This window comes from Electrona antarctica (assembly GCF_951216825.1).
Source record: "Electrona antarctica genome assembly, chromosome: 2".
In the NCBI taxonomy this organism is placed as follows: Eukaryota; Metazoa; Chordata; class Actinopteri; order Myctophiformes; family Myctophidae; genus Electrona; species Electrona antarctica.
Genome location: NC_136807.1, coordinates 5,503,361 through 5,575,449, shown reverse-complemented (window position 1 = coordinate 5,575,449; position 72,089 = coordinate 5,503,361). Strand labels below are relative to the sequence as shown.

General features: G+C 42.5%; 5 protein-coding genes and 1 long non-coding RNA gene across 8 annotated transcripts in view; 2 read left to right on the top strand and 4 right to left on the bottom strand.

The window, feature by feature from the left end:
* dennd2c (DENN/MADD domain containing 2C) overlaps positions 1 to 10,501 on the bottom strand; it is a 41,438-nt gene extending 30,937 nt beyond the window's left edge. For both annotated transcript variants that reach the window (XM_079489618.1, XM_079489619.1), the window contains exons 1-2: positions 9,918 to 10,501; positions 4,180 to 5,301 (exon numbers count right to left, since the gene is read on the bottom strand). In XM_079489618.1, the coding sequence (XP_079345744.1) occupies positions 4,180 to 5,042 (863 nt within the window). In that variant the 5' untranslated portion in view covers positions 5,043 to 5,301; positions 9,918 to 10,501. The remainder of the gene's footprint in view (positions 1 to 4,179; positions 5,302 to 9,917) is intronic.
* A 2,972-nt stretch (positions 10,502 to 13,473) lies between these two features.
* Positions 13,474 to 33,349, bottom strand: ampd1 (adenosine monophosphate deaminase 1 (isoform M)). 2 transcript variants are annotated; one of them, XM_079489738.1, is made up of 15 exons: positions 33,216 to 33,349; positions 27,573 to 27,736; positions 26,540 to 26,696; positions 24,745 to 24,916; positions 23,406 to 23,628; positions 22,752 to 22,881; positions 21,613 to 21,807; positions 21,223 to 21,354; positions 20,361 to 20,524; positions 19,133 to 19,259; positions 17,147 to 17,310; positions 16,537 to 16,657; positions 14,545 to 14,718; positions 13,976 to 14,086; positions 13,474 to 13,851 (listed from the first exon to the last, which is right to left on the bottom strand). In XM_079489738.1, the coding sequence occupies exons 1-15, from the start codon at positions 33,240 to 33,242 to the stop codon at positions 13,696 to 13,698; spliced, it is 2,217 nt and encodes a 738-aa protein (XP_079345864.1). In that variant the 5' UTR covers positions 33,243 to 33,349; the 3' UTR covers positions 13,474 to 13,695. The 2 variants fall into 2 exon arrangements, with proteins under 2 accessions (XP_079345864.1, XP_079345865.1); XM_079489739.1 differs by having other exon boundaries at positions 27,573 to 27,738; positions 33,221 to 33,298.
* A 10,392-nt stretch (positions 33,350 to 43,741) lies between these two features.
* LOC306913242 (dehydrodolichyl diphosphate synthase complex subunit nus1-like) lies at positions 43,742 to 44,943 on the top strand. Its single transcript, XM_079489832.1, has one exon. The coding sequence runs from the start codon at positions 43,864 to 43,866 to the stop codon at positions 44,710 to 44,712; it is 849 nt and encodes a 282-aa protein (XP_079345958.1). The 5' UTR covers positions 43,742 to 43,863; the 3' UTR covers positions 44,713 to 44,943.
* Positions 44,944 to 49,364: 4,421 nt separating this feature from the next.
* LOC306915848 (uncharacterized protein) lies at positions 49,365 to 51,987 on the bottom strand (the record flags this gene model as incomplete). The annotated part of the gene is made up of 4 exons (XM_079493487.1): positions 49,365 to 50,899; positions 51,129 to 51,156; positions 51,311 to 51,470; positions 51,963 to 51,987. The coding sequence occupies 4 exons, from the start codon at positions 51,985 to 51,987 to the stop codon at positions 49,640 to 49,642; spliced, it is 1,473 nt and encodes a 490-aa protein (XP_079349613.1). The 3' UTR covers positions 49,365 to 49,639.
* A 1,335-nt stretch (positions 51,988 to 53,322) lies between these two features.
* On the top strand, positions 53,323 to 55,225 carry LOC306913307. The gene is made up of 3 exons (XR_013788507.1): positions 53,323 to 53,397; positions 53,888 to 53,947; positions 55,072 to 55,225. It is a non-coding gene; the product is annotated as an uncharacterized lncRNA (long non-coding RNA).
* A 12,132-nt stretch (positions 55,226 to 67,357) lies between these two features.
* LOC306913186 (uncharacterized protein) overlaps positions 67,358 to 72,089 on the bottom strand; it is a 10,273-nt gene continuing 5,541 nt past the window's right edge. The window contains exons 6-9 of the mRNA XM_079489772.1: positions 71,236 to 71,517; positions 70,013 to 70,179; positions 68,341 to 68,463; positions 67,358 to 67,657 (exon numbers count right to left, since the gene is read on the bottom strand). Of these exons, the coding sequence (XP_079345898.1) occupies positions 67,514 to 67,657; positions 68,341 to 68,463; positions 70,013 to 70,179; positions 71,236 to 71,517 (716 nt within the window). The 3' untranslated portion in view covers positions 67,358 to 67,513. The remainder of the gene's footprint in view (positions 67,658 to 68,340; positions 68,464 to 70,012; positions 70,180 to 71,235; positions 71,518 to 72,089) is intronic.

Sequence of the window (72,089 nt, the reverse complement as noted above, 5' to 3'; positions counted from 1 at the left end):
TAAGTGTCGGTTAACCACATGAACCCTATAGCATCCCTATTCTGGGGGCGAAAATTCTGAAAAATTGATATTTAGAGGGAAAGATGAGGGGGCCTAGTATTATAGACTCCTGTGGTACTCAAGTCAACTACTGTATAAAGTATATAGCAGGGGTCTTCAAGGTTTTTCAGGACAAGGACCCCTCAGCTGAGAGAGAGATGAAGCAAAAAAAGGGAACCCCCCCCCCCCCCCACCACTACATACATAAAAAGTGTAATCTGCAACACAATTTTAACATACAATATTATTGTATATTAAAATTGTGTTGCAGATTAAACTTTTTCATACACAGATAGCTTCACTGACTATCAGTGTATTTTCAGAGATTTGATCTTTGGCACTGTAGTTGTTGTTTTGCTCCTTTTTCACCTCTACATGCTCACAACACCTCGAAGCACGAGGGAACCCCTTTTGGTGTTAGCATTATGTTATGCTTTAGCTATTGAAAAATAGCAGATCTACAAGCTCATAGCGCGCCACCGAGTGGCGCGCTATGAGCTTGTAGGTCTGCTATTTTTGAAAAATCGAAGAACGACTGACATAGAAACATAGCTTTTTCAGAAAACTGTCAGAATGTAGAGGACATTTTTAGAATCTGATCTCCGGTCAAAATGGGTTAATACACATTGACATTTGAGACTAAAAGTAAGCAATAAACCAAGAGTTTATAAATTAATTTTAGACCAGCACGGATACATGCGGTCCAGAATCTCCAGATGTGTGCTTGTTGTTGCTTCTCAAACGGTGTGCCGTGAGTCCAGGTGTGCCTTGGGATGTTGTGACGACCACACATTAGTACTACATCTATTATACAAGTGAAAACATGTGCGCAACACAATACCCAAAGTCACCAGCTACTACGTCACTGACACGCTGGGTGCCGACACGCTGGGAGCCGAAGCAGGAGCAACACACACTGCAACAACACACTAACACGTCACACACTTACCCTCCGCGTCGATCCACGGCTATCTCCTCATGTCGCGCCGCACGCCCACACTCAACACCACCCGCGTAAAAATTGTCATTGCACTGCCACTAAAGCCGGCTCCCGTCCACACTCGCAAACAATATCAATATCAATAATAAACACAAACACGCCACAAGCACCGACACCCCCGCCTAATTTGTTGCCACGTCTATGAAAACAAGCACAGAAAAAATGCCATTCAACACGCTACTTACACACACTACCACTCGCTTACAATACGCGGACCTGGCAACACTACATTCCCTCTCCCATTTGCTCAAAGCCCACCACGTGACCCACACACACACATACCCATCCAAAAGAATGTGTCACTCTCTCGGTTCTGCACCGCTGCTGGAGAAGTATAGCACTGTCGAAGGCAGCGCAACTAAACCCCCCCCCCCCCCCCCCCACACACACCCCAGAGAGGGAGGAGAGAGAAGACAGCGAGAGAGAGAGAGCGCGCACACGTCTTCACCCCAGCGAGGGAGGGAGGGACAGAGAAAGGGAGAGAGATAGAGAAAGACACAGCTTTCCAGTCCTTACATTTTTTCTCACATTTACCAGCAGAAAAGTGAGCAAAGTAGTGTGCCCTGAAACTTTCTTGGAAAGAAATGTGCATGTTGCCTGCACTGGCAGCCAGCAGCGATGTAAGATGAGCCTGTGCATTTCACGGTTTTCACCCTATATAACTTGAACGCATAGGCAATCAAGTCAAGACCATTAATTAATGACAGCTGTGTAGGGGTGACGATTGCGTGATGCTTCTATGTACAGGATTCTATAGGTCACCACTTTTGGTGTGACCCACGGCTTCTGTTTCTGTTTACAATGCGTTGTCAACACCTGCTGAGTTGACAAAGACTGACAGATTTTGGAGAAGACTGATAGTTTATCCTTTAGTAATTAGCCTGTGGAAGTATTCACACTAGGCTACTTTTGCATTTATTGGGATTGGCCATTTGGGGAAAGGAGGAGCTCCACAACACCACATTGGTAGGCTCAAGGGGCTGCATTTTCTTCCCTCTCGAGGGTGGGATGATGTGAGCCCCTGCAGCAGGCTAGGGTCCGGGAGCCCCGCTCAGGTTAGCGGGAAAGGACCGCGGGGTGCGGCTTGACAGGTTTTTTTATAAGTAAAGTATTAAAACAAAACAAAAATTAAAATATATATATATATATAATAATAAAATTAAATTTACGTCATATTTAGGGGAATTTCCACCTAATTTCTCCGTTCATCGTCAATGGCAAATATTGAGACGTGTGGGGACTAAAGCTGTATATAGGATAGGAGGGCCCTCAAACACATCATTTGCTAACTTTTCATCGTGCTTCTAAAATACATTCTGTGCGACTAGATTTTCCCATTTAGTCGCACACGTGCTACTTGGACAAATGCTAAGCGTCGAGCCGTGCGCGCGCACGCGCTGCAACACAAAACGGCTGCATACAACGCGTGTCACTGTGGACTTCTGTATCTGTGGACTTCTGTATCGCAACGCGGGGCAACGCAACTCTGGGATGAGCGGGCCGAAGGCCCGCGAAATTCTAGTATTATACATCTGAAGGAAACATGACTGTGTTGTGTGTATAACATTTTCTTTTTACCAGCTGCTTCGTAGAAGCGGCAGGTCAGTGTTTACCTGGGAAACTTGCGACCGGTAGACGGTGTTGCCAAGTCTGCATATTTCCAGCCTAACGTGGATGAATTCACAGTTGCTTGCCTGGTTTGGTTTTTGGAAGCTGCTTAGCTTATTTCTGTCACCACTGGCAACAACCCATAACATCCCATCGTCTGCAAGGCATGGCTAGTCGAGCAGTTCTGATTGGCTGCCTCGTCTCCAGCCATGTTGCCTCAGAATTCTTTAGGGTCACTAATTTGAGCATAACAGCGGAGCGCAGCTAAAAGGTGGCATAACGTCAGCAGCAGACCCACAGATAATAATAATGCAGCTGGTAATTAATTGATTTAATCAATTTGGGCTTGTTTCACAACGATATATCAATACTTTGTGTACACTGATTTACCAATACAGAGGCAAATTATCCCACCAAAAAAAACGAAATGATATATATTTAACCACTTTCAACCTGGTGTCCCTATTTTTGAGGGGCGCTATAGCCCCTCCTATATACAGGTTTAATGTTTGTGTTTAGTTCAATGTTTGTTTTAAAAACGCCATTGACAATGAAGGGAAAATGTACGTCATCTTGTCCCTAAGACAAACATTAAATGCCATTAACAATAAAGAGAATTTAATGTTTGTTTTGACACCGTTTGTTTTACATCATCATTACATCACCTAATCATTGAATCATTGAATTCCCTCCTCGATGTTGTAAGATGATAAGAGCGCCCCTCACTTCACACGGGTGTGATTTTTTTTATCTACAAGCTTGCAAAACACATTGCATTCCAAGAAAAGAAAACATGTTGATGGCAATGATACCAGCAGAGAGTGGACATGGCGTGGAGGACACAAAGCAGGGAACTGTACTGCTGGAAGATGAGTCACCAAATCAGAGTCATCTGTGTATGAGTGACTTAATACCCGTTTCCCTAAAGCCTTGATGGTATCAGTGGCTGATTGAGTGACAGTGTGTCTGTGTACATGCCGACAAAATGACCAAAAGTGAACCCGGTATCCTTGGCTGCTCCACAACTAGGCCATGTCCAGACAATGGAGTGCGACGCTACCACAGATCATGTGACACCGCTCCTAGAATCCGGCCAGCAGCCAGACTCTGAGAGCACTGTCCCTCACAGAGCTCTCGATGAGGACCAGATGGGGATGGGGATTATATCCCCCCCATACTGGGATGGGATCCCCCAGGATGAAGTGGCTACTGGCTAATGTTGCCCTGGAAAGGGAAGTCTGGAACTGTTGCCCCACACGACCTGACTCCGGATAAGCAGTTGACGTCAAGGTAGATGAATGGAGTAGGCTTACTAGGCTAGAGGAGATGTTTTGGTTTGTGTGTTTTACAAAAGGTGCGTTTTCTTTCAGCATTCACTTTGTGAAAAAAAACACATCATTCAGATCAAAATGACTGAGAGAGCTCCCCCTCCACTAGGAAATGTTATACACACACAACATCATGTTTCCTTCATAACCAATATTAAAATGGCTTACTTTTCCACCATACTTCACCAAAGCGTCATCGCTCACCTGTTCTTCTTGTGTCTTGAGAGGCCGTTGGTCTTAGCAGCAGGACATGGAGGGAGTGGTAAGCTAGGTGGCTGAGCTATTCCACCTCTCTTAGGCCTGAATCTGCGGTCCCACTGCGCCAAACATTCCGTCCTGTCGCCAGCTCCCCGATATTGGAAAGTTCGTTGTGGTTTGGGTGGAGCAGGCGGAAGGTCTCCAGAGGATTCTCTAGCTTTATCCCATAATAGTTTGTCCCCCTCTAGTCTCCGCCAGAAACCTCTAGAAGTGTAGAAGTTCCCCGAGGGCATGGTGTCCTCTTGGTCATCCGCTAATGGAGGTAGGAGCTCCGAAACCACCTCACCATCCAAGAGGCAGTCGACCTTCAGCTCGCCGTTGGTTGTAATGATTTGTGTCACAGAACAGTCAGAAGTGTCTCCGTCCACTTTAGGAGAGGACTGTAAATGTGCTACGACTAGTGGCTGTATTTGTGGAACTGTGTTTGCGATTACATCGGGACAGTTCTGCTGCTGTGGCGGCTCAGACCTTCTGCCAGGCGGTGCAGTTTGAACTTCCCGGAAATCCAAACCCAGGCTTTTTGTTTTAGAAAGGACCCCTTTGCCTTGGGGTACCCTTCCCAAGCCATCGCCGCAGAGTCCGTCGTCCCCCGAAACAGTTCGTGCTAAGACCGGAGCGTGTGCTTTGATGTCAGCATTCTGGCTGCAGCGGCCCTCCCACTGGGAGATCTTCTGCCTGATGCTCATGCCCTGGTCCTGAGCATGGGGCTTCGCCGTAGGAGGGGCCTGCCAGGCCAAAGTGGTCCGTACCTGCAGGCCACTGACCCCTCTCCCCCCTCGCCTCACCTGCTCAGGCCCCAGAGCCAGCATGTCGAGAGGGGGCTTGCGGCAAGCTCACCCCCACTTCTCCATTGCTGAATGCAAAGTGATTGTCCTTTAAAAAAAAATCAAGAAAAAGAAAAAAGCTGTACAGAAACACTGTTGACCCAGTGTGTCTGCCTGCTATCATTTATTCCAGAACAGAGAGGTATGGTAAATACCATAGGGTTTCGAGGTGGAAGCGTTTTTTTCACACGGCTTGTTGTTCTAACACACGCCGATCTTCCCCTCGTCTCCGTTCACAAAGAACCTGAAAAGCAGACAAGACACAAGAATTACTCATTGATCACTGTACACTAAAAACAAGTCAAGACAGCATGCGGGGGGTGGGGGCCGACGGCATTACTCTGTGATCTAGGAGGAAGCTACCGGTCTTACAAGTGCACTTAAGCCCTAGTATGGGATGTGCATGGAACCACAGTCGACATCAGGAAGGATGGACTCCTGTCAAGGTCATCAGCCAAAAATAAATCCAAGCGGCCGTAAGGCAGGCCAGCGACAAGAGACAAGAACTCACTGCTGCACTGAGCGGTGACATGCAACCGTGTCTAATCCGTCTGTCCGTCTGGACTCTGGATCTGACCACAACCTCCTCTAACCCATGAGAAACAGACCTCCCTGTAGCTACTTCTCCGAAGCCACGCATCTGGCCAATTATGCAACGATGCCAATGATAAAATAAAATAAAACATTTAATTAAATTTAGTCTTCTCTCAAAAGATGTCTTTCAGGCATTTTAACTATTTTGTTACAGTGGTTTAGAGGCAGCAACACACATGCATATTGAACACACACAAGAGGCAGGCACTGACACACAAAATGGGGCATAATGGAGGTTTCGGGTAAATGAAACCCGACAACCACACAAGAGGATCAAAGCTATCCAAAGACACTGACTGAAGCTAGTATGAAGTTATTATAGGTAAACCAAGCTGGTTATTTCTTAACGTTATCAGAGCAGCCCGTCGTGCACAGGTTTTCAAAGTAGGGGAGCAATTGGACAGGAGAGGAAAATGAAAAATAAATAAACAAATGATGTCATACTACAGTATATTATTATTATTATACTATTCAAATGTAACCATTATGAACCTGGCAATCCAATGTTGGTTATTTCTGTCACGTTGTCAAACTTTTACAATTTCCCAAATTTCCAAAAAATACCATAAATGGAAGATCTAAAAGAGCACAACGTGCGCACATTGCAAAACACGTTGCATTTTAGCCAGAGCGGTACGGGTATAACGGACTATTTGGGGCTTCCTTGGCATGGAACACATGCATTTTAATGAAATGTTGCAGCGTCATCTATGACTCACATTCCCTACCTCAGCACCAATGTGGTTACCGTGTGCGCTTGTTGTGGCAGCAACTCGCACGCTGGCACGCAACCCAACCACTTGGACACGTTGCACATAGAATCGAAAAGCTGTAAGCATTTACTGTACTAGAGAAGGGGAGATGGGGTAAAATTCCACGGCAGCAGCTCATGATCATAATAATTCTATGTGCCACATTCCAGCAGGGCGGTCGGTCGCACAGGGAGGAGGGAGGCTGCTGCCCAACGCGTTTCAGCAGAGACAGTCGGTCAGTCAAGCCTGCGAATGATGTCTTTGTTTGGTCTGACCTAAATCTAGTGTATGCCCGCTGGAATGTCACTCAATCACTGACAGGCCCCATCCCCACAATGAAAAATGCCACTACTACAACTCTCTCTCTGACCCACTTGCATTATTTGTCTGTCTGTCTGTGTGTGTTCGGTTAAGTATGTTACACAGGAAAGCCTGACTTGAGTTTCCTGAGATACAGGAAGAGGGATCGGCGGACAGTCCATAATTATGGTGCGGGGAGATTTGCACCCAGTTACTTATACAACCGCTGATTTTTTAGCTATGTTTAGGTCAGCTCATATGATCCCAACCCTTTTGACCAAATCAAACGTTTCCTCTGAAGTACAGTAAGTCTACAAATACTTCTGGCAACGTTATAAACTGAGGAGGCCAAGATTCACAACACAAACATGAAAACATCCATTCTTTCCCATGGCTTGCAGCTGCTAGTGGATTTTGACACACTTTCATATAGCATCCAAGCGCTCAACAGGGAGGCTCTAATAGTCCATTCCCAACATTTTTCCTGCTGTGATGTGACCCACCTGTGGAAGCACTTTTGACCCAGGACTCACCAAATATTTTGTGCATAAGGAATACATTCTCATTACCACCATGTCCAAAATAAATCAGATAATAAACATTTCTGTATTGCTATACGTACTCTATGCATATGCATATTGATTATGCATATTAATATATGCATAGAGTACACTATGTTGTATGACACATCCAATACAGTATGTTTTTAACAGACATGTCAAGATCACATTTATTTAAAATTAAATATTACATTCAGTTTACATACAAATTGGTAAGTAAACCTATTGAACAAGTATTAAGATTCAAGTACTGTGTTACTTAATCATAGCTTGGCTTAAAATGTTGTCAAGCTTAAACAATACCCACTGAAAAGGTGAACAATAAATTGTGCATTTTGTTTCTCTACATAAAATGAAATTGAATCATGTGGACCTCAGGATCTACACGGGAAGAACGGTTTGGCTCCATTGTGGATCTGGGACTTCATGTGGCCATCCTGTGACATCAATCATGTGTATGACATATCTTTCCTAAGACATTCAGAATTTGGCTAATATTTCAGCACAAACCGATCCTCATTGACTTCCGTTAGAAAATGATGAATGTTATGTGCATAATAATGTGTGGACGTACATTTATTTTTGGCCTACTGACATCATGCACAAGAACTGCTGCGCTGATCGATGCAGCTGTGAGCCACTCTACAGTCTGAAGACCACTGTTCTATATTTAAGAGGGGTCCTTCAACCTTTTCAGGCTGGAACCCCCCACCCCGACAAGCACTTGGAATGTACAGTAGGAGTTGAGGGCATTACATTTAGTTTGCTCTCGATAAATATCGTGAAAATAGCAGATCTACAAGCTCACAAGTCACAATGTCTCGCAATCGACTATTTTCACATTCGTGGCCTCTTTCTAATATTATTTGACAATTTGGCCAATGATGTATGACCAGTACTTTATAGTATAGTTTGTATTACTTTTGATGCCGTAATGGACTAATGGTCTTTTTCTTTTAGGTATTAAAAATGACTTAAAAGTCCTTAAATTGTCACTTCTGTCATCTTTGGGGTCTGCTCCAAAATCATGTGGGGACCCCCCTAGGGGTCCTGACCCACAGGTTGAGAACCAGTGTTCTGTTGTTCTACAACCTACAACACCAGATGATGACTCATAACCTGAAGGCTGGCCAGAATAGGTAGTATTTAAGTAAGTAAGTAAGTAGGTAGTAAAAGTTGTGAACTGGGGGACAGACACCCTCTGGGGTTTTTTTATAGTCAAACTGACTCATTCAGGTACGAAACACAGACACAAAAGCTATGAATCCCCCGGTGCCTTGTCATCACCTGGCAGCTAAATTAAACCCTAATTGCACCTTCAAAACAGCCACAAAACGCCCTCCTACAAGAAATGCTGCGTGACGAAACTTGCCCCTGAAGGTGGGGTGCTGTTAAAGTGGTGGTTTACCATAAACAGTGACGGTTAATGCCATAATGAAACTACCCTTTCAGGTTTAATTAACTGCCCGCATAAAAGGAAACGTGTGCCTATATACACAGTAACTTGCTGCATAATGTATCTTAATGTGAGCCACCTGAACAGTGTCTAGAAGAATTCTGCTCGGGGGCTGACAGGTTCACAGAAGGGTGTGATGTTATCATTCATTCGAGACAGTTGAAATGATCTGTGCATGCCATGAGCAGTTATGGTGCGAGTGTGAGTAAAAGGCTGAGGAGCCCAAATGCATATCAGGACTCAGCAAAAACCTACGATAACTTGTGTTGTTTTTAATAATGTGGCAGACAGCGCTGTCATCTGACAGATGGATGATGAATTTAGGCCTCAGCACTGATTGGTTTTCAACTCAAATCAGCTGATTGAGCAGTTATAAAAGCCTTATATAAGCTCAATAACAACAACAGACTTTCACAATCATTTGGTAGTAGCCTATACTACTGTAGACTAACATTTGGACAATTAGATAATGAAAATACTAAAAGTAGTAATAAGGAGCATAATCTATTCAAGCAACAATCTGGAACTATTTAATACGTTATTTTAATGGCCCTTTTTACCTCCTTTATGATGATGATTTCCTGTTTTTTGGCTATAGAAGTGTATATTTGTCTCTAAATGTAATGATGAATTGAACAAGGTGGACCCTCGTGTAAACAAGTCTAGTGCTTTTTTGGTTGTCCACTCACAGTTTTTTGTATGGAGTTGTGCTTGAAATGTACTGTAATTCTGCAAACTGTTAATAAATACTTCAATCAAAAACATATAGAACCACTACACTAGGCAGCACACGTGGTCTCCCTACAGTTCCATTAAGAAACAGACCCTGGACCTGGTGTCGGGCAGGACATTTAGTTGACAAGTAATACTACCATTATAAGCCCAATATTTCCCTTGGGACAGATATTGGGCGTAAACTTACGGACTGCACCTTTAACACAATGAATGTCGATATCCCCACTGTGAAAAGGATCTATTCTATAGGGATGAATTGGAAACATTTCGTGTGTGTGTGTGTGTGTGTGTGTGTGTGTGTGTGTGTGTGTGTGTGTGTGTGTGTGTGTGTCTGTGTCTGTGTGTCTGTGTGTGTGTGTGTGTGTGTGTGTGTGTGTGTGTGTGTGTGTCTCTCTTCTGTGTGTGTGTGTGTGTGTGTGTGTGTGTGTGTGTGTGTGTGTGTGTGTGTGTGTGTGCGTGTTACCTCTGTGCGGGTTGAGAGATGAATGCATGTACTTATTGTCCACTGATCGCATTAGCAGGAGATTCAAACTTCAGAAGAACAGAGCCTGTCTGTCGCCGTCATTGCAAAAAAAACCACAATCCCCACTACCGTACGGTTTGAACTTTGAAGAAATGAGGAACAAAGTTCATCTTCTTTCTTCTTCCTCCTTCTGCGGCTTCCCGATCATCATTATTATTATGATGAAAAGCAAACGCCGTTTCATTCCGTGTGTCTGTCGGCTTCTCTGTTATTCCATGTTCACTCCATCGCTCCTCCTGCTCTTTCTTCTGTTTCTCTCAGTCGGGTCGGTGGGAGGAAATATTGGCATTAGCTGCTGGAGGCTAAAAGCGCTAGCGCTGCTGTGCTGTGGCTAAATAAATTGCAAAGAGCTTTAAAATACACTTAATCCAGTGTACTGTCAAGTCATGGAGATGGAGTAAAAAGAGATATAGTCCTTTTGAAAGAAAACTCGCATTCTAGAAATGTAATATTCCTGTATAAACTTTTAAACTACACCTAAGCAGCCAGTCAGACAGACAGTCCTGTGTGTGCCTCAGTGCTGCTGCACTAGTGTGAGAGAGTTTGGTTGGGAAATCTTCCACATTGATCCAAGAGTGACGTCACCATCATCATCTTCATCATCCACAGCTGTCACAGCTGGCAGAGAGCCATGCATGACCAAGACCATCCATTAATTGAACTTACACTGCAGTTGTGCAACTGCAAATGTAACCAAATGGACCCTATAGTTTCACAATCTGTACATTTCCTAACTATGTCAGACAGTCATTTAGGGGGGGGGGGGGGGGCTGGAACCATGTGAACCACCAAAGAATGACGTCACCACTATCTTCTTTTTCTTCATCACCACCACCATCGTCATCATATCAGCTGTCACTACTGGCAGAGAGCCAGGCTGCCAGCAGTGACAGAGACGACACCTTTCTTCAGAAGTTTAACACACACACGCGCGCGCGCACACACACACACACACACACACACACACACACACACACACACACACACACACACACACACACAGAGAGAGAGAGAGAGAGAAATCAAGAACAGTGGATCTATGCCGTAATTCAGAAGATAAGGTTGAATGAATCTAGATTATATTAAGGATAAATGGGAAATATTCAGTAAAGTATATAAAAGAGCCCAAAGGGTATACATATTCAGTCAGACAATTCACCCCGAAAGTGAAGACAACTCACCCCGAAAGTGCCCGAAAGTGAAGACAACTCACCCCGAAAGTGAAGACAACTCACCCCGAAAGTGAAGACAACTCACCCCGAAAGTGAAGACAACTCACCCCGAAAGTGCCCGAAAGTGAAGACAGCTCACCCCCGAAAGTGAAGACTAGTGAGTTGTCCGGACTTTCGGGGTGAGATGTCCGGACAACTCACTTGGAGGTGCAAAAAGGGTGAGTTGTCTTGTTACCACAGAGACCCCCCCAGTATATGGCCAGTGGCCACTGTTAGGGCAGTGATTCTCTTTTATCAATCAAGTTTTCTTCATACAGTACTAGGCCTATAATCTTCCACATAAAGGCAAGTGTACAAAAGTCACAGGACGGATTGCGGCAGCCCGAAAATCATAAAACGAAACATGCACTATACAGAACATAACAAAACACAAAACAAGGTAGGCTACATAAGACAAAACAAAACATGAACACAAAAACCACTAAACACTTGAGCGTGCACACACACACACACACACACACACACACACACACACACACACACACACACACACACACACACACACACACACACACACACACTTTGGATGGTGTATGAAATATTTCTCAATGGAAATGTCATGTGTTGAAAGCAGTGACATTGTGTATGTGGTACCACGCCTAGCCTGGCTAATAAGCCAGACTAATATCACACAACACTGTCGCGTAATCCGCCGGCAGGCAATTTTGTTTTGCCAACGGCTGATTCGGTGAATAAGCCAGGCTAGTACCACGCCTGTGCTGGTCGGATGATACAGCAGACCTCTGAATCACACGGAATTCTACACTGTAACGTCCTCAGTGTAAATAGCCTATAACTCTGACAGTGTACAAATGGAACCAAATGGACCTGCTGGTTCCATTGTACTGTAATGTACACAGAGTTACAAATGCATAAAAAGATAAGTGCACCTCGACTATACATTTATATACATAATAACATGCAAGTCTCAGGCGCTCCGAGTGCAGAGGGCCAATACAAGTTTGTGTTCTGTATACTTAAATATCCCTTGGTTTTTGATACTTTAGTCTGTTTCTGTCCCGGGTTCAGGACTGCTACTGCTACTACTACTAGTTCTGTCCTGGGTTCAGGACTGCTACTGCTACTGCTACTAGTTCCCAGCAGGATGTATAAAGACCTACTGTGTGTGTGTCGGATCAGTCCATACCATCCTGGCAGATTGATGCAGCATGGTGCTTTGTTAGAAAATGCACATTAAACTGCTCGTCCTAAAATGGAAACCTCCCCATAAACTTGAGGTCTCACAATGGATCCTCTCATTAATGGACATGATCTCTCTGGAACTCTCTATAGCTCGATCCAATGGGGCACAAGAAAACACACTTGACATCTTATCCACAGCATTAGAAACACTTAAATCATGCCAACATCTCTGATGACTGTTATTTTCTTTTCTTTTAATTTTCTTTTTCCAATGGTAAAGTACCTGTCTTGCTTTATTCATTATTATTATATTATTATTATGATTGTTTTTTATGTATTGTAATTTTGTATCTGTTTTGCTGTTCAACCTGTGGGGTGGGGGGGGGGGGGGGGGGTGGGGGAAACCCCCTTTTCTTTTAACAAAAAATAAAATAAAAACTTGATCACAAAAAAAGAAAATGCACATTAAAATGGATTTTTATTAGTTTCATTCATATACACGGTGTTGCTCCATAAGACACATCGCCACACTGACTTAACACATGTATGTATGTATAGACACATGGGAATAGGCTATACAAAACACTTCTTAAGATATCATATGTGGACAATATACAGCAGGGGTGGGCAACTTTGATGATGGAGAGGGCCACTAAATGTACACCCACTCACTCCCGGTGGCCACATTGCGTATCTGCACTCTCACCAGTAGTACACTGTAAACCCCATAACTCATAATCTATAATAGTCACAGATGTAAAAAGAAAGGGATATTAACAATTATTATTCAGTGTAACCTTTTCATTTCATTTCAAATACTTTTATACCGACTACTAAATACTACTACTAATATTAACTATATTGGACATAAATAATAAAATAGTAAACTTGCATGCTTGGAATTGGAACAGCTGGAATCAATAATAGATTATATTTTAATATTGACCAGCGGGCATTAAGTGAAGGTGGGGCTGCATGCATGGGGCCCCCCAGGCCTACGTTTCCCATGTATGAGACTGAAAGCTTCAGCTTTCAATGGAGAGTACATCAGTATAGAAGGCATTTTGCTTATGATTCCATTCCTTGAAGTCATATAAACGTACTGTATGCGTACAGGCACAAATCAAGGCGTTTTGCTTATGATTCCATTCCTTGAAGTCATATAAACGTACTGTATGCGTACAGGCACAAATCAAGGCGTTTTGCTTATGATTCCATTCCTTGAAAGCACATAACCTTATATGGTACATGAGGCACACATGACAGTTATCCATTTCTGGGTTGGTGAAGAATGAAGGGCTATACTTTGACTTTGCAGGGAGTTTTATTATGGGCACTGTTGTTTACTCTGCCTTCAGGCCCTCCTTGATAAGGTTGAGCTCGTAGCACAGGGTCTCATAGCGGTAGGCCATGCGGATCTGTGCCACGTTGGTCTTGCGGATGTCGTTGCCCTCCGGACCCTCCTTGAAGTAGTGGGTACCCAGGAAGTGAGCTTTCTCCTGTAGTAGAGAAACCACAGGTAGGCCTATAAGTGCTATATCTACACAGCGAAAACCCTGGTTGTGAAAGTTGCAATGTGTAAGTTTGATGTGTTTTTTTACCACACAGTCAAGCCTTACTTACCTCGGCTGACAGGCCACTTTGCAGGACACTGTTCCTGGAAATCTCACACATGTCACATGTGCTAAGCTTGAACACCTGGGCTGCAATGGCATATTCCTCCATCAGGGGCTCCTGTGAGCAGCACACAGATTCAGTCACACTTGCTGATAAACGTGTGCGTTAATAATAGTTAGCTAAAACTAAAAGTAAAAAATGAAAGCATGTAAAATCGTAGTATATATTTTTGCCACCATCATATCTGATGTCACGCGTACTTTAATCCTACCTTTTATACCTATAAATTAACACTTTCCTCAGGCTCATAATAGATAAAAATGAAAACTAGTCCATTCCTAAAACTAACACTACATATGCACACAAGAACTAACCTTAAATCAAACACCAAACTGAAACAAATACATTTCTGGTGCATTACACGGCATGCAACCAAATATAACCAAAACAGGTAAATTTCAACATCTCCTAAACTAAGATTCTGATTGCATATGCAAGCATCTTCTTGTATGTAATGGCAAATGCCTTTGCTAAGCAAGAGCACACTACTGTATGTGCAGAAGACTGTCCCTGACCTTGGTGTAGTGGAACTGCATGGGGTCGTCAGTGGACAGGGAGACCACAAGGCCCTTCTGGTGGAACTCCAACAGGGGGTTCTTGGCGTACTCCAGGAACAGGCTGTTGTTGCTGAGAGGGGACATGGCGATGGGTAGCTGGGTCAGGAAGTACAGGTACTGCAGCACTGGGCTCTGCATGGTGGGGGAGAACCAGCATGGTTAGACCAGCCTGCCATGTTTAGTATATAGTGTATAGATGTCACAGTAACATTTGACATTAGTTGAATGCTTCCACTTTTAACACACACACACACACAATTAACCCATTTTGACCTGAGATCAGATTCTAAAAATGTCTTCTACATCCTGACAGTTTTCTGAAAAATCTATGTTTTTGTGTCAGTCGTTCTTTGATTTTTCAAAAATAGCAGATCTACAAGCTTGTAGCGCGCCACTCGGTGGCGCGCTACGAGCTTGTAGATCTGCTATTTTTCAATAGCTAAAGCATAACATAATGCTAACACCAAAAGGGGTTCCCACCCAAAATGGGTCTAAGGTTAACACACACACACACACACACACACACACACACACACACAATTAAGCTGCTATATTATGAATAAAATAAAATATTTTTTACTTCAAGTGCATGGTTGTCTTTGCCGGCCCTAACTCCATCACCAGCATTGGCCCCTGTCTGCTAAATTTACACAAGTCTGTAGTGTTTGTAAGCTTAGGAACATAGCCAAATTGAAGTCTGTTTTAACACATAAGGGCAGGCTGGAAACAGATATCTCGGCTGGACTACTGTAAATCCCTGTATTTTGGGTTGACTCAGTCCACCCTCCATTTTATGGTTCAAAATCTGCTAGACGTTTAACTGGAACCAAGAAAAGAAAGCACATCACCCCTGTTTTGGCCCTATAGTTCATCTCCAATCTATGAATTACACTTTCTGAAACCAGGTTACCTAGTCACCCACTCATCAGCTTCTTTCAGACTCAAAAGCTCAGTCTGAAGTGGACCCGTGGTTTATGTTTTATCGTTAATGTATTTAACCTACTTTTAATGTCATCTTACAAAACTTCTATCGGTTGCTTGTTTGTTTCAATTTCTCTTTACTTTTGAATTTTGCTACTGTGTTTTTACTGAGATTTTATATAATTCTACAGTAAGAGTATGTATGTGTTTTACATTCTAGTCTTCCTTTTGTGGACTATGATCTATTGTGTGTTCTTGTTTTGTCATCCATGATTGGAAAGCACTTTCAGTCAACTAACTACTGTTGTTTTTGTGCTACTTTGGTGTATATATATAAAGATGACTGGACATGACTTGACTAATACAATATAGTGTAACTCAGTGGTTCCCAAAGTGGGGTCCGGGGACCCCCAGGGGTACTTGAGGGAGTACTAGGGGGGACCCAGCTAAATGATAATTTGGAACCAAATGGACCCTTATGGGTCTGTAACTCAGAGAGTGTACAAATGGACCCTAACGGGTCCATTTGGTTCCATTTGTACGCTCTCAGAGTTAAATTAGTATTGATCTTACAATACAAATTGGGGGTCCCAGAGATAGAAATGCTATTAAATGGGGGTCTGTAGACTAATGTATGTCAAACTGGGGGTCCTTGAAATTAAACTGGTTGAAAATCACTGCTAGAGCCATACAAATCTTATCTTATTGGGCTCCCTGGCATATCTCTTCAAATGGGGGTCCGCGGGCTCATTAGTGTCAATTTGGGGGTCCTTGACATGAAAAGGTTTGGGAACCACTGGTGTAACTGTAACTAGTACAGCGATTAGAAGAAGAGCTGCTGTAGGAGGTTAGTCTCCCAGCTCTCCTATTGCCTTTAGATCCTGTGGTCATGGTGGGACACCTACTGGTTTATAACAGGTATTGCATGAACGTCAGAGAGATTAGATTATCACTAAAAGAGATTTTTCCACTGGACAATAATCTGACACATAATGAAATGCTCAATTTGAGGAGGCAGTGGACATTGACCTTCTTGAGATTGAGGCCATGGGAGATGTTGTCGGCCAACATGAAGCAGGCCAGCAGATGTGTGACGGCACCAGCCTCTCCACAGTGAGGCCGGAACAGGAAGGTGTTCATCCCCCTCTTCCTGGAAAGCGGAAGAACATTTAAAACAGATTGACAGGCAACTGCCATAACAGTTAATATAATAACTGGGGTTGTGTCACAAAAACCGGAAGTGGTCTGAAGATTTATTGATTTATTTATTGAGAATTATTGCCCTGTTGTTCCCGTCATAAAATCACTTTCTATGAGATAGTGGTGATTATTATGATCCTGTACGCTTAACCACTTGAACGATACTGTACTTAGTTTGTCCTATGGCGAATAGCAAAAATAGGCTGTAGATCGGCTACGTTCACTACTTAATGTCCATTACTTACAATTCCATTACATAATCCTCAGTATTATGAATGACTTATAATCCTCAAATATGTGTTATTTTGACCTTTTTTTGCCTATACTGACATACTGTAGGCTACCCAAAAAGAGGACACCAGGTTGAAAATGGTTAAACTTAAAATAGATCAAAACAGATGATCAATTATGTTCCATAATTGAACAGAAGGATACTCACCTACGGAGCTGGTTGAGCATAGCAATGTTGGCATACATGTAGTAGATGTAGTAAGAGTAGGATGGGTTCTTTGCAATATCCCACTCCTCTGGCTTGGGGCTTTTGGTGGAGAACATATGGCCACTGTGCTTGGACTCATCATCTACGCTGTCAAAACCTGTCACCTAAGGAGCATAGGAGGAGAGAGAGAGAGATTGTCCACTAACATAATGACGTCGCCTCTTACCACATGAACCAGCATCCCTATTCTGGGAAGAACAAATTTGGAAAAAGCAGCGTTTTCACTCCACATCTTAGAAAAAATCACACCCGTGTGAACTGAGTGGTGTAAGGTTTTATATAGCATGATCAGCTGTGGTCTGACGTAATGTCTGACGTTAAAGATCTTTGGCTAGGTAGACTCGTCTTCTGATGTGATGATTTGTGACCATGAAGTTGATTCAGCTGGAGTTTTTGTCCGATGTGAGGTATTATATAAGGCAAGGTATTATATAGCCTGATCAGCTCTGATCTGACGTAATGAAATCACACCTGGATGTGATTTCACAACTGGCTTTTTTTGTGCAGAGAAAATGACCATGGTTGCTACGGTCATCCAGTTCACCCGGGTGTGATTTAATTACGTCAGAAATTATTTTGAACATAGCAACCATGCTCATTTTTTTCTGCACACAAAAGCCAGTTGTAGGAGTGGTTTACACCACTCAAAAAGTACTGTCGAAGCAGACAACCCGCAGCACTCCAGGTTAGAACAAAATCCTTCTAGGTGCAAGGCTCGAAGATGCAATTAAATGAAGAAAATGCCAGCATTCATTATATGTCCTTTATACATGATTTTATTTACCTCTGACGAGAGTGGACAACGTACGTGTTTCGGCCTGGTTGGCCTTCCTCACAACGCTGAGGAAGGCCAACCAGGTATAATGAGTGCTGGCATTTTCTTCACTCTACATCTTCACTAAAGCCAATCTACACGCTCACAACATGTCACAAGGACACACGTTGTGAGCTTTTAGATATGGATAGTATATAATATGGTAAAGTATAGAATGAAAACAGGAGGGGGCTTAGGACAGAGCCCTGGGGGTCTCCCACTCTCCAGTCAAAGTCAGTAGGTGATGTTCTCAAACAGTGTTTGGCTTCTGTACCTGATTTCTGAACTACCATATTTTGTTAATATTTTTGTTTTAGAAAATAAAAAAAGCATAAGATGCTAATATGGATTAATAATAAATTAACAATACCTATTGAAGAAAATAACTTAACTACAAATAAGAGATGGAGTCTGAGTTGAAATGAGTAGTTGGTGATGGTAGGGTGAAAGTGGTTAATCCTGGTCATTAGTAGTTGGTGATGGTAGGGTGAAAGTGGTTAATCCTGGTCATTAGTAGTTGGTGATGGTAGGGTGAAAGTGGTTAATCCTGGTCATTAGTAGTTGGTGATGGTAGGGTGAAAGTGGTTAATCCTGGTCATTAGTAGTTGGTGATGGTAGGGTGAAAGTGGTTAATCCTGGTCATTAGTAGTTGGTGATGGTAGGGTGAAAGTGGTTAATCCTGGTCATTAGTAGTTGGTGATGGTAGGGTGAAAGTGGTTAATCCTGGTCATTAGTAGTTGGTGATGGTAGGGTGAAAGTGGTTAATCCTGGTCATTAGTAGTTGGTGATGGTAGGGTGAAAGTGGTTAATCCTGGGCATTAGTAGTTGGTGATGGTAGGGTGAAAGTGGTTAATCCTGGTCATTAGTAGTTGGTGATGGTAGGGTGAAAGTGGTTAATCCTGGTCATTAGTAGTTGGTGATGGTAGGGTGAAAGTGGTTAATGCTGGTCATTAGTAGTTGGTGATGGTAGGGTGAAAGTGGTTAATCCTGGTCATTAGTAGTTGGTGATGGTAGGGTGAAAGTGGTTAATCCTGGTCATTAGTAGTTGGTGATGGTAGGGTGAAAGTAGTTAATCCTGGTCTCATGTTTCCATGTGCATCTGTTGGTCTTACATGATTGAGGAAGATGCTGAGCTCAGGGTTCGATTGTGGGTCAAGGGTGGCCTGGAAAATGGGCAGGAAGATGTTCTCCAGACACTTCCCGAAGTGGGGCACAAAGTCCCTGCCTCTGAAGACATCACTGACGTAAAGAAAGGACATTAAATCACAAGTTAATATATCATTTTAAAGTAGGCCCAAGTGCACAAAGCGTCTCATGGCAGGAAGCTATCTATAGCAGGGGTTCTCAACGTTTTGGCTGGGGACCCCCGAAAAAGCTTTGGCAATGTCTCGGGACCCCCGCCCCGCCCCCTCCCGACCCCCAATATAAATTGACTGCTACAATAACCTTAATAATAGAGACAATACACCATAAATAAATACTGAGACCAGATATAATCATTAGGGAGGTGTTTGCATGTGTACTATATGTAAACTCTTCATTTCCATTTTCCAGCCATTAGGTTGCAAAAAAAGAAAGATTAATTTGGGGACCCCCCAAAATAATTTTGTGACCCCCCCGAGGGGTCGCGACCCACGGGTTGAGAACCCCTGATCTATAGCATCATAAATGTGCCCCTGAGGTCGTCCTCCACACTTAGGTGTGTAATTTATATTGTTTTGTTAAAAATAAAAAGTTAGCTCCATCACACAGAATAGATTTTCAGTTTGGAACATCAATCATATCCAATCAGGAGAGAGAGAGAGAGAGAACCTCACAAAGATCATTTAGTAGCTTAACATTTATTTTGTTTCAGTTCCAATTTTGTCAGCCCATATTTGTCTGGCCATATTTTGTTTTCGGTCCATCACTTCTGATTTCACTTGTTTATCCTGTATTTTGAATAAGTTCTCTTTCCTGGTTGGATAAAATTGGCATCCCATCCTGAAAATGTATTTTCTGTTTGCTAAAGAGCTGGAGAGACGACGTGGTGACTTCTGTTACTGATCAAACACTGTAGTTGCTATTAGAATGTAGAGCTATTTAAAACTTTTTAACAACGAAATCTCACTACCACCCCCTTTAAGCATATAGGCTACTATATTGTGTGAGGGAGTCGCTTGCCAAAATGAACAGATTGCATACTCATCTATTGCATCAGTTATAAGTGACACTGTCATACTAGAGTATACAAAAGGCTTCAGTCCCGACAATATGTCTAAATTAAGGCCAAAGACAGGATAAACTGCACTGTGACTGCGGAGTGAAATCCAGGAAGCAGAAAACCGAACCGACACTTACTAGATCCTGGGCACCTGAATCATCCACTTTAACTGCGGGGAAAATACTCTGTGCTTGCAGAACCAGCCGGACAGCTTGGCCCACTCGTCATTTTTGCAGCCATAGATTGACAGACGTGGTTCCGCGTATTGGTACTTGGCGTCCTCAAGGTCACCGGCAACTTCCTGTTTGGTATAAATGAACACTGTCATACCACTCCACACAGCTGTATCCACATGTGATGAATCTGTTTTTGCTGATCAGTTCAACACACACTGCTAAAAGATCAGTATATGGGGCATGACCATATATATATCAACCAGACAGTGGCCTTGTGGTTAGAGTGTCCGCCCTGAAACTGGGAGGTCGGGGGTTCGATCCCCGGCCGGGTCATACCAAAGACTGTAAAAATGGGACCCAATGCCTCCCTGCTTGGCACTCAGCATCAAAGGGTTGGATTGGGGGATCAAATCTACTAATGAAATGATTCCCGAGCGCGGCACGGCTGCAGCTCACCGCTCCTTGGCTGCGGCTCACTGCTCCAAGAGATGGGTCAAATGCGGAGAACAAATTTCACTGCGGTAACGTGTGTGACAAATCGTATGACTTTGACTTTGAAGAGCACTCAATATCAGTCATTGCCCTCTGTCAAACAATACAATAATCTATACTGGAAGTGCAAAACACTAACCATCATTCAGATTGTAATCTATGTGTATTAGTTAGGTAACTTAGGTTTGACAGCTGTCTTTTTCTCCACTGTTCTAGCCCATAAAATGTCGATGTCTCAGTAGATGGAGTTCTCCGGTCGCCTGGCTACATCTACTGAGACATCTGAATTTAATGTAAACATTATGTGACATAAGCAGCATAAGAGACTAACCTTAATGATGGTGGCAAAATACTCTCCGTTGATATGGTTCTCTGTCTTCATGTACAGATCCCGCAGCTCGCTGGCTCCCACAGGGTTGTACTTGGCGTTGAACGTGTCGAAACGCTGGAAGGTTTGTTTGCCCTTCATAGGAAGAGGATGAGAAAAGAACACATTGGCCGTGAGTTTCAAGTTTTACGTCAAAACCTTTTCAACATTAGTGTGCTTCCACCTGACAATTAAAGGCAATGATGTCACCCTTCAGATTATTCACACATTGTACTTATTATTACCGTAGATGTGTGAGTGATTTTAATTCAAACTGCAGCTTTAATTGGACTCAATACTTTGGTCTCTGATTCCTAATTCTGACGCAGCAGCCCCGCCCCAAACAGAACTCACGGCATGTACGTCCAGGGAGTCAACGGTGAGGTCGTAGGGGTGCAGTTTGAGGTGCTCAAACAGCTCCTTCATGGTGACCTCCTTGCCGTGCAGTTTGTGCACAACGCGGTCCCCGTCTTCACGGTAAGACTTCTTGATGAAGCGCAGCAGGTGCTTTTGGTTCATGCAGGCAGCTGCGTGGATGTGCGTGTCAACCTGCAGCGAGAGAGAGTGGGTAAGAAGTGTTTCTATTTGATTTAACACAAATTGTGCCATCCGTGCCAGAAAATGTCTGGCCTCCTGTTAGGAACCTGTGGATGTCCTGCATTCATTAAACCAGTGGTTCCCAAACCTTTTCGTGTCAAGGACCCCCAAAAATACATGTATTAGGCCACGGACCCCCATTTGAAAACATATGCCAGTGACCCCGATAAGGGAGGATTTTTACGGCTCTAGCAGTTTTTCCGAAACATATTAATTTCATGGACCCCCAGTTTCACACGCATTATGCTACGGACCCCCGATTTAATGGCATTTCTATCTCTGGTAACCCAATTTATATTGTGAAACCACTGTTAATTTAACTCTGAGAGTGTACAAATGGAACCAAATGGACCATTTGTACACTCTCAGAGTTACAGACCCATAAGGGTCCATTTGGTTCCTAACTATCTCTAATTGAGCTAGGTACCCCCTGGAACACCCTCAAGTACCCCTAGGGTTAGGGTTAGGGTGGGTTAGGGCAGGGGTTCTCAACCCGTGGGTCGCGACCCCTCGGGGGGTCGCCAAATTATTATTATTATTATTTATTTATTTTCACGATTTTTCAAAAATAGCAGACCTACAAGCTCGTAGCGCGCCACTCGGTGGCGCGCTATGAGCTTGTAGATCTGCTATTTTTCAATAGCTAAATTATAACAATGCTTAAAACACCAAAAGGGGTTCCCGCCCAAAATGGTTTAAGGTTATTGTAGCAGTCAATTTATATTGGGGGTCGGGAGGGGGCGGGGCGGGGGTCCCGAGACATTGCCAAAGCATTTCCGGGGGTCCCCGGCCAAAAACGTTGAGAACCCCTGGGTTAGGGTACACTTTGGGAACCCCTGCATTAAACCATTCCCATAAACCCTGCGAGTTCATTGTGTTGCCGAGGTCAGGCCTACCTTCCTGCAGTTGTAGAAGTCCCTGTGTGGGTTCAGTTTCAGCTCCTTCAACTCGTCCATCTCGTTGAGCATCTCATGCACGTTGAACTTGGAACTGAGGAACTTCAGGCGGCGGTGAGTGTAAGTCTTCCTGCCAGCCAGGGAGAAATAAATCCACACATGAACTCACATCTATGTAATTAAAAATCTCAACTGTTACTTTATAACTCTGATAGAGTATACTGTATTTGTTTTTGCATGTAGAAGACCCAGGTTGGATTAAAACGTGGTTATACATGCAATTCTGTATGATCTCCATGCAGCAGCACCAGTGGCGTGCACAGATAGACACTAGGTTTTATATTTTTTGGGTACAGTGTACAGTATGTGGACCATGGTGACAGTGATCAATTGTTGATTAAAAAAAGCTTCTAATATATTTATTTATGCCCCAAAATCTATAAATCTCACACTATTAAGGCAACCGGCCGGTTCCATGCGCTGCACAAGGTGCCCTTTTTTCACTTGAGCACCTGCCCCTCTAAATGTCTGTGCACGCCATTGAGCAGCACTCAAATAGTCCGACGTGGACAACGTGGAAAAACACCTGCGCACATAATGAAATATTCAATCGACGACGGTTCGGAAGACTTGACACATCTCAAGGAGACTCACGTTGGGCCCAGTGCGATGAGGGAAATGAGGAAGTTCATGTCGTCGATGAAGGTGTCGTAGACAGGGCTGGGCAGATCGGGTTGGGGCTGGTGCTGGTCCGCGGCCGCAGCGTTGTCGTAAACATAGATGACGCCGTCCTTCATGCGGGCGACCCAGTCCACTTTCCCAGGGAGTTTCGTGGCGTCGAAGGGGTCTTCCCCGTTCTTGGGAGGTGGGGTGAAGACTGAGGGGGGGGGGGGGTAGTTTCATGAAGTTAGCAGCACATAATGTATACCTCATCATGTACAGCAGTGGTTCCCAAACTTTTTTGTGTCAAGGACCCCCAAATCAACATGTATTAGGCCACGGACCCCCCATTTGAAAACATTATGCCAATAAGGGAGGATTTTTACAGCTCTAGCAGTGATTCCGAAACATTCATTTCATGGACACCCAGTTTAACACGCATTATGCTACGGACCCCCCATTTAATGGCATTTCTATCTCTGGGACCCCAATTTATATTGTAAAACCACTGTTAATGTAACTCTGAGAGTGTACAAATGGAACCAAATGGACCCTAGCGGGTCCATTTGGTTCCATTTGTACACTCTCTGAGTTACAGACCCATAAGGGTCCATTTGGTTGCAAATTATCATTTAGCTGGGTCCCCCCTGGAACTCCCTCAAGTACCCCTGGGGGTCCCCGGACCCCACTTTGGGAACCCCTGATGTACAGTACAATATACATAAACCATGTAGAACGCAGGCCCACATCCTCAGGAATGAAACGTATGAGTGGTCATTTCCTGGCCCACCAGTAGGAGGCAGTGGTGTTGGTACATTTTGGTGCCAATACTTTTGTACTTTTCCTAAAGTACATTTTGAATTCCGGATTTTTACTTGAAACTTGAGTATATTATATTGCAGAATTGTTAAAAGGTGTATTCAGTGATTTTACTTAATTAAAATATCACTTATTTTTTTGTTTTGTTGTGATAATCCTCCCTACTATAGAGTGTGCTGACCATATAAGGAGTTCCTCCCTGTCCCCAGTTAACCATTGGGGGTCAAAAAACCTTAGGTTTAATTTTTGGCTAGGTGGCCCAGCCTTCATCCAATCAGGATAGAGAGGGGCCTTCCGCCAATCATGATCGAGCGGGGGCGGGCCTTGGTGTGTGTGCTGTTGGCCTGTTGCGTGTCCCCCTACTGTAGTGCGTGCATGTGCACATCTTGTTACCGGGGTGGACCGGGGGGTTTTAAAATCACCCAAATCACTGAATGCTCCTTTAAGTAAAATATCTGGGTACTTTTCCGACCACTGCCCACCACCAGTAGGTGGCCATACAGTACATGCACACCTGGTTGGGTCTTGATAACGTCCTCCTCCCTGAAGGGCTCTCCCTCAATCTCCCGGAGGTACTGGGAGGCGGTGTAGGGAAAGCGCTGGTAGGCCAGCTTCATGTACTTCTCTCTGATGACCAGAGCACGGTACAGACCCTTGCAGGACAGCTCAAAATCATCCATGGTTACCTAAAGCGTAAAGAGTAAAGTAGAGACGTAGATAAGTAAGAGTTAAGTCATTCGCAATTCTACATAATGAGTTTCATTGATTGATTGAAATATGTATTAACAGTTTGCAGAATTACAGTACATTTCAAGCACAAACTCATTACAAAGACTGTTAACTGTGAGTGGACGACCCAATTAAGCATTACACTTGTTTACAAGAGGGTCCACCATGTTCAATTCATCAAAACATTTAGAGACGTACAAATAGACACTTCTATATAGTCAAAGAACAGAACAGGAATTCATCATAGAGGTAAAAAGGGAAAAGAAACATATACAGTGAGGGGAAAAGGGGGGGGGGGGTCGGTAGCATTGTAACTTAGTATATTTTGATGCAATACGTCTGTATTTTACTCAAGTAAACCCTTCAATGAAGGACAGTATCTAATATATAGGTAATTATTCCATCAATGGTTGCTTCAGGCATTTGCACTTATAATACTACACAATAAAATCCCCAGGGTTAATCCAGTTGTCCAGTGGGTTTCATTTGTACACTCCGAATTGTACAATTAGTTTCCTGGCATAGCTGGAACAAAAGGTCAGCACTTTAAAATAATTTCTCTCTGATAAGATTGTAATGAGATATTTTACTGAGTTGAACTTAACCCATTTTGGGCGGGGACCCCTTTTGGTGTTAGCATTATGTTATGCTTTAGCTATTGAAAAATAGCAGATCTACAAGCTCATAGCGCGCCACCGAGTGGCGCGCTACGAGCTTGTAGGTCTGCTATTTTTGAAAAATCGAAGAAGACTAACAGAAACATAGCTTTTTCAGAAAACTGTCAGGATGTAGAAGACATTTTTAGAATCTGATCTCAGGGTGGGTTAAAATGATAAACTGGCCACTGCCATTCACATAATAGACTGCAACAGCGTGCGCAGCATTGTGCAATACCCGCTGGGAAGTACCGCAAACACACCAATATAGTGGCATAACCGTATAGGTACCATAATAGTGAGCAATGCAAAACCAACTGTTTTACACTCTCCCCTTAAATGGTCACGCTACACTTTGGAAACCCAGGAACTCCCTGTACCCTGCAGGAATGGATGGACTCCTGGGAACACATCATAAGGTCCTACATGTATTCCTGTGAGGAAGGCCCTGGCTGTCGTAAGAGGTCATGACCTCTCAGACACACGGCCTTGACATTGAGACAAAAAAAATGTGGGTAAACATCACATGACACCAACTTGACCCACAGGGCAGGCCCGGATCTGCTCCATGCCAAATGCCAAATTCCAGCTTTTTCTAGGTTAGGGGTCGGGTGTGGACACCACACGTGTGTATGCTGTTGACATGTTGATAACAGCACTCTATGTTGTCTCACTTTTTCTTTTAGTTTTTTTTTGTAAAAGATAGCCTACACTGGGCCATGGCTCAGTGGTCCAGGCACCTTGGCTGGTAATCCAGCCTGGCAGTGTGCCGCGGGTTCGACTCCCGATCCCGACGGCCCTTACTGCATGTCTTCCCCCCATATCTCTCTCCCCATTTCCTGTCAGCCTACTGTCTGTCCCTCCATAAAAAATATAAAATAAAGGCGAAAGCCACAAAAAAACAACATTTAAAAGAGAGCCTACCCCAGAGGCGTAGTCTCCGATGATGGCCACTCGCTGGAAATCGGGTACTTCCAGGTAGCACGGCGTGTCCACCTCCACCGCATGGACAGTGGAACCAAGGGGACTCCACTTGGACCCGGCCACGGGCACAGCCATGGTGGCGCGGCAGCGCTTCTTACTGCAGGCAGTCAGTGGTACACAGCAGGATTTAGTGCTTGGTCTGACTTTAAAAAACACTTGAACGCTAGCAGCAGTCTTTTCAGAAGAGATGAATTGGTTGGTTGATTTAATACTTCATTAACCAATTTTGGGCGGGAGCCCCTTTGGTGTACCACTGACATAGAAACATAGCTTTTTCAGAAAACTGTCAGGATGTAGAAGACATTTTTAGAATCCGATCTCAGGTCAAAATGGGTTAACAGATTACCAGTACAGGACAGGTACAGCCAAGTCTATATGGACTTTGTAATATTAGTTTAGAGCACTTTTAAGGTGACGTCAAGTGGCAGCCAAGTCTATGTACTTTTAATGTTTGTTTAGAGAAATTTAAACAAACATTAGAATCAGAATCAGAATCAATCTTTATTGTCACATCATCACATTACAAGTAAGGTGGGTGAAAAACCTGGTTGTGCCTAAAGGCTCATCATTGCAGTGAAAGACAGAGAAAGAGAGGAGCATAAAGTGCATATATTATATGACCAATGTGAGTGCATAATAAATAAAAGGTCATACTGAAGGTATGTACGAATGTAGATACAAAGTCTGCATGAATCAGTTCGGTTACTGATTACCAGGCGCCCTCACTTGTTTTAAATAACCCATTTTGAGCGGGAACCCCTTTTGGTGTTAGCATTATGTTATGCTTTAGCTATTGAAAAATAGCAGATCTACAAGCTCATAGCGCGCCACCGAGTGGCGCGCTACGAGCTTGTAGGTCTGCTATTTTTGAAAAATCGAAGAACGACTGACATAGAAACATAGCTTTTTCAGAAATGTAGAAGACATTTTTAGAATCTGATGGGATAGAGTATCACTGAAACCCTTTACTCACCGTTTCTCCACGTCGTCATCGTCGTGCAGATGTTGAGCCATCGCCTGGTGGAACATAGGGCACTCATCGTCCACATCAAACAGGGACATCTCACTATGGGCGCCATCGCCTGCGCTGTCCGACGCAAAGACTTTCTCCGCGAAGGCGCGCATCTTGTCATCGGTCTCTGTCAGACGGACGGGGGGAATTGATTTAGTAAGCACTGAGTTGAATGTTGGCACTTTGTTTTAACAAGCTTAAACAACTGAAAGGTGAACCGATGAACAGATAGGCCTACAGACGACAAGAACCAACGCATGCAAGATTGATCCCAAAACAAACCATGGGACAATAAGCCATAAAAAGATAACTAATATAGTGTACATATATATATATATATAGTGTATATATTCTAAAACATGGTGGCTGTAATAGAGAAATCAGGGGGACATGGCCTTCTATCACAACGGTTACCCAATACAAGTCAGAGGCAAATATCCCTGTACGACGACAGTACTTACATACGGCACGCTACTCCAGTAGCTGCATGCGTTGTATTTGTATACATGACCAAGTGTATTACTTGATTCAAGTACAAATCCACAGGCCCATGCATCTACAACACCATAATGAAATACAGACGGCTTGACTCACATGGATACTAGCATGGCAGGTGCGTATGTTTATATAGGCTACAAACAATATCGAGCTCGAGGACACCAATCAAAGCGATAGGGCGACCGAATAGAAAAGGGCGGCCGTGTCCATTGAGTTCAATGGAGAAGTGGCGACCTGTTCTATTTGGTTCCTCAATCTATAGGCCTATAGCTCTTGTAGCATTCAAGCTCAAAACAGATGACCATGTAGGACAAGCCACAAAATATGTCTAATCTATGATATAGCAAAGCATGTGAGATGTCTTAAAAGTACATTCATTCTGATCTAAAGCTTGCAGTCAAAACAGTTGAAACAGCAGGCGGACATGGACTTCTACAACAATAAAAGCCAGAGGCAGATACTACATCACTGCATGGCGACAGTACATACTTCAGAACATGCATTGTATGTTCTTATCATCAACCAAGTACAGTATGTCTTGGTCATGTGACCCAAGACATACTGTAGTTTGGTTCAAGTTCCAAATCCACAGACCCATGCACATAAACAGCATGATGAAATACAGATGGTTTGGCCCACATGGACACCAACTAGCATGGCAGGTCAAAGGTGCTCACATGGACACTAACTAGCATGGCAGGTCAAAGGTGCTCACATGGACACCAACTAGCATGGCAGGTCAAAGGTGCGGAAGTTCATATTGGCAACAAAAATAGCTCTTGTAGTCATTCATGCTGCTCGACAGCATCGCCACTGATCGTGGGTGGCAAAGGGGTCTCTACTCTACAGAGATCAAGTCACATGCACGTGTACGTGAACACGCGTACAGAACAGCATGTACACTTTCTAGGAACAACGGTATAGGAATGTCATCGTCTCATTCATTGAGTTCGTTCATTTATCATATCCACATACAGTACTATTCTACAAAACAAATATGGATAAATGAATGAAGTCTTTCTATGCCGAGACAATTATATACTTACTCTCACCACCTGATTATGTATTTTCCCAGCAAGTGAAGGACAACCCAGAAAAAAGAGAGTTATGTTAGCAATGAACAGGTTAAAAGGTGTTATAATAAAGCAATGTAAATGATGTTACACATAAAGATGTAAAGCAACACATAACTGCTGTGAAATGTTAACTAATAACTGGACAGTATTACCATGGTATGACACATCACAAACATTTAATTAATACAGTATTAGGACTCTGGGAATCAACAATGATGACCCAGTATTCAACGATGATGTCCCTGGTTAAGAAGAAAACACACTGGAGGTTACGAATACAAACAGGCATGAAATAGACATTCTAGTATGTGTTGGTAGATGGTTTAACCACATGAACCCTAGCGTAGCTTTCATGGTTAAGTCATTATAGGTGAACACTAAGCAGAAATGGCATAGCTTGTAGATGGGCTGTTTTCTGCAAAGTTGGTGTAGAAGGAAAAAGGAGGGAACCAAGTACAAACCCATGGGTGGTATAGGGCAGGGGTTCATCTCAAGGACCCCCAAATTGACACTAATTAGGCCGCGGACCCCCATTAGGAAAGATATGCCAGGGACCCACCCATAAGAGATGCAGATTTTTACCGCTCTAGCAGTGATTCTCAACCATTTTAATTTCAAGGACCCTCAGTTTGACATACATTTGACATACATGACATTTCTATCTCTGGGACCCCCAATTTATATTGTAAAATCTATGTTAAGAGAGTGTACAAATGTACACATTTGTACACTCTCTGAGTTAAAGTCCCATATGGGTCCATTTGGTTCCATTTGTACAGAGTTACAGACCCATAAGGGTCCATTTTGTTCCTAACCATCATTTAGCTGGGGACCCCATGGAACTCCCGGACCCTACTTTGGGAACCACTGGTTTAGGGTTCAAGTGGTTAAAAGTTGACGATAAATTACAATGATGGATGTTAGTATTAGAGGATACATGAGTGTACATGATGGGACAATGATGTCGCCACTCAGAGGCAGGAGTGATGCAATCAGTGTGAGGTTTTTCAGCGGAAACATCAACGTCCAAAGACAACAGTATATACAGTAGGCTACTTGGATGTTCTGAGTAGTACTATTAGATCTCATGTTTTTCATGTCTGCATGCATACAGTAGGCCTATATGGATGTCCCATCTCAGCTTGCAGGCATTCGGAGAGAAATAACACAACTATTCATCACATAAGTCTGAAGGAAACATTTTTTTTGTAGCCTACTATCAGTAAGTCTGCTCCCAGTCCAAATTAGTCACTTTAATATTGATTAATGTTCACCTTGCAATTGAGACTTTACAGCGAGCTAGCAAATAGTGTAAGTTGCGTGACTCGCGTCAATTTTCATCATATCCCACTACAGTAAAGCAATAATGTCAAAATTTGAATGACCCTTTTAGTTTTATTTATTTTGGTATTCAGACAGCCAGCAATGGGTAGAATGCTCCCCCAAAAAATTTGTCTCTGTGACACATCTAGCAATCTGCATTCAAAGATTTTCCTAGAAACTTTGTCATTGGTCGATTTGCCTGTCTGCTTCCTGATTTGTTAGTCACTGCGACCGGGTTTTTTTCGACCAATGACAAAGCTTCTAGGAACATCTTTGAATGCAGATTGCGGCCCCTAGATGTGTCACAGAGACTAAATTATTTTTGGGAGTGTTCTACCCATTGCTGGCTGTCTGAATACCAAAAAAATAAAAAGGTCATTAATATTTTGACATATTATTGCTTATAGCAGCTTTAACATCTGTACATTGTGGACTTTCTATACCCTCATTTTTCCGAGGGCAAAACAAAATAAGGTTGGTTATCTCAACGAAAGAAAGGATGCAACTTAAGTCATATTTTACCACCAACAATGGTTCAACTAGTGAAACAATTAACCAAGTTAGATTAGCGTCTTTGCGTTATGGCAAAACATATCAGAGAAAGTTATGTGGTGGACTAATAGTTTTTGTCTTCAAATTTTATATTAACCACTTTAAACTTGGGTTCACTATTTTGGGCATGTATAGGCAACATGTTAGGGTTATTAAAAGGTTTTAAAGGAAGAGTGAAAATGGCCAATTGGCCATTCTCACTATTTTTGTAAAGTTTGAAACAAGGTTTAATCCATTTAGGACGGGAACCCCTTTTGGTGTAATTACCCTTCAGGCCTGGTTTTGGGGTTTGTGTTGCTGTACAGTATATATAGCAGCATAACATTTTTGAATAAATATTTGACGTTTTTCAGAAACCAGCTCGATTTGAGAACTGCCTCAATCTAATGCATTCTACCTGTTATTGCTTACCCCCCAATCACTGATAATAAAAACTTTAATTGGCAGTCTGTGAAGGCAGGGAGGAAACCTGTGTCCACAACATCGTGATTCCACAGCCACTGCAGGTACTCGTGTATATACACACAGCCCACAACAGGTGTCACATCAGGCCAATAAACTCCCTAGCGAGCAGCTTTGTGGACAGTAGACAACAATGTGTAAGTATGCCAGTTGGTCACGTGACGTCAGCTGGAAGTAGTGAGCCTATGTTTAGTAACCACTTCTGGTATCTAGTCTAGTAGCCAGCCCATAGAGTCCCATTGTGAACCCGGACATGTTGAGTACACCAAGGTTTTGTTAGAAATGTTTAGTATGGATCCCCAGCATGTAGAAACTGCCGGATGCTAACTTGCATATGTTGAGCAATTTTCATAATTGGCATAATATGTGACCATACCAATTACAATGTTGTTAATGGTATGGTCACATATTATGCCAATTATGAAAATTGCTCAACATATGCAAGTTAGCATCCGGCAGTTTCTACATGCTGGGGACCCAGACTAAACATTTCTAACATAAAACCTTGGTGTACTCAACATGTCCGGGTTCACTTTTTGGCTACTAGGCTAATCAGAAATGTATGCCGACATGATGTCATACAGTATCTTTGTAGGAAACTTCAACAATGTAACTATGATTTGGACCAACGCAACGCCATTAAAGGGCATCATAGTGTAGTATGAAGACAACCATGTTTTTATCAATCTGTAGATTTTAACCTTCACTGGGAAACAAGCTACAATATCGGCCTATGGTTTCATCCCCCTTTAACTAGTCTAGATTACTTAGTGCATTGCTTGGTGATTAACTTACAAATTATCACTGAATCACGTATCACTTTTGCATGCCAGGTCAGATCACTGCAGACACTCGACATAGGAGAATCTGCTGAGTGGCCACTGCCTTCAAATATCAGTTCACTGACATTATGCAACCACTTGGAGCCCTGTCACAGTGGAGAGCCAGGGTGCACACTTCAGCAGCATTATGTAATGTGTATGCATGGCATGTAATGTCAAATGCATTGAACTTTAAATGATAAAAATGCTACTACCAGGTGACCAGATCCAAGCTGAAGCTGTAGTTTACTGGTAAGGAATCCTAATATTGTGATGTAGCGTAGGCCTAAAACTAAAACAAAATTATGAGCTAAAACAAATGTTCATAATTACTTGAAATTACTTTAACATTTTAAAAACATTACAGAATGTGAGGCTCCTCGTCATGTATATTTTGTTCCCATTTTGTGCAAACTATAGATTACTCCCTCTGGGCCTGACAAGTTAGAACATAGTTAGACCCCTGAGTTTGGACGCTGAAGCCTTGAGAGCAGTTCTCCACCATGCCATCCTATAGAATGTCACACGGGGAAACAGATGGGGAAATTTATGGCCTCAACAGTTGCTGAGGGTGTGCTCCAGTCCGGAGGATGTGGTGTGTAGCTCCATCAGAAAATGAAAATGTCCAAAACCAAAGTGAGAGGTGTGAGGTGTTCACTCTAGAGCGATGTTATAGCCTACTGTACATTTTTGTTTTCAAAAGTGACCACGAGTTTGGCAAATAGAATCCACAGAAAAGAAGAAAGGTACAAACACAGGTTTCATTCAAAAACACTGGAACGCTATTAAAATAATTTGAGGAAGAACATCCATCAGAAAATGTCCTTCATGAAAAAAGCTGCTCATTCCAAACAAACTGTGCCCACACTTACTGTACCTGGCATTATGACTTTAGGCATGTTGACGATCTTCCAAGACAACCCTCCCAATAGGACTGGCAAGTGGTGGTCAGCTACTGGACTCTGCAATGGCAGTGTGGATCACTATCCCTGCAATATTAAGCTTTTCTTTTGACACCCCCCCAACTCCCCCCCCCCCCTGTAACCAGAGCCTGCAGTGCCCACACTGGATATGCTCAGTCGCAACAGGCAAATTGTGTGCACGACTCTATTTTTAAGTCGTACATGTGAATCGAGGAGCACTCCCAGTCAAGCATAACATGTAGAGCAAGAGGGGTGTGAGGTGTGGCATGCATGGTCGAGGTCTGGTTGCTGTGCCACTTCTGCAAGAACATGGATGTTCACATGGAAAATAATACAAATCTTTTCATTCAATTCTTCTTACATCGGGCTCTAAATCCCTAATCTTCTTGGGCATTTTTTAACACTTTGAAAAACTTTTGAAACAGTGAAAATAGCCAATAGCAAGATACGGCCCCAAATCTATTCAAAAACAGACTTGGCTGTAAGAGTCATCAGACCAACCTTTAAGAACCTTTGCAGTTCCAAGAGTCGTCGTGCTGTTGCAGCGTTGTTGTCACCAACAACAAAGCTTAACATTAAGCTCCATGTTTCTAGCCAACAACAAATGGAACAAAGTTAACAGAGTGGAGGAGAAATTAAAGAGGTATTAAAACAGCCCAGACAGACTGCTGCTATTTTCTCACTCACCCTTGGTATTCCCTCATAGTGGCTCATGCAGATTCTTGTTGGTAATATGGTCACTCTTCCTGATGTTAAGTATTTCACGCAACATTCTGGTAGTGTAGCAGCCGTCTATAGACTTCTGCAGGGTTGGCTTCAGGCCAGGGTCCAGCATTCACTGTCATATAGGAGAATAGACTCTAGTACTCTACCGTTGCATTACTTGCATAGAAGAAGCTGAGGTTGATTTGTTTGAGGAGGTTGGAGTTCCATACACTGGGCATGCGTTCAGAGCGCTCCATTCAATTGCCTTCCTCACTTTTAGATCTAGATCAGTTAAGTTGACCCATGAGCCCATGCAGGAATTTGAACTTAAAGTCCTTGACTTTTTCAGAGCAGTACCTCCAGTTGTTGTTATAGGTCAGGAGTGGGCAACTTAGATGATGGGGAGGGCCACTATATTTGACCTCCTGTTGTTGTTATAGGTCAGGAGTGGGCAACTTAGATGATGGGGAGGGCCACTATATTTGACCTCCTGTTGTTGTTATAGGTCAGGAGTGGGCAACTTAGATGATGGGGAGGGCCACTATATTTGACCTCCTGTTGTTGTTATAGGTCAGGAGTGGGCAACTTAGATGATGGGGAGGGCCACTATATTTGACCTCCTGTTGTTGTTATAGGTCAGGAGTGGGCAACTTAGATGATGGGGAGGGCCACTATATTTGACCTCCTGTTGTTGTTATAGGTCAGGAGTGGGCAACTTAGATGATGGGGAGGGCCACTATATTTGACCTCCTGTTGTTGTTATAGGTCAGGAGTGGGCAACTTAGATGATGGGGAGGGCCACTATATTTGACCTCCTGTTGTTGTTATAGGTCAGGAGTGGGCAACTTAGATGATGGGGAGGGCCACTATATTTGACCTCCTGTTGTTGTTATAGGTCAGGAGTGGGCAACTTAGATGATGGGGAGGGCCACTATATTTGACCTCCTGTTGTTGTTATAGGTCAGGAGTGGGCAACTTAGATGATGGGGAGGGCCACTATATTTGACCTCCTGTTGTTGTTATAGGTCAGGAGTGGGCAACTTAGATGATGGGGAGGGCCACTATATTTGACCTCCTGTTGTTGTTATAGGTCAGGAGTGGGCAACTTAGATGATGGGGAGGGCCACTATATTTGACCTCCTGTTGTTGTTATAGGTCAGGAGTGGGCAACTTAGATGATGGGGAGGGCCACTATATTTGACCTCCTGTTGTTGTTATAGGTCAGGAGTGGGCAACTTAGATGATGGGGAGGGCCACTATATTTGACCTCCTGTTGTTGTTATAGGTCAGGAGTGGGCAACTTAGATGATGGGGAGGGCCACTATATTTGACCTCCTGTTGTTGTTATAGGTCAGGAGTGGGCAACTTAGATGATGGGGAGGGCCACTATATTTGACCTCCTGTTGTTGTTATAGGTCAGGAGTGGGCAACTTAGATGATGGGGAGGGCCACTATATTTGACCTCCTGTTGTTGTTATAGGTCAGGAGTGGGCAACTTAGATGATGGGGAGGGCCACTATATTTGACCTCCTGTTGTTGTTATAGGTCAGGAGTGGGCAACTTAGATGATGGGGAGGGCCACTATATTTGACCTCCTGTTGTTGTTATAGGTCAGGAGTGGGCAACTTAGATGATGGGGAGGGCCACTATATTTGACCTCCTGTTGTTGTTATAGGTCAGGAGTGGGCAACTTAGATGATGGGGAGGGCCACTATATTTGACCTCCTGTTGTTGTTATAGGTCAGGAGTGGGCAACTTAGATGATGGGGAGGGCCACTATATTTGACCTCCTGTTGTTGTTATAGGTCAGGAGTGGGCAACTTAGATGATGGGGAGGGCCACTATATTTGACCTCCTGTTGTTGTTATAGGTCAGGAGTGGGCAACTTAGATGATGGGGAGGGCCACTATATTTGACCTCCTGTTGTTGTTATAGGTCAGGAGTGGGCAACTTAGATGATGGGGAGGGCCACTATATTTGACCTCCTGTTGTTGTTATAGGTCAGGAGTGGGCAACTTAGATGATGGGGAGGGCCACTATATTTGACCTCCTGTTGTTGTTATAGGTCAGGAGTGGGCAACTTAGATGATGGGGAGGGCCACTATATTCTCACACTCATTCCTAAGGGCCTTGCATAGTGTCGGGCAGAAACCTCTTATCTCCGTATTTTAACATTTTTCATCATATGTCACACAAAAGTAGCAAAAATAGTTGATCTACCTGGTTGATCCTTCCAGTGTCCATGCATGCATGTCTAAGTACAAACGGCTTGTACAGTGAAACTGAGATCTGCTATTTTTAATTGGAATTTAAAAACAATCTTTTTGCTATTTTTTTAATATAAATGCTGAAAAGTAAAAAGAAATATTTAATTTACATTAGACATAAAACATTTGTTTTAATACTAGTAATTAAGCTACTAATATAGACTGAAGTACGTCATTAAAGTGGGTCATGTTTGCATGTTTGGAATTGTAACAGCTGAAATTAATAATATAACATTAACCTGCAGGCCGCACTAAGTGAAGGTGGGGGCCGCATGTGGCCCCCCGGCCGCCAGTTGCCCATGTATGTTATATGTGGATGTTTTCTTGGCATTTCTTGGCAAAGGTCAGCCTTGGCACACTCTGACTCCACTCTGTTCAGGAGCTCGGTTGTTCCACGTGGTCAGAGTGTTGTAGGCTGATGTCATCTGTGTAGTGTAGTCCATGCCTGATGCCCATCAACAATAAAAATACTGTTGGTCCTCTTTCCCCTGGAGAAGGCAGTATATAATAGAGTCTATTATATACTGCCTTCTCCAAATAGAGTATAACCCATTTAGGCGAAATAAATAAAAAGTCTTCTGAAAGAATATATATATTCGAAGATTTGCGCCACATTTTCACGACTTTTCAAAAATAGCAGACCTACAAGCTCGTAGCGCGCCACTCGGTGGCACGCTATGAGCTTGTAGATCTGCTATTTTTCAATAGCTAAAGTATAACATAATGCTAAAACACCAAGACGGGTTCCCGTCAAGAATGGGATAATGTCTGCTAAATTCATTGCAATTGTACATTGTTCATCTATAATTACCAGATGACATACTATTCTGTGGGCAGGTGGTCCCTAAAGTGAACACGTACGGATTGTGTTTGCACTTGGCTTGGCTTTTAATGATCCGATCACAACGTATGCCAGACCATGTCCCCCCCGGCATGGTCTGATCTGATTACATCCTGATTGTCGTGTTTGCTGCTGCCTGCTTGCTTTAACACGCCTTTTCCCGTGATCTCTGATGTGTGTTAGGTATACTATAGTTTGTAGCGTAAATAAAGTGTTACCAACATGTAAAATTGGGTGTTAATGGATTGGTTAATACTAGTAAGCCTAATTGGCTAGAGCAGAGGTTTCCAAACAGTGGGCCAATGCAGGAGACACACCAATACACCGATATTCACATGCATGTATCCAACATGTTTACAACGTAGAATTCTGCTCTCGAGAGACTAAGAATTATATTTTTAGGGAACGTGATCCCAAAGGTCAAGGTTTCTTCGTGGTACAACTAGTTAAATAGATCAGGTTCAAGACAGGTCTGCAACGAGGAAGGAGTAATAGCTTGGCAGCAACAGTAACTGAGTGGTGTATTATCCTAGTGCCTTGGCCAGTCCATGGCAGTGGCTCGCAGCTAAATTAAGCTACAGTCTCACACTTTCTCAACCTCAAGAGGCTTCTTCTTACAACAGTTACAAGAAGCAAAGAGGTCGAGGCAAGTGACGGAGTGCAGCAACCCATGAAAGCAAAAACCATACAATGTGGTATTCTTTGTCCACACCAGATAGAACATTCAACATTGGAGCAGGACCATGTCAACACCTCTCATATACTCCTATAATTAATACCTCTTAGCTGGACTGAATGCCACTAGCAGTAGCATATAGAGCGTCGCAGTCCCGCCCCCTACCAGGGCCCAGGAAATGATTCTCCGTTAATTTTCCTCATAGACATTTCAAAAAGTATTTATTTAAAGACCTTTTAAGCCTCGTACAATGCCAACTCTTGTCGTGACAAATCATGACAACAAACACAATTTTTCGGGTTGAACAAATAATTAGAAAGAAGAAGAAAACGGCAGGTTACAACACATTTTTTGTTGTTTTTCTTCTTTGTAATTATTTGTTTGGTCCAAAATATTGTGTTTGTTGTCATGATTTGTCACGACAAGAGTTGGCTTTGTACGACGCTTATAAGGTCTTTAAATAAATACGTTTTGAAATGTCTATGGGAAAAATGCATTGGAAACTATTTCCTGGGCCTGGCGTCGTCATGAAAGGGGGCGGGACTGCGACGCTCTATTGCATCAGGTGACATCCCTGCATGTCCTGTCACTGTCATGTATGTCTGGGCAGTATTTGGGTATAGAGGAGGGTGTGCACGTGACATCATCATCATACCCGGAAGTTATGCAGGAACGCCTACTGAGAAAAACACCTACTGAGAAAAGCCCATACATCCAGACAGAAAAGTTTATCTGACTACATTAAACAACCTTAAACTCACTTTGCCACTCACTTTATGCATGCGCATACCCTCTAGTCCAGGTGTGCCCCCGCTTTTTGACTTGAGCGCTACTTTAAAAAATGACAAGCTCAACAAGATCTACCCACCAAAAAGGTTACCTGAGGGGGCTTTGGAATTGTAGCGATGGCGTTACATATAAGACAAACGCACTTGGAATGGGAAATACAGGGCATTTATTTTTTTAATGGAAGGGTTTTCTTGTATATAATAACTTTGTAATGCTACTGTTTGTGATACAGTACAGAAAACAAAATACTGCATTGTGGGTTTGAGCTCGCATGCTCCTTTTTTAAGTCAGTCAATCAAGTCACCTTAATACAAGAGGCAGATGCATTTTTATTTATTTCTTTACATTTAAATAATATATATTTTCAGGGGCATGTCATGTGGTCTACCTGCACAGCCTTTGTGATCTACTGGTAGATCATGATCTACCTTTTGGGCACCCCTGCTCTAGTCTATACAAATATTTTGGGGTATACAGACTTTTTATCGAATCAGTTTTAACCACTTAAAACCTATTTTATAGGCTACTTACTCTTATTACGTCGCATATAGCAAAAATAGCACATTTTTTTACATTTGCCTTTTTCTTTTTTTAACTTGTGAAAACTGGAGAAAACCTTTTGGGGGCTTGTAGAAGTGCTATTTTTGCTATTTATGAAATCTTTTGAAATTTTGTGGAAATGTGTGAAACCTCAGAGGACTGTCAAATAGTGACAATAGCTAAGCTGATCAACATGACCAAAATAGGCCAGGCTGAAACGAGCCGGAAGAAAAGACGGAAAGAACAACAGTAAACAGATTTACCATGACCTCAAATCCTGTGGAATGCCTTCAGCTGCTGACAGAGGAAGAACTCAAGCTTTACATCCTCAATCTAGTCCCTGGATGAGACAAATAACTTGTTAATGTTATTGCAAATGTTAGGACAGAATATAGAGATATCCCTATCCAGAATTAACTAATGTTTGTCATTACTTTGCTATGACATACGCACATGGTTAGGTTAGTACTAATTAAAGAGAATATGGTTTACTAGAGGTTCACAGTTGTATGTATGTCTGAGTCATAATGTCTGGGTTGTGTCAGAGTACCTGTATGGAGATCTTCGTATCTGTCAGTCCATGTCACCTTTATGCCAATATATGGAGTTCCCTGATGTCATTTGGACACATTGCTCGCTAGCCCTCTCATTAGCCAATTGTATTTATAGATCACGCATGTTTTACTGTACAAATTTCTGTAGCCTATTATTTCTGAGAGAATTTGAGTAGCCTTTTCCAGTCATCCCAGTCCTTTATTATGGCGAGTGGCGCGCTACGAGCTTGTAGGTCTGCTATTTTTGAAAAATCGAAGAACGACTGACATAGAAACACAGCTTTTTCAGAAAACTGTCAGGATGTAGAAGACATTTTTAGAATCTGATCTCAGGTCAAAATTATGTAATACACTTTGCTCTTTCTGGTGACTTTATTTCTTTGACTAAAATTTCAGGTCCCCCATTGCCGTATTTTGTTAAAATTTCGCTGTAATTTTAGGTTACCCAGCCCCCCCAAAAGAGAAAGGCAGGCAGGCAGACAGACTAGTCGCTGAATGCAGGCTGCCATGCACAGCGACATTGGCAGGGGTTTCCTCAGCTACCCCTCAACACAGCGTCACTGTCTGAGCAGAAGCTCTCAATGTTTTAACCATAATACTAAATGTACAATAACTAAACATAAATCTCACTTGAATTGGATTGCAATACTTTACCATTTCAAATCATTAAAAAAAAGAAAAAGGAAATGTATATATTTTAGGGCCCCCCCTGTCGGGGGCCCCGGCCCGGGCTGTAGCCCACCCTAGCCCAATGGTAAGTCCACCTCTGTTCGTGGGCATACCAAACACAACACAATTAATGTCAAACTATTCAGCTCAAAGTATTGAAGAAGTGTACAGTAGCAGTCTATACCATACATACCTGGTTTAGCAGGGGATTTGGTCCAACATCTGGTTAGAGGAGGCAGTTACTCAGTTATTCCACATGGTGGGACTGTTAGACATCAAATCACAATTTCTTCACACATAAATAAGTAGTAATAATAAAGTTTCCATGGCTTTTCCTTCTAAGAAACCCACCAGTCATAACATTAGCATTTTGGGTTTTTTTTTTTACATAATGGTAGCCTATAAATAGTCTTGGAGATTATCTTTATTTTATTAATATTTTATTTTGTCTTCTAGGGGTTTTTGAGTGGTGTAAACCACTCCTACAACTGGCTTTTGTGTGCAGAAAAAAATGAGCATGGTTGCTATGTTCAAAATAATTTCTGACGTAATTAAATCACACCCGGGTGAACTGGATGACCGTAGCAACCGTGGTCATTTTCTCTGCACAAAAAAAGCCAGTTGTGAAATCACATCCAGGTGTGATTTCATTACGTCAGATCAGAGCTGATCAGGCTATATAATACCTTATCTTATATAATACCTCACATCGGACAAAAACTCCAGCTGAATCAACTTCATGGTCACAAATCATCACATCAGAAGACGAGTCTACCTAGCCAAAGATCTTTAACGTCAGACATTACGTCAGACCACAGCTGATCATGCTATATAAAACCTTACACCACTCAGTTCACACGGGTGTGATTTTTATTAAACAAAGCTCTCATTCTTAAAGTCTACTTATCGAGAGATATCAACTTAGTATAGAAATGCTCCAAATATTTCCATCGTGTGGGACTGGGAATATAACCAAAACAAATATTAGATAAAGGTGTCAAATTATATAAACTACGGTAAGGTCACATACCAAAGCGGTGTGACACATTTTGTGGTCTGGTGTAAATGCAGTATGACTTATGTTACTTAGCAGAAGGGTTCCCAAACTTCTCAGGCCATATTTGAACTGGGGAGCCCCCAGCCTGGGGAGCCCCCATCCTGGGGAGCCCCCAGCATGACAAGGACAAGAGTTGAGGCATTACATTTTGTTTGACTTGGTTGGTTCCACAGACAAATACTGTTAAAATAGCCAAGCAAGGTTTTGTAGATGGACCATTTTCAAAATGTTTGCCTTTCTTAGGTAATATTTGACTTTTTTTTCTTTTTTCGAGGGGCACTAGCACCTCCTATATACAGGTTTAATGTTTTTTTTAGTTCAATGTTTGTTTTAAAAACGCCATTGACAATAAAGAGAATTGAATGTTTGTTTTGTCTCAATGTTTGTTTTACATCATCATGTTGTAAGATGATAAGAGCGCCCCTCACTTCACACGGGTGTGATTTTTTACATTACAGGTTGTTGGTTACTGTTGATGTAGTGATGGTCTTTCACTGTAGGCCTGTGCTGGTTTGTTTACTGTTGAGTGAGTGAAATAATAATAATGTTGCACATTAAGCTAATCCACTGGGGCCCCACAAAATCATTTGGGGATTATTTCTAAGTAATAATACAAAATCTTGCTTTATATACTAGCTACTAATATTTCAGACATACTAAACATCATACTAATTTGGCATACTAAGTACTAAGTCCTGATTCTCCTAGACCTATCAGCAGCATTTGACACAGTGAACCACCAGCTGCTCCTAGACACCCTAGCGGATCTAGGCATCGGCGGGACGGCACTAAAGTGGTTCTCCTCTTACCTCACCGACCGGACCTACCAGGTCTCCTGGAAAGGTCTGTTATCATCCCCCCGAACCCTCCAAACTGGGGTCCCACAGGGATCTGTACTTGGTCCCCTCCTTTTCTCACTGTACACAAAATCCCTTGGCACTATCATCTCTGCTCACAATATATCCTATCACTGTTATGCCGATGACACACAACTGTTTCTATCCTTCCCCCCCTCTGCCACCCAGGTGGAAGAGCGCATCACTGCTTGCCTGGCTGACATCTCACAGTGGATGTCCTCCAACCACCTCAAGCTGAACCCAGACAAGACTGAGCTTCTCTTCTTCCCAGCTAAGTCCTGCCCGATGCGGGAGCTAACTATTTCCGTAGACAACGCCCTGGTAACGTCTGTCCCAACAGCCAGGAACCTTGGTGTTGTCCTGGACAGTCAGCTCTCGTTCAAAACTCACATCACAGCTGTCACTCGATCCTGTAGGTTCACACTCTATAACATACGACGAATTAGACCGTTCCTCACCCAGGAATCATCCCAGCTCCTAATCCAGACAACAGTCCTGTCAAAACTTGACTATTGTAACTCTCTCCTTACTGGCTTACCGGCATGTGCACTGAAGCCTCTCCAACTGATCCAAAATGCCGCAGCTCGCTTGGTCTTCAACCAGCCAAAATTCTCACATGTCTCCCCCCTGCTCCGCTCCCTGCACTGGCTCCCGGTCGCTGCCCGCACAGAATACAAAACTCTGATGTTGGCATTTAAAGCAACCAAAGGTATGGCTCCCCCATATCTTGCCAGCATGATTGAACCCTACAAACCCTCCCGCGCACTCAGATCAGCCAACGCAGGGAAGCTGGAAGTACCCTCACTAAAAACGCCGGGACAACGCTCCACACGTCCCAAACTCTTCTCCCTTCTGGCCCCAAAACTGTGGAATGCACTTCCCGTTGCAATCAGAACTGCAGCATCACTCCCGATCTTCCGCCGTAGTCTGAAAACCCACCTTTTCAGACTCCATCATGGCCCATAGCACTTACCCTACCCCCCTTAGACAGCACTTCTTAGACTTATATAGCATTTGAAACAGACTTATAGCATGTCATGTAGACAGCACAATAAGTGCATTGTATGTAGTCATAGCACTTCATAGTATATAGTGTATAGTAGTCATAGCACTTCATAGTATATATGTACAGCATAGTATAGCATATATGTGTAGTTTATATGTATAGTGTCATTATATAGATATGTTCTAGTTATAGTTTATATGTATAGTGTCATTATATAGATATGTTCTAGTCACGTTCTTAGCTTACGCATGTTTCGCGATAAATGCTTTTTACATATGTGATGTATTCCCATGCTTTTTGTTCTTGCTTATTGTAAGTCGCTCTGGATTAAGAGCGTCTGCTAAATGCCTAAATTGTAAATTGTAAATTGTATCTTGGATGCAACCATATTATTTTGCTCTAATCCACTGAAACAAATATGGAGGTTCACACTGACGTCATCATTCTGACATCATCAATCCACCTTTCAAGCCACTCAATCCTGACTTTATCACATTTGGTGGAGGCGGTCCGATCACAGCCGGAGTGAGGTGACGGCAGAGAGGTTATGCCAGTGACTCGGGGCGTATCCTTCACAATGAAGCAAATCTAGCCGTGTTGTGACTTCTAACCACTATCCTTTGACAGGGTTAAACCATGGAGCTCATCTACAAGTTGGTGTGGCGGTTGTTGCATGTATTCCTTCACCTCCACAGGTTGCTAATCACTTGGTTCCGACCCCAGCTTCAGAACTGGAATGGATGGCTGTGCGATTGGGCAGTGCTTCTCCTGCCGATCGCACTTGTCGGATTCCCGGACCACTACAAGGTGGTTGCTCAGGCGGCCGGTAAACACTCAGGAGGTCGCAGCCGTGTTCAGTTCAGCACCGACGGGAACTCTCTGGAGAGGCTGCCCCTTCACATTGGCTTGTTGATAGCCGAAGAGGAGCTGAGCTACACGCACACTGCAACCCTCGTCGTTTGGTGCATGGCTGTCGGCATATCTCATGTCAGCGTGTATGATAGTCGAGGAGTTTTCTCGAAGAACAGCTCCCACCTCCTGGAGGAGATACAGAGGCAGCAACGGGGCCTTCTGGGACCAGAGGATTCTAACTATAACGTGCAGTTCTTCAGCAATGGGAATAACAAGCATCAGCACCGAGCGCTGTCCGGTCAGCCCGTGGTGACAATTCTGTCACCAGCGGACGGAAAACAGAGCATCGTTGCGGCGGCCCAGAAGCTGTGTCGCGCTGTGGAACAGAAAGAGAGGAGCTCCACAGACATCAACATCAGCACGCTAGACGCACTCCTCAGAGAGGAGAAGAATATCCCAGACCCTGAGGTGGTGGTCAAGTTTGGCCCAGTGGACAGCACGCTGGGATACCTTCCCTGGCACATCAGACTCACCGAGTTCATTCCCCTGCCTTCCCACATAGACGTGTCTTACAAGGACTTATTGGATGCTCTGCAGCGGTATGCCTCCTGTGAGCAGAGGCTAGGCCAGTGATTGGCACATGCAAGTTAAATAGACCCTGCCTTGTGAACCAGAGCTACAATGCTCTAGACTGCCGTTATGGAGAATATGCAATAAATTCAATAATACTGTATATTTTGCCAAAACTAACTTACAGTTGATGTGGAATTTGTTTTGATGGATATCAATTCACGGGGGATGCGAAGCAGGCCCCAATTAAAACACAGGCTTTAGGGGCAGCAGACCATGGAACCAAGTTTGGGAGGGCACCAAAAGCCTGGCCAAAAAGAAAGACCAGACCATTGCACATCCCCAAGATTCGGTCTGGGGCAGCCAAGATATTGCTAAATCGGTGTGGAAATGCGTCGGCATGCACCGCTCACCCTGCCGATGAAGTGAGATTAGCAGCAGCAACTCAGGATGTTGAATACAAAGAAGAGGAAGCGCTGCTGTGGTCCGTGTGGTTATCTAAAAAACTGTAAACAATCAAGTATACCTTCATAAGGGTCCAATAGTTATGACAAGCAAATAATGACGTCATTTTATAGCGGCCACAGGCTGTCAATCATAATTAAAAGCAATTGCAGATCAATCAATGACACAAAACAATCACAATGTAATATTTAAAAAGGTATGCACTCTGTTATGTCCACACTACAAGGAATAGAAAATGTACCCATAAAGGAATCTGCTCTGCCAACATTCCCTCAGTTGTCCAAATGCTAAAAAAAATCACACCCGTGTGAACTGAGTGGTGCAAGGTCTTATATAGTCTGATCAGCTATGTCAGTGACGTCACACACTAACCATAGCAACCATGCTCGTTTTTTTGGTACAAACAAACAAACAAGGGTACACGGGTAAAAAGCCAGTTGTTGGAGTGGTTTGCACTGGAGTGGTTTGCACCACTCAAAAAAAGAAGAAAATCAGACCCATCTGAAGTGAGTGGTACTGTACTGTACTGTACTGTACTGTACTGTACTGTACTGTACTGTACTGTACTGTACTGTACTGTACTGTACTGTACTGTACTGTACTAGCCCTCCTCCCTGGCCTGTGTGTGTCTGTGTGTTAGGCTATTTTCGTGCTCGGACACAGGGACAGACCCAGGGACACAGCCACACACACACATAGCTGTCTATAGGAGTGGTTGCACCACTCAAAAAAAAATAGGGAGGATCACGACAGAGACTTGGGTTAGATTCCTCCATGGTGCGTTCGGCTCGCTTGACCAGTTACTCCAGAGTCCAGACAGATTACACAAGTAATTGTGTAATCTGTGTTCGCTGTTGGGAAGCCAACCTCTGTCACTGTGCTAGCGACTCCAACGTGTTGGTCAGGGTGCATGACTGTTCAGCACGGAGTGGAACTGGGAGGGATAGCATGTTCCTCCACACGCATGTCAGGTGAAAAGTAGCGCTGCTGGCTAGTGGCTACTTCCATGCGTTATCAGAATAGACATGGTTGTCTTGTCTACAACCTCCCCAGACCAACACTATACAGTAGGGTCACAGAGGAAAATTGTATCAAAGGGGTGACTTAAACTGATGTAGTAGGCCAACAAAAATACCTTGAAAGCTAGGAGAGATCATGATCCATCCATCCAGCTTCAGCGCCAACAACATCCTTAACCCTCACTGAGGCTTTGAGATGGGACCATGAGCCCACTCGATAAGGCCGTAGAATGGTTTAGGTAACCACTCCATGACTGCTAGGAGAAGATGAACAGTCCACAGTTTAAGCAAAAGCAATCACTGGGTCACTGGGTGCCCTGAATGAAGACTGATAAATTACTAATGAACATGCATTATTCCACCCAAGGTAACAAACTGGGGCAAGTCAAGCAACTCAACATCACATCCAAAGGCCCATTATGACACCTTACATGTGAGTGAGTTACCATGGGAGTAGAGAGTCAGCGGTCCAACAAAGATTTTTTCACCAAGCTGACGTGAAAGCGACCAGTGGACTCCACTCCACACCTTTTATACAGGTAGCCTGTGGACATGAACTTCATTCAACCACTAGCTGGCAGCAAATACACGCACAATCCCACACTGAGGAGATTGAAGCCTAATTTAGCCTGCCATATGGTGTCATGCACCAGATCTACAAGCTCTCATTAGAGCTTGTAGATTGCAATTGCAATTTCCAAGACTCGTAGTTTAATCAACAATTCTAACAAGCCGTGTAAGTAATACACATTCATGACAGTTTGGATCTGTTTTTTAAAGCATGGATGCATCCAAGTGTTGGATTTAACCTAGTGATGGTAAAACAAAAATAAACATTCACGATGTACAGTTTGGAACTGTTTTTGAAAGCATGGATGCATTCGTTGGATACCTAATGGTAAATGGTGCATTTATATAGCGCCTTTATCCAAATCGCTTTACATAGATTGTGCATTACATTCACCCATTCACACACACATTCATACACCGATGGCGGTGGAAACCATGCAAGGCACCAACCAGCACATCAGGAGCAAGTTCAGTTCAGTGTCTTGCTCAAGGACACTTCGACACTAACTCTGGGGGAGCCCGGGTTCGAACTGGCAACCTTGTGGTTACCATCCAGCCACTCTACCTACCCCTGAGCCACCAACACCCACCTAGGAGGGGGTAAAAAGTAGACTCAAATCTTCGGTGCTTACATGGTTATCCTTTCTCATGCAGGTATACTTGAGCTAGTCTGAAGACCTGTTATTACATGTTAATTGTTCCAAACTTAAAACAAAAGGTGACAGAGCCTTTCAGGTTGTAGCACCCACACTGGAATGCTCCTCCTCAGGTTTTGAGATACACAGCCTCCGAGCATTTTTAAGAACTTTTATTTGAAAAAGACATTTCGAGATGTTTCATGGTTTTATTTCCATGTTTGTTATTTTCTGTCCTGTTCAATTTATAGGCTTTTTTCGGTTCTGTATTAATTTTCCTTGTTTTATTGTGTGCACTTTGTGAGTCTTCTCTTGAGCAGTGCTATATAAATAAAATGTACTTACTGATCTTTTCATCATTGCCTGTGGCTCCTGCAGGCTCCGTGTATCTGTTGCTGAGCCCCTGGCAGTTGAGCCTGAGAACACTGGTAGAAGTCTAATAACGGAAGCCATTCCTTGATTTTAACTAGTTAGAAATGTGATAAAGGGCGAAAGGGCCTTTCTGTGTGGAGTTTGCATGTTCTCCCCGTGTCCCCTAGGGTAGGTACCCTCACAAAAAACATGCAGTAATCCTGGTCTCTAAACTGCCTCCCCTTGGCCAGCTGGGGCGCCTGATGGAGGGGAAAGGAACTGGTTGGAATAATGTGTTCCTTCCACGCGCTACGTCCAACCAGGGAAACTCCACCCTGTCAGGTGTAAAGGAGCAACTTGGACTAGGTTGGCGGAGTGTGTTGAGAGCCCAGGATCACATTAGATAATTGACACAGGGGTGAAAAATGGGTTACAAAATCGTGGGATCAAAATTATTAAGAAATGATTAAAAAAAAGAAATGTGTGATAATATTGTGACTGTGGTCATAGAAGACTTTGAGCAGTACATCTAGTGGGACTGTGGATGTATTGAAGCACTTCAAAGGAAGCAACTGGGGACCTAATCTGCACAAAATGAGTCATGAAAGTCAATAAAAAATAGTCAGAAACAGATTTTATGAAATAATATTATTAATAATATTGAAGACTAAAGATGTATTAAACTTAAGATTTATTAAACTTGTGAAACATCTCAGTGTGCTCATATGCCCACAGAAGTCATGGATCTTGCTGTACATGAGAAACTGCTAAATCCGATTGCTTTTTCCCCCTCGATTTATGAGAATAATAAATGTAAAGCTTGTTCAGTTAGCAGTTTATACTCGTGTTGTGAGCCTTATCAGGGTCGACAATCTGTGGAGGTACTTCCTTTGAAATGAGAATGCATGTTGCAACAAAACTGACATCAAATGGAAAGGATTCGCTAGAAATAGAATACACCAAGAGCTATTTTATGATAGACCAAGACCATTGAGATGTTTGAGTATTTTCATTAGAATACAATTGTTGAAATGATGATCATAGACTTTACCTTAAGGCCAAATAGAAAGGTGCTCTGTATTCCAAACTACTGTAGTTGTCTTCTATAAGTTCTGTATTTGCTACTATAAACATAGTCCTGCAGCCTCTTGTCCACTGAGAATGGAACAGAACTATAATTCAGTCTGGTGCACACATTAAATGCAGCAGAAAATGAGGAAAGAAGGAAGCCAGGCACTCATTCTCATAAAAATAAAATAAAATAAATGTACCTTGTGTTTTGATCATGCTGAACATAATCAGATTTTCTATTTCTATAACCACTTTGCTTTCAGTAGCTCAACAAAGTTGCAACTTTACTCATCGACGGTCAATCACTCTCCAGTGAAGTACTGTAGGTCTGCCAAGCAGTCAACACAGTTTGGGCGGGAACCCCTTTTGGTGTTTTAAACATTGTTATAATTTAGCTATTGAAAAATAGCAGATCTACAAGCTCATAGCGCGCCACCGAGTGGCGCGCTACGAGCTTGTAGGTCTGCTATTTTTGAAAAATCGAAGAACCACTGACATAGAAACATAGCTTTTTCAGAAAACTGTCAGGATGTAGAAGACATTTTTAGAATCTGATCTCAGGTCAAAATGGATTAACACATTTTTCAATCTCCTTGAGTCCTAGGTCAGAGCAAACAAATCATTTTAATTGTATAGAACATACAATTGTAGTTGTATTTACTGAAATAATAACCTGTAATAATTTGTAAACCCTCTCCGGGACTCCTGGACCCCACGTAGAGGACCACTGATTTACAGGACAGCAAAAAAAGAAAAAAAAGAAAGTAAAAGTCGTACGATTTGCCACACACACGTTACCGCAGTGAGATGTGTTCTCCACATTTGACCCATCTCTTGGATTCTTTCTACCTTTGCATTCCTCTACATCTACCTCTGACCTTACTCTTGCTCCTCTTCTGCCGAGTCACTGCTGCCCTGGCCTTCCTCATTCTCCTCTCCGATGCATATCTGTCTCTTCAATTGGTTCACGTCATCTGAGGTGATCACTGCATTTTTCTTAGGCCTTCCTCTAGGTCTGCCTGTGGGCCTAGGATATTTATTTGTACATCCGTCTTCTTTTTGTACCTCCTCCTCCTCAGCACCATTCTCGGTGTTGCACAATGTGTCCTTACTTTTCTCATCCTCCTCAGCATCAACAGCACTGCTTTCCATTTCATTTGTCTCGTCTTTTTCTGTTTCAGACTCATTCCTACTTGTCTTCTCCATCTGAGTTTTCATCCCTGGGTCAGGGACTTGGCCATGATAACGCTGAATGTGACTCTTCAGGCTAACATTATGATTAAAGGACTTGTCACAGTGGTGACACTGATAGGGTTTCTCTCCTGTGTGGACACGCATGTGGGACTTGAGGTGGTTTGACTGGGTGAATGAGCGCTGGCACACCTCACATACAAACGTCTTTACCTTTGTGTGCACAGCAACATGCCTTTCCAGTTTATACTTCTTTGGAAAATCCATGTTGCATATGAGACAAATATGTCTTTTGGGACCTCTGTGAGTCGCCAGGTGGTCATTGCGCTCTTGCATCTTGGCAAACACCTCTGGACAGTCAGGACATTGATAGGGCTTCTCTGCAGGGAGATGGCTCCGCTCATGGACAAGTTTGTCTGCCCTTGTTCTGAAGGTTGCGCAGCAGTACTTACAACCATGCTTGTAGCCATCCTGGTGGATCTTGCTGTGGATTTTTAGATTAACCTCACAGTAATATCTCTTGCCACACACAATACAAGAAAGGGGCTTTTTGTACCCACATGTGTGAGCCTGACTGTAGAAAAACTTTCCGCATTCAGAACACAGCTTGCGGAGATTGTCATGTTTCTCATCTGTATCCGACTCACTGTTGTCTGGGAGATCCCAATCGATGTCTGAATTGTGATCTCCACTATCCAGCTCGCCGTCTGGTCCTTCGTCTGGAAGCTTGTCGTCTGTATTGTGGTGCTCCAGGGGATCAAAAACATTAAAATAAGTGTGGTCATGTCCTTCATCTGAGGAGTCTGAACTATGTTCTTCCTCATCCACCTCGCTAGATCCTTCATCCGAGGAGTCACTTTCATCACTAAAATCAATAATCTCAGCGATGGCATCAGCAGAACTCTCTGGATCATTGGTGGAGTTGAGAGCGTCACCTGAGGGCACTGCCTGTAAATGATGGAGAAGAGATGAGCAGTTACTGTATGTCTGCAGTTGGAGTGATTCCCTCATTGTTACATTTCTATTGTCAGGGCAAAGGTTTAGGCCTATATGGATTCCTAGTGGGTAGATTATTGGTAGGTGATATAGTTTTAGTTAGTTGGTTAGCAGATTCATTTACAACATGTTCAAGTTTAATTCAGATCAGGACATGACACAGAGCGAGCAATTTAAATACCTTCTCTATTTGCTGACTCCTCCACTTTCTGCATGAGAGAGAAAGAGGACATGAAACACTGAACAAATTATGTCATCAATATCAAAAGTGACTGTTATATTAGTACTATTATATTATACTACTACACTAGTGCAGTAGTGCTATTCACTGGCCATTACTGTTATGCATTGGAGCCGACTTACGATAGTGTGACCTCAATGGAGTCTCCATCACATTCATCACCATCATCATCATCATCATCTAGGGTCAGCCTGCATTTTTTAGAGGGTTGAAAGGACTCTGGGTATGTTGAAGTGAGGAGTGAAGGTGATCTTTTCCAGTCAACTCGACTTGTCTGAGTAGCTAATTAGAAAATGAAGAATACGAGTTATCCTAAAAAAAAATCCCACGATTTTGTAACCCATTTTTCACCCCTGTGTCAATTATCTAATGTGATCCTGGGCTCTACACACCCTCCGCCAACCTAGTCCCCATATATGGGGGACATGGGGAGAGCAACAGACTTGAACTCATGCTTCCTTCATGCCTGAGTGTCCAAGTTGCTCCTTTACAGCTGACAGGGGGGAGTTTCCCTGGTTGGACGTAGCGCGTGGAAGGAACACGTTATTCCAACCAGTTCCTTAATTCCTTTCCCCTCCATCAGGCGCCCCGGCTGGCCAGGGGGAGGCAGTTTAGAGACCAGGATTACTGCATGTTTTTTGTGGGGGTACCTACCCTAGGGGACACGGGGAGAACATGCAAACTCCACACAGAAAGGCTCTTTCGCCTACCCCGCTAAAATAATGGATATTCTGAGCAACAGACCATATAGAAATAACTAGAATACACACTTACTTGCTAAAGTACCAGAAATATTCATTTATATGCCCAGCTTTGAGTGTTTGTGTAAACACAAACATTGAAGACAAAAGTGAGGACGCAAATTGTGATTGGCCGGAATGAGACGATGTATGATGATAAGACCGCATCTCACTTCACATGGGTGTGATTTTTTGTATTTTTTTTTTTTTACAAACCTTCACTTCTAAAGGAAGTCTTCTTAATCTGGGTGCCAACAGATTTCTTCCTTGGGGGGGTCAGTCTGGCAACCTATGTTCCTGGTAATAGTGCACTGTAAAAAAATAAAATAAAAAACGTTTACACATCGGCCAGCGTTTACACGCTCCATACATAATTCATTCCATATATTGATCTGACCCCCCAGCTTACCACCACTTTAGCCAACTCAGTTTCCTATAATATAGGCCATGTATGTACAACCATACCCAATATTACTTTCTCTCTTTCTCGTACACACAATTACAGAACATCTGGGTGACTGCAAGCAAAATATAACTTTGATTGCATGACAGACAGACACACAGACAGTCACACACACCTGCGCTTCTTATCTGTGGTTTCAGATTTGCTTGCACTTTGGCTGTCTTTTTCAGTACAACGCACTGGCATCCAAAGTCTCTAGTGGTTGGCTGAAAACACATAACATAACAAATCATTACGTAGTTCATATAACCTCTGAAACTACTACATTAGCTACAAATGAAACGAGAGTAGAATGACTTGCCTTTGGTGGAGGAGAGTTGCCAACCGTGTAAATAGACGGTATCGCGTCTTTGGACAGCAAAAGGTGGCTTGAGAATCCTGCAGTGAATTGGCCTTTGTTTTCAAAGCAGCCTTCTGAGAAGTGCCTGTCACACAAACGCGAGTTGTTGAAAACACCCCCTTCATCAAAATGTGTGAACGCCAGCCATTGTTGCCGAAGCCACGGATAGGGTTCGTTATGGGGAAAGGGGAAAAGAGTGATGGAATTCGCACAACCAAACACACAGCGCCGATGTTGAGGCATGATGTGGAGTCACCAGACTCTCCAAGTTCTCCGAAGTTGGGAAAAAGTTCCCAGCCGGTGTCGACTCTGTCGAGGGAGGGAGGGAGCTAGGATAAGGTTTCCGTTTCCGGCAGGCCTCCGGAAGAGTGAGATGATGGGACTGTTCAATCAATTATTCAATCAAAGCAAACGGCACAAACAAAATTAGTTTGCCTCTTCTACAAAAATTAAAGTTACAAATTACTGTCGCGTGTTGCCATTCTCTTGTACGCGTATTATTTATTTCCCACCACGGAGTAGCCTTGCATCTCGGAGGACAGGCAAGACGGGCAGTGTCGGTAGGCCAATCAGAGGCAGCCGGGGCGTTACCATGTCTATGCTCGGACGTAGAAAGAATATACGCGATGAGACTGCATGGCGTCCAACATTTCCATGGTGTTGATGGTGAGTTCTGAGTTTTAATTTGCGTTGATTCTTGATATTAATCGACGGCCCTTGTCCATAATAAGCCTATCTCACAGAATTTCCCCGCCCCCCTAAATACGCCCCCTTTCGGGGTTAGTGGTGATAGCGTGACGTCACTCCATAGACGCTACATGTTAACAGAGGTTATTTAAGAAGTCTACAACTTTTGTTTTCTCAAGGTAAGGTTTGTTCTATCTGCTCGACCTGATTTACCATCTTGTTTGCTTCATAATAATATTGGTCTGTCACATTTTTACATTAGAAAATGTACTTAGATTCTCCAGAGAAAAAAACGTGTAAATGCCCATGTTAAAGTCACCACTATTTACCGGAAGTGGGCGTGAAAAACGGGCTGTGCGATAGGCCTATAAGTACGTTTACACTTTGTTTTTGAGCATATTAAACAAACGAGAGACAATTTGAGGTTTTGTTTGCTGTTGTAACTGACTGTACACATTACATTCCGCAGACTGAACTCCTGATTTACCTGGCACAAAAAACACACTCGGACACTTCACTGTCTGCCACAGTGAGTATATTTCTACAGTTGAAAATGTATGTTGGTGGATGCCTGGATGAGTGATATTGTTTGTTTCCTCTACCTTTTTTTTTTAACTTTGCAGTTTACTTTGCACGTGGTCAGTCAGTGGTCAGGTGGTCATAATGGTCTCTGCTAGTCTGCTTGGCCCTGAGTAGACCGTTTCCACTTATGCAGCTTCAAAATGATGAACATCATGTCAAGCCAAACTAGCAAATAAATACATAATTTATCAGCAATTAAGCTCTCAGCGTGGTGGTGATACATTGTAGATCAGCTTTTTTATGTTTTGCATTCCTAAAAAGGTTGATTCATTTAATATGGAAACTATATGACTCAGATCAGCAGTAGCATAACCATACACCCACACCACTCCACTGATTTAATTGAAATGGTTTGAACTTCTACCAAGTTTAGTGACCAATTGCATAGTTACTTACAGTACTGAGCTGTACAAATTAAAAATATGTAATATTTGTAATAAAATAAGTGTTATTGGTGAAGGGAGAGTAGTAGTTGACTTGGGTTACGGTGATGTTATGATTGTAATTCTCTATCGATGATAAAATATCTATGAGCTGCAGTTTGCAACGGTTTTTTATAATGGGATGAATCTAGAGTACCCAATACCCTCCATTGACTCCCCATTCATCCAGTTTGCGATCTGCTTGTATTAAACAATGTTAAACTCACCAACATTGCAGCTCTAGGCCAAGCTTAGGGGGTGTGTGTGTGTGTGTGTGTGTGTGTGTGTGTGTGTGTGTGTGTGTGTGTGTGTGTGTGTGTGTGTGTGTGTGTGTGTGTGTGTGTGTGTGTGTGTGTGTGTGTGTGTGTGTGTGTGTGTGTGTGTGAACAGAAAACGTGTTTATGACCAGAGAACAAATTAAAATGATCAATGTACTTGAATCATTTCACGCTGCAAGTTATGAAGACTCTAGTCTGCTTAACGTATTAACTCCTAAGTCAACAGTTGGTACTTGGTAGAGGTTCACTGATTATTATAAGTAGTCATGGTTTGCCAAGTCTTTTGAATAGTTCAATTAAATCCTCTTAACAGCCACTACTGCTAGTACTACTGCTACTCATAATGTTATTACTGTTGTTTCCTCTGCTAGTTCTCCTGCTGTAACGTTGAAAAGCACCAGTGACCCGGCCTCAGGTAAAATACCAGTGGAAGGGCTACGAGCAGACTTGATGGCTTCCAATTCGACTCAGGAGGAGGAAGAGGAGTTCCACTGTGCTGTGTGTCATGAGATCTATAAAGATCCGGTTATCCGGTTCTGCAAATGCTGTCTACAGGCATGGTGGACAGGAAAACCAACCAAGGAATGTCCTGTTTGTAGAAGATGCTCCAAGGAAGAACCTATTACCAATTTGGTGTTGAAGAACCTGTGTGAGAGACGGAGTGCTTTGTCAGAGAGGTCGGACGGTCTCTGCGTTGCACATGGCCAGAAACTCAGGCTTTTCTGTATGGAAGACAAAGTTCCTACGTGTCTCGTGTGTCGGGATTCTAAAAAAACACAACAACCACAGGTTTAGACCCATTGATGAGGCCACATTAGAGCTCAAAGTGGAACTCCAGAAATTACTTAAAGCGCAAATAACATGCATTTTAATAATGCTTTTAATATTTAATATCATATTGTCTATGTCCCTCAAAGTTATTTCTAATCGTTTGAGCCTCAATCACCACTCTGATTTAACCAGGCCTTGTCATTTATTTCTGGACTTTCAAAGCAGTTTTAGCTGCAGTACCACAATGTCCTGAGGTGGTGGGGGTGCTGATGTGCAGATTATTTAATATTTGAGTCATTATAATACTGATGCTAGATAAAACCAGGCTTGTTTCCATTCCATGCCAGCTTGGAAAATCAACAATGGTGTACATTGTAAACAAAGTGGAAATGCAAATTTGGAACTGAAGACCGAAGAAGAGAAGGAATTATACAAAGTAGGGTGACATTGATGACATCACGATGAGGCCAAAATCAGTTGAGCTGTTCCTGAGAGCAATTTCCATTAAAACACCAATATGATATGAAAGCCTGATTGTTCAAAATTGGTTATTTGTGGGGATAGATAGCACATATGGGAGCCCCAAAAACACAAAAGAAATTGAAAAAGTTGAATTTTATGTTATAGGTCCTTTAATCCCTTACAGGAGAAAATGAAGGTCCTTGATAAAGTTGAAACAGACTGGTATAAAAGAGAAAAACACATTAAGGTCCAGGCTCAGCACATAGAGAAACAGATGAAAGAGCAGTTTAAGAAGCTTCACCATTTTCTACAACGGAAAGAGGATTCCATGCTCCTTGCAATGAGGAAGGAAGAGGCACAGAAGAGTCTGGTGATGAAGGGCAACATTAAGTGGCTGAGCAAAATTAAGGCAAAGCTTTTGGCGACAATCAGAGCTGCTGAGGACCAATTGAAAGTCAACGATGACATTTAATTCCTGCAGAACTACAGGGCCACAGTGGAAAATGTCCAGCTCACAGTCAAGCTGCCGAACCCACGGCCAGTCCATGGAGTACTGATGGATGTGGCTCAACACCTGGGCAACCTGACCTACCATGTCTGGGCCAAGATGCAGAATATTATCTCTTGGACTCCTGTTATTCTGGATCCAAACACTGCCCATGATAGACTCAGCCTGTCTGAAGACCTGACCTGTGTGAAACTTTGTTTACCACAGCAGCTTCCTAATAACCCTGAGAGGTGTGGCAATCTCTATGTCCTGCTGCGGCTCGTCTGGTGTTCAACCGCCCCAAGTTCTCCCACACAACCATCCTTCTCCGTTCTCTACACTGGCTCCCCGTAGCGGCCCGCATCCAGTTCAAAACCCTGGTGTTAGCCTATAGGGCAGTGAAAGGAACAGCTCCTTCCTACCTCCGGGCTATGGTCGATGCCTACACCCCTGCCCGACCACTTCGGTCTGCCACCTCGGGGCGACTGATTGCCTCGTCACTCAAGGGTCCTTCTGGCCGATCCACACGGTCACGACTCTTTTCTGTTCTGGCCCCACAGTGGTGGAATGAACTCCCCACTGATGTTAGGACAGCAGAGTCACTGCCCATATTTCGCCGCAGGTTGAAAACCCACCTCTTCAGGAAACACTACTCTTCCTCTCTGCCTGACCTACTTGTTGTTAACTAGTTGTACGAACGCTTGTTTTCTATTGTTGTATTGTTTATTGGATCTTGTTTAGTCGATACACTTAATTGTTTTAGCTCATGCTCATTTGATTTAGCTATTTTGTCTCATCTGGTTAAGGAAATAGGTAGCTGATATATTGCACTTTTACCTTAGCGCTAGGTATACTCTTGGTTGCTTGTTTTTGCAGAAAATGCACTAAAGACTTCTGGTGATTAGTAGTTTTTGTTCCCTACCTATGTTGAATACACTTATTGTAAGTCGCTTTGGATAAAAGCGTCTGCTAAATGACTGTAATGTAATGTAATGTAATGTCCAAGGTTCTGATGGCTTTAAGTCAGGGACTCACAGTTGGGAGGTTGAGGTTGGTGACCATACATCCTGGAAACTTGGCGTGTCAGAAGAGGGTTACCCGAGGAAGTTGCAGGGTAGATGTTGGATAATAGGGTTTCGTGATGGCAATTACAAAGCAAGCTCAACAGGAGCAGTGTCCACTAAACTCTCTGTTAAGCAGAAGGTCCAGAGGATCAGGGTCCAGCTAGACTGGCTCAAAGGAATGCTGTCCTTCTTTGACCTTGATTCTAACACACACCTACACACCTTCAGACACACTTTCACTGATGTCTTTCCAACATTTGGGACCTACATGTCCCTCCCCTTGAAAGTGTTACCAAGGAAGCTCTCCATCCATGAGGCCTCGGAGTAAGACATTTAGACGCCAACACAGCATTTGTAGCTAAAACTAGGAGTTCCATGACATGGCTCATCAGTAAACATATTGATGGTTGATTGTAAATTGAACACTGCATTCTGTGATAGCTGTAGTGACATGCCCAAACATAGGGATGCCAGGTTGAAACTGGTTAAAGTTGAAGTGAGGTAGGATGCATTTATAGCTTGACAAATCTAGTTTGTGAGCTACTGTACACTTCAGAGAGAGATGGCCACCATTCCAAACCACAAACCTTCCTATACAGGACAACATTTTCGGTTCCATCCTAGTATTTTATGGCACCCACTAGTGACAGAACCAAAGAGTCACTGTGTGATGTTGGCTGCATGACTATAAATTACATAAAAACAGACAGGAAAGTTGATATTTCTTTTTTCCCCCTTGCAGTAAAGAAAAAGGCATTACGGAAAGTCTGTATATAACATTGAGGAAATGTCTAAGAAACATACCTGGCAGTGGTACTGAATGTATTTAATTATTGCATGTCTGTTGTTTTGGGGACCATTTAGAATATGAATAGCATGCAATACTTGCATGCTATTGCATGCAATAGCATGCAATTCTTTTGAAGAATTTGTACAGCATCTGTATACTGGGAAAGCTGGTATGGGATAGTGAGATTTATTTTAAGACAAAAGTATATATTTTGTCAGTTCATGCTTGTTTATTTTTCAGGATAAGCAGACAAAGATTGAATGTTTGGGTCAGTGGCAGCCATATTAGTCTAGAGAGCACAGAGCAGCTACATGACATCCCTCCATACTTGTATGACCACTGTTAACGGCATGTTGAGTGAATGCTTGGGGCAGAGGTTTGGGTTGGGACGGTCCCAGGGACATGTCCTACAGAGGTTTGGGTTGGGACGGTCCCGGGGACATCCTACAGTACAAGGGGCTATTTTTCTTTTTAATGGCCCCACAAAGACTAATTCTTTGTTTTAGTTTGTTCAGTTTCAATGTTTTGTTATCTCTACAATATACTGTAGAGTAGACTCAAGGAATTCTGGACCAGCTGACAGACCACCATATGGGACCAAATCATGTTTAATGACTATCTTAACTAAACAAAATACATACATAAAAATAGATAGATAGATTTTATTTCGGTCCGTACAGGAAAAAGGATTACATACAGACGTACATACATTAATATCCACTAATTACTAGTGGTACCGAAAAGGTGAAGGCAGAAGCCGAAGCTTATTGCGCCTACCCTTTTTGAACATAACTCAAATTACACTAATCAGAGAATGTTGTCAGACATGGATTTCATTAAAGAGAAAAAAAACAACTATAAGGTTCTGGCCATTGATTGTGAGAAATCTAAGAAATCTAAGCCGGGCTTAGATATGGCCTATATTATGAAAAAATAAAAAATAAAATAAAAAAACAAACACAAACAAACAAATGTTTTTAAATAGGAAGAACAAAACAAAAAACAAAGACAAAGATACCCAACAAAGGTTTAACTAAACATTTGATTTTGGGTAAAATCACAGGGGTTAATCACAATGGAACGAGGGAAATAAGTAATCGACGCCTCATACCATGTGGCTATTTGACCACAGGATATGAGGTACACAGGAACAAACATGATTGAAGCCTACAACCACACTCAGCGGCTACTTGGCCGCAGAGTATGGTCCTAGGCTGTCTATATATATATACATATGTAAACATACACATATATACATCTATAAATACATACATATATGTATATTTACAAACATACACATACAAGGTGTATTGATGTAGTTAGATTTCATAGTATTAATTTATATTTGTTTAGTAACATCTTTTTGAACATCTTTTTGAATTTAGTAATCGTTGAGCACAATTTTAATTCGCTATCTAAGTTGTTCCACATGTTGACCCCCGTTACAGATAGGCATCTACCTTTAGTGTTAGTCCTAATACCTAATTTTTTAAATAGGGCCACCCCCCTGAGTGGATATTGGGACTCTCTAGGTTGGAACAGTTCCTGCATGCAGGGAGGGAGTAATTTGTTGTGTGCCTTATACATAAATACTGCAGTGTTTAAGTCCACTAGATCATTTAATTTAAGAGTTTTTGAGTTCATGAAAAGTGGGTTGGTTGGTGTAAGGTAGTCGCTTTGGTTAACAATTCTTATAGCTTTTTTCTGTAGCATGTAAATTGGGTTGATAATGGTTTTGTAAGTGTTCCCCCATACTTCCACACAATAGGTTAAGTATGGGAGTATGAGGGAGCAGTACAATATGTGAAGTGAGTTTTTGTTTACTAAGTGTTTCATTTTATTTAGTATTGCAATAGATTTAGATATTTTTGTTTTTGTTTTATCTATGTGTGATTTCCAGCAGAGTCTATTGTCTATTGTAATTCCCAAGAATTTGTATTCATATACACGTTCAATTTCAACCTCATTAATTTTTAAATTGACCGATGAACTGGTTTTCCTGTTTGAGAAGATGATATATTTTGTTTTGGATATATTCAGTGATAATTTGTTGACATCAAACCAGATCTTGAGGGTCTCTAGTTCCTTTTCCACTGCATGCAGGAGCTGTTCGAGATCTTTCCCGGAGCTATGTAGACTTGTATCGTCAGCAAAAAGTACACAATTTAGAAGTGGCAATGATTTACCTATGTCGTTAATGTACATAATGAATAATTTAGGACCCAAGACAGATCCCTGCGGAACTCCATATGTTATTTTTTCCGAGTCCGAGTCAACATTATTTATGTGGACAAATTGCTGTCGGTCGTCCAGGTAGCTTCTTAACCATGCATGAGCGACTCCTCTAATACCATACCTCTCCATTTTGTTTAATAAAATATTGTGATCTATTGTGTCGAATGCCTTCTTCAAGTCTATGAAGACACCTACAGTGTGTTCCCCTTTATCTATACTTGTTGATATTGCTTCCACTAGCTCAGTTACTGCCATCGAGGTGGACATATTGGACCGAAAACCATACTGGTGGTTACTCAGTAACTGGTGTTTATTAATAAAGCAGTCTAGTCCAATAACGAATAATTTTTCTAATATTTTTGAGAATTGAGATAGCAGGGAAATAGGTCTGTAGTTGGTGAATTGATGTTTGTCGCCACTTTTGTAGATGGGAATGACTTTAGCTAATTTCATTGTTGTGGGAAATATGCCAGTAGAAAAAGATAGGTTACAAATGTGAGTGAATGGTTTGATTATTTTATCAATTATGTTTTTGATTAGTGTCATGTCGATGTTTGAACTATCGGTGGACTTTTTATTTTTAAATGTTTTTACCATATTCAGTATCTCATGTTCCTGTACACAATTGACAAAGATAGATTGTGGATTCCGGTTTATGATTCTATAGTCCAAACCTTTGTCTCCTGGGTCAACTATCTCGTTTGCTAAAGTTGGACCGACATTTACAAAGAAGTCATTGAATTCATTGGCTATTTTTTTGTTGTTGTCTATGGTTATATTTTCTTTAGTGAAGTAGCTGGGATACTCCCCCATATACCTTTTCGAATTATGTTGTTAAGGGTTTTCCATGTGGCTTTGATATTTCCTCTTTGTTGTTCTAATTGTTTTTGATAATAATCTTTTTTACTGGATCTTATAATATTAGTTAGTTTATTTTTGTATGTCTTGTATCTTGTCTCAGCATCTTTTGTTCTTTGTTTTATGAATTTCCTGTAAAGGGTATTTTTCTTTTTACAGGCATTCTCAATACCTTTGGTTATCCACGGGGTTTGTTGTTTGTGACTATGTGTAGTTAAAGTTTTTCTAAGAGGGCAGTGTTTGTTATACAACTCAAGCAATGTTGTCAGAAATGTGTCATAGGATCTGTTTGGATCCTTTGTATCATAGACCTCATTCCATGTTTGTCTACCGAGGTCCACCTTGAGGGCAGTAATAGCTTCGGGTGATGTATGTCGGGTTATCCTATAGGTATTATTTTTGCTTTTAATTTCCGTCTTGAGATGATGATGGTGGAAAATGGCAAAGACAGGGAGATGGTCACTGGTGTCATTGATGAGTAATCCAGCTGTTATTTGACTGTCAATTGCATTAGTGAAAATATTGTCAATTAGTGTGGCTGTTTCTGTTGTAATTCTGGTAGGTTTGGTGATGACCGGGAATAGACTGTTGCTAAACATTGAATCAACAAAGTGTGTTATTTTTCTGTTTCCGTGCGGGTTAAGAAGGTCCAAATTAAAGTCGCCGACTGCTATGTGAGTTTTGTTATTATTTAATCGGCTAAAGATATTATCTAGATTATTAATAAATGTGTCAAGGCATGAACCAGGTGTTCTATATATACAGCTTATGGTCATATTTTTAGATTTTTCAAAAGTTATTTCAATTGTGAGGCATTCGAGAATGTTATCCAAGTTAAAAGTCATACTCTGTACCCCACTACATCTTAGGGATGTGTCTACATACAAGGCAACTCCCCCTCCAGTTTTGTTAGTCCTGTTAGAGGTGAACAACTCATACCCATCTAGATTCACATTTAATTCTTTCTCATCATTGAGCCATGTTTCAGACACCGCGGTGACATTGAACTTTTTAAATTGGGCAAGATATTTCTTAATTTTTTGAAAGTTTCTATTAAGGCTCCTACTATTAAAATGTATTATAGAAAAGGTGCCTTCCATTTCCACATTTTTGAATTGATCATCTGTGTAGTATTGGCAGTTATTATTGATATTATTGAAAAAATTGTTTTCGGGATCTATGTCAGAGCCAAACTCATATGGTTTGTGATCAGTGTGGTCGAAGTTATTAAAAGTATAATGCTCATACTGTTCGCTATCTACATCACATAAATAATGTTCAGCACCGTCCATTAGCTCATTGTCATCAATGTCCACATAGGGCAAAATTGGAATCTCTTCAGAGTCTGTCATGAGTGAGAGTCCAAGTACTCAGAGGTAGATATTTAATAAGAGTTGTTGCAGAAGGAAAAATAAAAAAATGTAGAAGGGAGAAAAAAAAAATCCTTCAGCCAGCAGGGGGGGGTTCTCAGTAGTATGCACAAAAGAAAAATATGTTAAGCGGAAGAAAGGAGTAAAAAAATAATGGTCCATAAAGTTTAGGGAATGATTACCACCACAGGAAGGCCGATTGCCCTTCATTTGTAAGACTCGAGTTCATTGATGTCTCTTACCGTAAGAACCTTGGCTGTTTCTGGTGTGTCCCCGTTTAGCTTTATCATTACTCTGCAGTTCCTGGTCCACGTTGAATTGATTTTCTTTTGCTTCTTTAGCCAACGGGCAGCCCTGGCGATTTCAGCGTTCTTTTTAGTTAGATGTTCATTCATGAAGACCTCAGAGTCTAGTAGTTTCTTCCACTGCTTCAGCAATTCAGTTTTCTTTTTTCTATTCCAAAAACGAATGATGATGTTGGGATCGGTGGGTTTCCCGGCCAGATCCTTACGCGGGAGAGTGTGGCAAGCCACAAGGTCGCCCGGATCAATCGTGATTTCCTTCGATTCGAAAAATGTGATTACTTGTGATTCAAGTGATTGTTGATGTTCAATCGTAGCGTCTTCGCCATCGCGTCTGCCTACAGCCGCGGCTGCGGCGTAGGTTCTTGGCTTCACTTTCAGCCCGCTTATGATCACGTCCTCCATCCTTGTGTATTGTTCCACATCATGCAGCCTATGCTCCAATGCGTCGATTCTTTTGTCCCTCTCTTTGATGGTGTTTTTCAATGATTTGACTTCATTCACCAGTTCCAGCAGCGATGCTTGCTGCTTGACCAGGGTGCTCAGCTCAGCCGTGACATAGTTGAGTGAGTTTTTAATATCCTCGATGTCGTCCTCCATTGACTTTTGGACGGCATTCTTCTTAGGTGGCATTGTATCTTTTTGTAGTAAGTTTTCACAATATATCGTGTTTACTTACATGTTATAGTTTGAGTTTGCTGTCAACCAAACTGCATACCGCTTTAGCTCTCTGACAGCTGTCAAACCGACGTCACCGGTCACACTCAGCAACATACATGGATGCACCTGGGACGTATCCTCAGTGTCTTAAGGTATCCTAAGGTCATCGGGGTTTCGGGTCTCGCAACATCATACCCCTCGCTCAGGTGACCCAGCCGGGGTGATCAAGTCCCGACTTACGTCCCAGTAGCTACCCTCGATCAGTCCCATTAGGGAAAAACCAGGGCCACTCAATCCGTTCTTCCTGAACTACTCTGCCGGGACTGGGAGGTACCATTCTGGCGCGTGGAAGGACTAGGCTCTGTGGGTTGACTCCTGTCCGGGCCCCTCCTACGTCTCACCAGGTCCACTCCTGCTCTCACCAGGTCAGGCCCTGTGCGTTGCACCAGACTCCCAGCACCAGGCACTTTATTCAGGAATAGTGGATTCTCGAGCCGCAACAGTTCCGCAGGCTCCACCTTGCCCTTGGTGGTGCCGCAGGCGCCGCTTGAGGCTTGAATGGCCCTCCTAAAGGCCTCACCATGGGTTTGTTGGGCTTCTTCCTCACGGAAGACACAGGCTGGGGCGCCAACCCATACTGCTCCCGGGTGCCGTCTAATTTCCGGCTGCCACCCGTCTCTCCGGTGGTCACCAGACTATTCCTGGTTGTCATCTTCAATTGGGGTCCCATGATAAACATCATTTCTAATGGTGGCTTAATGTGCATATCAAATGTGGGATCCTTAAAAGTTCAGAATCACTTGGTACTTGGAACTGTTATAACACACAACTGTGTAAACAATACCATCAGTAACCACTAGATAACATTGGTCAAAATGAACGGCCTGTTTGTCTTGAACAATGTTGAAAAAGGCAAGTAGGAATACCTGACACAGCAGTAAAAAGGACTGTCGTATGTGTTTGAGATGTAGAAAGGTTTCATGTCAGACTCCAGGTTTGTCTGGTGATTATTAAATGGACAAATATGACAATTGTACAATGGAAACAATTCCTATGTAATTTATTAGTGAACAAGGAATCTTAATTGTTTAACCCTTAAATCCATATAACTTGGAAAATGGTAAAATGTTTAATCAACCCTGTAGAATTTTGATTAGCAGGTGCATTAACAGTGCAAGTAGCAGCATTCTCCAGATACAACAGCAAAATCTATTTTACTGTGAACTTCATAACCAGGCCATGTTGAGACCCTTGTCCTCCCAAGCAAAACACTACTTGATCCTCAGTCACCTGTGTTACTTCTTAGAGGAAAGTTAAGCGTCAAACGTGCAAGGTGAGGAGTGCGTGAACATTTGATCATCTCAATTTACTTCCTTTACTTATGGCTTTACATTAATATATTTTAGTGTTAATAGAATCATGAGGTAAATTATTAATGAAAGTCCTCACCAACATCTACCATGTCTTCCTCTTCTCATAGCATGAATACAAAAGGAGGATTCCTTAAACATGAAAATCTATGTCGGATTCAGAACATCAATGAGAATTTATATTTTTCATAATGGATTGCCTTTTAAGAGGGAGTCTAATACATTTGTATTCACTGAGACAAAACCAATGGCATGAATTGAAAATATAACCTTTTATTTTTTTTCTTTTGGCGTTGGGTTCGGCAAAACATAAATAAATAAAATAAAACCTTTTCAATTCAGCCCCACCCCCATGGTTGTCTATTATAGAGGAGGGTATGCGTGTGACATCATCATCATACCAGAAGTTATTCAGGAACACCTGAGTGGCAAAAAACGACTCTCTGGCCTCGACAGCCCATATATACAAACTGAAAAGTCTTATCTGATTGTATTAAACAACGTTAAACTCACTTTGTCACTCGATTTGCCATTGACTTTATGCAAGCGCATACCCTCTATACACACAGCAAGTAGAAGCAACACACACCAACGGTAGTTGGCAGTTAATAAATCCCTTTATTGATCGCATAGTCTATACAAGTTCTCATATAGTGAACATAAGAGAATTCAAGTGCAGACAAGGGTCACATTCGCTCTAAATAAAGTGGCACTATTGGTGTGTTATGTTCACAAACAACAGAGGCACATAAATACAGAATATATTATTCATACTTCACACACTGCATACTGTATAATGCCAGTGCTTCATACAGTATGAACTGAGGCAGTTTAAGAATGAGTAGTTTTCACACCACAATCACCATAAATGTTGCGGTTCGGTTGATTTTCGTCATACTGTTCTTCCGTGCATGCATATACAGTGTAACATTTAATCCTCGCTGCACTGTGGCCCAAATTGTGGGGTTGACACAGTCTCTGATTACCTTTTTGCCTTTTTACCAAGCTCTTCTCTACAGAAACCAGACAGCAACTAGCATGCAGCCTTGATGTTTGGAGTCATGGTCCCCATGTATCTACTGCTGCTGCAGTCTCTGCTCACACTAGTGGTGGACAGTGCACATATTCACACAGACAGGGCCTAAGCACACTTTAGAGTCCATGCGTGGACAGAAGAAGCTGTATTTTACGTAATTTCCGAGTTTTTAGACAGCTGGTGGATGGAAAAGAAGCTCCACCCCCGCGGATGAGAGCGTTTCCGGGAATCTGTCCGTCGCGGCAGTCAGCCGCGGGGGTGGAGCTTCTTTTCCATCCTCCAGCTGTCTAAAAACTCGGAAATGACGTAAAGCACAGCTTCTTCTGTCCGCGGCTGTCCGCTAAAGTCTGCCCATGCAGACAACGACACAAACAATCAGTGTATAAATTAACCTCTGTGGTCAAGGTTGTGAATCATACAATTTCATTTCTAAGTAGTCTTCTAATTACAGCGACGACAAACACGGAGCAATAAGTGAATAGTAATTCATTATGTTAGTGGATCACTTGAATTCATATTTAAGGCATTAAAGTGTTAGTGTTATATATAGTTAGTGTTTGTGTTAGTGCAATCGTTTGTCTAGGAGTACAGAAAAGGTACAGCATCTTTCCTGAGGAAAGGAATGCAGGAGTACTGATGTGTTTGGTCGAGGTGGGGAAATGGGTTTTTGTCATGCTATTCTCATGCACAGTGAAGTACAATCTTCAGTTCAGTGGAGTGCAAATCTCCACCAGGAGGCAATTAAGCCCCTACCTCTCTCGACATTGACGTTGGTTTGGCGTTGAGCGATAAAAGGCCATTGGGGGAAACTAAGGTTATGACAAAGGATACTGTTCGTGTGTACATGTCCACACAAGAGAACACAAATCAGGGCAGGAATAAATGACATTGGCCACACGTTGGAGCGGTTAGCAACGCTCAAAAACAAAGCATCCGGCAGAGCTACACAATGAGACAAACAAGGAAAACATTCTAAATGTAAACGTTGCATAGCAACCACCTGTTTCAGGTGGCAGAGAGACTATGTTCTTGTGTAAAATTATTCTTTGTAATGAAATCAAATAAGAAAACTGCTTTAATTGGGATATGGTTTTCATGTTGGCATATTTGGTAACCATTTTATAAAAGCAATAACTCCAGTTCAGGATATGGCATGTTGCTTAGCCTTTGGCTGAACACCTAGCATTCAGAGGAGATTTCTGCTCACAGGGATGAATTCATCATTGGTTTATCTCATTATTTTAAATTTATAATGAACATCTGACATCGTAACATTATATAAATGACATGACTGAATCTCCACTTTAAAGCACATCCAATCACAATGGGTCGATTCCCTACCAATCAGTGCAAACTCTTGAGGACGGAGGAGGTTTACACCAATGACACTCCCACAAACGCCGACCCCTTAAAGGAAGTTGATTTTGTCCGAGGTGTACACGTCACACGTGGGAGCACCTGAGCTGAGGGGGGACTGGTTGTTTAGGAAGTCCCCCAGCTCAAAGGTGGGGGCGGAAGGCATGGTGCAGCTGGGACCTTCGTCATCCAGATCCTGTACAGAGAGAATTTAAAAAAATCACACTCGTCTGAAGTGAGTTGTGCTCTTATCATACATCATACATCACATTCCGTGCTCAGCAAATCAAATCATCACAAATGTCATTCCGGCCTATCACAATTTGCGTCCTCACTTTTCCGTCTTCACTTTTCTGCCCTCACTTGTAGCTTCAATATGTACTTTGCTCAGCCAATCAAATCAAGCCAATGTTTGTGACCCGGAAGCTGAGCATAGGAGGCCCTCAAAAAACGTAAATAGAGCTTCACGATTATTGCAAAAACGTTATTCATGATTATGCGTGGCCATATTGAGATAAAGATTATCAATACAAATGTCAATCTTTTTCTTTGTTTTAACTCAATCTGGGTTTTATTATTTTGAAAAATAAAAAAAATAAAAAAATAAAAAATAGAAGATTCTCTCCTTGTTTTGTCTATTAGCAAAAATAATAAGGTTTTCCCATTCAGACTGTATGGCAATATTGTAGGACAGACGTTCTATTAAACAACAATCTGCAACAATTAAGAGTTGTGACCCAAGGATATGAGTTTTGGTAAAGACTTCCGTTTAAAGTGCAGGCATCCATTCATATGAACAAATGTCAGATTGAGTGTTAAGTGAAATGGGACTGTTAAGGAGAGAGAATGATAGGACAATGAAAGAGAAGAAGCTCTTACCATCCTGATTGCTGGATGCTGAATGTGCTCATAGCTGGGAGGGTAACTGAAGTCATCATCTTCAGTAGCTGTAGTAGGTGGCTCGATGATGATGTTTGGAGGAGGATGATGTTGCATCATTTCCTAAGAAACAAGAACACAGTTTGACCTTCTTCTTTTCTACTTTCCTTTTTTACAAAGCCGTAAATAGGAGTAAAACAAAAATGAACAGATATGGTGCAGTCACACGGGCAGATGCATAGATACAGTCAGATATGGTGCAGTCACACGGGCAGATGCATAGATAGTCAGATATGGTGCAGTCACACAGGCAGATGCCTAGATACAGTCAGATATGGTGCAGTCACACGGGCAGATGCATAGATACAGTCAGATATGGTGCAGTCACACGGGCAGATGCATAGATACAGTCTACCATTCATTATCAATGTAATGAACAGATATGGTGCAGTCACACGGGCAGATGCATAGATACAGTCACACGGGCAGATGCATAGATAGTCACACGGGCAGATGCATAGATACATGAGTCTACCATTCATTATCAATGTAAGCCAGCCAGCGAGATGAAGATGCAAAGATACATCCGACGTTTGTAGCTGCTGCAAAAGATACAAAGCTAGAAATCTACATCTAAAAGATGAACTGGTTTCAACTTCAGATACAAAGCGACAAATATGCTTTGAATCTTTGCATCTGCCTGTGTGAACGCAGCAATAGAGAGAAATCCCATTTTAAACTTTGATATAGAATCTATTGATAGTGTTAAGAGGAGTACATGCACAGATCCCACACAGTCCAGTCACTGGACAAACAGTACATGCACAGATCCCACACAGTCCAGTCACTGGACAAACGGCAGAACAGCAAATAAAAAAAAAAAACTCTGCTCACTGTTTCTCAGCTACTTTTTTATTGCTGCTCAATATTTAGTTCTCTCAATCTTCATTGACGAGAGATCAGAAAAATCTATAAGCTAGAACATAATTCATATTTTTTGAGGGGCGATACAATAGCCCATCCTATGTCCAGCTTTTATGTGCAAACACAAACATTTTATGTGCAAACACAAACATGTTCTCCCCGTGTCCCCTAGGGTAGGTACCCTCACAAAAAACATGCAGTAATCCTGGTCTCTAAACTGCCTCCCCCTGGCCAGCCGGGGCACCTGATGGAGGGGAAAGGAACTCGTTGGAATAACGTGTTCCTTCCACGCGCTACGTCCAACCAGGGAAACTCCCCCCTGTCAGGTGTAAAGGAGCAACTTGGACACTCAGGCATGAAGGAAGCATGAGTTCAAGTCCGTTGCTCTCCCCATGTCCCCCATATATGGGGACTAGGTTGGCGGAGGGTGTGTAGAGCCCAGGATCACTGAAAAATGGGTTACAAAATTGTGGGATAAAAATTATAAAAAAAAACCCCAAAAAACAGTGAACACAAACATTGAAGACAAAGGTGAGGACGCAAATTCTGATTGGCCGGAATGAGATGATATATAATGATGTACGATGATAAGAGCGCCCCTCACTTCACACTGGTGTGATTTTTGTTTCACATGCAGGCCTTGTTGCCGACCGTACACATGCATTACACGTCAGAGACAACATCTGAGACTTTTCTCAGGTGTTGGATCAAGCACATCAAGCACAGTTACTTTGACATAAAAGTATACCTCCTCTATCTGGTTGGAAACCGGAAGTGCTTCTGCATCCTCTGAACTTTTGGAATTGCAGCAGCACTTTAGCAGACAACACAGCAGATTTACGACAGCGATAGCGGGCAGCACATGCTTCACAATCCACCATAAAAAGGGCTTGGCGAGTTTGGTTACTGAGGTTACTGGGGAGTGAAACATGAAATAAATCACTTTTCTGCATGTGTGTTCTTTTGACTTATTCCTTGAATTGTGCTATGAGCTAACTGTAGCTCTGGTCCATAGCCTTCTACTGCTTCTACGATTCTGCCCTGCAGTATAAGGCTATGGGACTTTCAGTTTTAAATCTCAAATCGAAATCAGACCAGCCTCTCCTCTTTAGTGGAAATCTCACAAACGTTTGACCTACTCACCAATACAAAGACGGTTTGTGTCAATAGAAAGCCTACTTTCCTTAGTGGACACACTCTGAGACCCCTACCACACGTATAAACGGTACTTTTTGGCCAAAAAGGGATTTGGTTTCCACCGGAAAAAAAATACTTTTAGTTACTCCAATGCGCCCTCTACCGATATTGCCCAGAGAACTGCCTCATAGAGAATATTTTTCCTCCGGTGAAAAAAAAATCCCTTTCTGGCCAAAAAGTACCGTTTATACGTGTGGTGGGGGGCTTAGAGTGCGTCCACTAAGGAAAGTAGGCTTTCTAATGACACAACCCGCCTTTGTTTTGGTGAGTAGCAAAAACGTTCTTTTTATTTACGCTAAAGAGGAGAGGCTGGTCTGCATTCATGCGAGCGGCGGACGTTGAGAGTAACATAGCTCTAAATGAAACGCATTAGAGCTATGGACTAGAGCTAAGCTAACTGCAAAATAACATGCTGAACACAGATTGTCTCTAACATGATACTTAGCATTGATACTTGCATTATGTAAAGTGCTGACATTTTTACCACTGAGCTAATAGCTGTTTGCTCTGGGGATAAATATAATTTTGACCTTTATGTCAAAATAAGGTCAAAGTTTCTGTCAAACCAGAAGCAGGATCTAAATGTCTCAATAAAAGAGCAGGGAGTTAAAATAACAACTCCAATTGTTATATTGTATTAACATATACTCTTAGAAAAGATCACCAGCACTCACTTAGTCCTAATAGGATTTCATGTTTATTTAAAGTGACACTTCACCCCTTTTGCAACCAGATCTTATTTTAATGATGTTTGGGAGTCTCACACACACTTACATGTAACGGTCAACTCCAGGGTCAGAAACAGGTTGCCCTCCAGATCAAAGGCTTGGTACGTCCCAGCGTCATAATACTGGACATCCTTGAGGGTCACCCCATCGGGCATTACATTAGCAACGCGGTTGGACGAAAGCGTGCCATTCTTCACCAGTTCTGTTATGGACTGACCAATCAAAGGCTGGTCCTTTGGTCGGAAGGTAAGATCAAACGTCCTGACAAAGTGCCCAAAGGTAATTTTCACGTCCTGGCTGTCGTTGACCTTCCTGGGTTGTGTCTTCACTGGAAGATAAAATAAATGTTAGAAATTAACATTCTCTGGTTTAGTCAAACTGTATATTTTTCATTTCAAATATTGCTTTGATGCTCATATTAACCTCAGGAAGTATTAAGTTGTTTTTATTAGCATATGCATTCCATACATTTCATAGTGTATATGGACATATGACATCATCAACTTGCGACAGGAGCAGTTACTATTTAGTGAAAGATTCTCTATAGGCTGCGTTCGAATTCATTCCCTATGCCCCATATAGTGCACTACTTTGGGGTTCCGCCATTTTGTTATAGTGTCCGAATATGTAGTGAGCATTTTTGCACCCTAATGTAGTGGACTGAAGTATCCCACAATGCACCGGGAATTGTAGGGACCATCCGATGGTCACTACAAAAACACAGCGAAGCAAATCTGCCCCATAATGCATTGCGCAAGCTCGCTCTTGAACGCACATGCACGCGTTTGCGCGCACGTGCGCTGCTTCTGCATGCATGTGCTTATTGTGCTCCAACTCAGAAGAGGCAGAAGTTGAACCAGCGAAAGAAATCAACACAAATGTACTTTTTAAACTTTCGTT

Excerpts from the sequence above, each read along its gene's own strand:
- ampd1 (XM_079489738.1), bottom strand. The coding sequence starts at position 33,242 with ATGCCTAAAGTCATAATGCCAGGTACA. Across the intron at positions 20,525-21,222 it reads ATTTTGCCACCATCATTAAG|GAAGTTGCCGGTGACCTTGA; the intron begins GTTAGTCTCTTA and ends TATACCAAACAG. Across the intron at positions 16,658-17,146 it reads ATGCTCAACCAGCTCCGTAG|GAAGAGGGGGATGAACACCT; the intron begins GTGAGTATCCTT and ends TCCGCTTTCCAG.
- LOC306913242 (XM_079489832.1), top strand. The coding sequence starts at position 43,864 with ATGGAGCTCATCTACAAGTTGGTGTGGCGGTTGTTGCATGTATTCCTT.